This window comes from Triticum aestivum, chromosome 3D (genome assembly GCF_018294505.1).
Source record: "Triticum aestivum cultivar Chinese Spring chromosome 3D, IWGSC CS RefSeq v2.1, whole genome shotgun sequence".
Taxonomy (NCBI): domain Eukaryota; kingdom Viridiplantae; phylum Streptophyta; class Magnoliopsida; order Poales; family Poaceae; genus Triticum; species Triticum aestivum.
Window position 1 is genome coordinate 268,678,115 of NC_057802.1, and position 72,089 is coordinate 268,750,203.

Here is a 72,089-nt window from a genome sequence, read left to right on the forward strand (position 1 = left end):
AGAAACAACTGACTAACTCAAAGCTCAAAGGCAAATGAATTATGATTTCCAAATCAAGGGATCTGAAGCAATGCGCTGATTAGGGATGGATAAGTTGAATAGCCTTAGGGATACAATCGACAGTAATTTGATTAGTCGAGAACCAGCTCCTGTTCAAATGACATCTGAGCCGGAAGGATGAATTCTAGGATTCGACTGAGGAATGCGAGCATCGCAACATATTGAATCAACAGACTCAAATGATAATGACAAAGGATGCTAATAAGATTACCAGACTTATGGGATTAATCATAATTAAAGCAAGCAAGAAATTCCAGAGCAATAGGTTGCTGAGGATTTTCGAAAGATCGAATGGTATTTCGAAGACTTTGTGAAATACATGAATCATTTGGGGATGAGCGGATACTCGATAAGTGCGAGAAATTATTCGTAGGGGTATTCAGGTGGCAAAGAACTGGAAGGCAGTGGTACAAGGGTCTTAAAAAGCCGGAGAACAATTCGATGTATCTGGTATTAACAAGAGAAACTCAGAGTAATTGTATGAACAACACGTGTATGTTGTTATCCATATGGATATATCGGTAGTAGGGAATTGAAAAGGCAGAGGGCACAAGGGTCTCGGGAATGATCGAAGAGTATCTTCAACATCTTCTGGTGCAGTCGGCGACCACCTGTGATAAAGGGCTCTCCGGGAGAAAGTATTTATGAGAACCTACAGTTAGTCCTTTTAGCAAAATCATTTACCCCAATAGGAGAGAGTTCAGAGTCCCAGAGTATAGACAAGGAGTAAAAGATCCTAATACCACCCAATGGCGACGTGGGCCCGTAAGCCACACAGCCATGTTAGTAAAACAGTTTTCACTGACTAGACTCAACTTCGGCCAAGGAGTGTGGAAGGGGGATTCCTACAGGCAGTCGGCTCTGATACCAACTTGTGACGCCCCAGATTTGACCGTACACTAATCATGCACGCAAATGTGTACGATCAAGATCAGGGACTCACGGGAAGATAACACAACACAACTCTACAACATAAATAAGTCATACAAGCATCATAATACAAGCCAGGGGCCTCGAGGGCTCGAATGCAAGTGCTCGATCATAGACGAGTCAGCGGAAGCAACAATATCTGAGTACAGACATAAGTTAAACAAGTTTGCCTTAAGAAGGCTAGCACAAACTGGGATACAGATCGAACGAGGCGCAGACCTCCTGCCTGGGATCCTCCTAACTACTCCTGGTCGTCGTCAGCGGGCTGCACGTAGTAGTAGGCACCTCCAGTGCCGTAGGAGTCGTCGTCGACGGTGGCGTCTGGCTCCTGGACTCCAGCATCTGGTTGCGACAACCAGGTAGAAAGGAAAGGGGGAAAAGAGGGAGAAAAGCAACCGTGAGTACTCATCCAAAGTACTCGCAAGCAAGGAGCTACACTACATATGCATGGGTATATGTGTAAAGGGGCATATCAGTGGACTGAACTGCAGAATGCCAGAATAAGAGGGGGATAGCTAATCCCGTCGAAGACTACGCTTTTGGCCATCTCCATCTTGCAGCATGTAGAAGAGAGTAGATTGAAGTCCTCCAAGTAGCATCGCATAGCATAATCCTACCCGGCGATCCCCTCCTCGTCGCCCTGTTAGAGAGCGATCACCGGGTTGTATCTGGCACTTGGAAGGGTGTATTTTATTCAGTATCCGGTTCTAGTTGTCATAAGGTCAAGGTACAACTCCGGGTCGTCCTTTTACCGAGGGACACGGCTATTCGAATAGATAAACTTCCCTGCAGGGGTGCACCACATAACCCAACACGCTCGATCCCATTTGGCCGGACACACTTTTCTGGGTCATGCCCGGCCGCGGAAGATCAACACGTCGCAGCCCCACCTAAGCACAACAGAGAGGTCAGCACGCCGGTCTAAATCCTATGCGCGCAGGGGTCTGGGCCCATCGCCCATTGCATAGCTGCACGTTGCGTACGCGGCCGGAAGCAGACCTAGCCTAGTGGCGTTCCAGTCCAATCCGGCGCGCGCCACTCAGTCGCTGACGTCACGAAGGCTTCGGCTGATACCACGACGCCGGGATACCCATAACTACTCCCGCGTAGATGGTTAGTGCGTATAGACCAAATGGCCAGACTCAGATCAAATACCAAGAACTCGTTAAGCGTGTTATGTCGAAGTAACCGCGGTCGCCGTCCAGGGCCAGGCCCACCTCTCACCTAGGCGGTCTCAACCTGCCCTGTCGCTCCCCCACAAAGTATCAGTCGGGGGCCGTCAGGAACCCAGGCCCACCTCTACCGGGATGGAGCCACCTGTCCTTTCAGCCCCCTCATCAGAATCACTTGCGGGTACTCAACGAGCCGACCCGACTTTAGTCACCACATGTGTCATGCATATAAAGTATATAGTATATACCCGTGATCACCTCCCGAAGTGCTCACGGCCCAGTAGTATAGCATGGCAGACGGACAAGAGTGTAGGGCCACTGATGGAACACTAGCATCCTATACTAAGCAGTAGGATAGCAGGTAAGGGTAACAACTGTAGCAACAATGACAGGCTATGCATCAGGATAGGATTAACGGAAAGCAGTAACATGCTACACTACTCTAATGCAAGCAGTATAGAGAAGAATAGGCGATATCTGGTGATCAGGGGGGGCTTGCCTGGTTGCTCAGACAAGGAGGGGTCGTCGGTGACGTAGTCGACCACAGGGGCATCAGCATCGTCACGGGGTCTACCGAAGAGAAGAGGGGGGAGAAACAGTAAATACATAGCAAGCAAGTGCATAACAGGACAACAGGCAGAGCTAGACGTGTTCTAACGCGGTATGAGGTGATACCGGTGAAGGGGGGGACATCCGGGAAAATATCCCCGGTGTTTCGCGTTTTCGGACAGATGAATCGGAGGGGAAAAGTTGCGTATTCGTTATGCTAGGGATGCGTGGCGGATGAACGGGTTGCGTAACCGGATTCGTCTCGTCGTTCTGAGCAACTTTCATGTACAAAGTTTTTTCATCCGAGCTACGGTTTATTTCATATTAATTTTAAAAGATTTAAATCATTATTAGGGTTAGCAGAATTAATTAAATCAAAAGGCATTTATGACATCATCATGACATCAGCATGATGTAAGCGGTCAAAGTTTACCGTTGACCAGTCAACTAAATGGGTGGGTCCCGCATGTCATAGGTACAATAACCTAATTAACCTATTAATCAGTTTAATTGGTTAATTAGGTACCTACTGTTTAATTAGTTTAATTAAACATGATTAATTAAGTTAATTAATTTAGTTACTTAACTAATTATTTAATTAACATTTTTATTTACTTATTATTTATTTATTTTTAATTTCTTTTTTTTTCGTTCTCAGGGCGTGGGCCCCGTTTGTCATTGGCCCAGAGGGCCGATGCGGGTTAGCGGGCGTCGGGTGCGGGCGAAGGGGTGCCCGCACGCCCGAGGCGACCAGGGAAGGGGCGGCCGCGGTGGCTGCCGGAGCAGGGCGGCGCGACGAGGCCAGGTGGGACGACGAGCGTGGGCGGCTGCGACTGGGCTCGACGGGCGCGTGCGGCCGAGGCATGGTGGCAGCAGCAGCAGGCAGCACCAGCAGCGGCGGGGGCAGGCAGAGCGAGCGCACGCGCGGGCGGCCGTGCAATTGCACGAGCGGGCGCGTGAAGGGCGAAGTGGGGCACGAGCTGGGGCGCGCAGGCGGTTGCTGGACGCGGCGGCGGCGCGGCCACAACGCGAGGCGCGGGTGCGGTGAGCGCGAGGAGCGCGGACAGCAGCGGGGAAAGGAGCGACGGGGGGGCGCTCACATGCGTTGACGAGAGAGGGGGCGGCGTGGCTTGTTGGAGCCGGCGAGGGAGAGGCGGGGAGGCATCGACGAGGCCGGGCGACGGCGTGGCGGAGCCGGAGACGGCGGGCGGCGAAGCAGGTACTCCCCGGCTCCGATCCAGCGGCGTGGGAGTCGAAGGCGAGGCGAGCGGAGGTCCAGGGCACGGCGACGGCAGGGACTACGGGCGGCGAAGGGGTCGATGCCCCCCGATCTGGATCGGGGGAGGGGCAGAGGAGGGGATCGTGTGGGGGGAGTGGGGTGACTTTGGGGTTAGGGTTTCCTGGGGTGGGGGGATAAGGGAGGCCGGTTGGGCCAGGGTGGAGCTGGGCCAGGTGGGTCAGAGTGGGCCTTTCGGCCGGGGGGATGGTGCTGGCCGGCTGGGCCGCTTGGTCCAGTTGGCCAGGGGGGTTCCTTTCACTTTTTTGTTTGTGTTTCTTTTCTGTTTTATTTTAGTTACATTTTATTTTAGTTTTGTAAAATGCCAAATGAGCACCTAAATTAGTATTACTAATTAGTCCACTGCCACAATTAACTTGGCACCTAAAATAAAATATTTTGTAATTGTTAGTATTTAAAGTATTTAAATAATAGTTTTGCTACTGTTTTATTACCATTTGAATATTTGAACATTTTATAAAAGTGTGGTTCTCCACCATAATTACCTACACATTATTTGGCACAACCTAAACATTTTAGTTTTAAAGTTTGAAAACTTTTGTTGTTTGCCTTTTATTCAATTTTGAATTTGAATTGGTTTTTGAACTAACGCGGGATTAACTACAGTGACAGAGGTGACGTGGCATCAATAGCAGGGAATTTCTGTAGTCTAATTATCCGGGCGTCACAATTCTCCTCCACTACAAGAAATCTCGTCCCGAGATTTAAGTGAGGAGTAAGGGGGAAAGTTCTGGTTACGATATTCTAACGGATCTTCTCGAAGAAGTTAATCCCTTTCGTTGATGTCTTCAATTCTTTATTCCAATGCATCATGATAAAGTTGTCGTCCTTTCTTCGGGAACTCCACCGTACTTACGAAAGGTTAAGAGGGGAAAACTCTATAAGGACGGATTCTAACAGGATTGAGCATCAGACGGTTAACTCGAGGGAAGAAGCTTAAGCATCTCTCGAATTGAAACTTAAGAAGATATCGAGAGCAAAGTAAGAAGGTACCATGAGAAGTTTCAAATGGATAGGTAATGGTTCGATGTCTGAAACCAAGTGCGAAAGGGGTCCAGAGCAACGAGATTAAGTATTGCGTCTGTTACGAAAATAGATCACTAGGAAGGTGGCCCGTGAATTACATACGAGGCCACGCGCGAGGAACAACCTTGGGAACTGGGGGTGTACAGGAGAGTCAGGTTTCGATCCTGGGGAACTGTGGGTTATGGGCCCACCATGTGGTTAAAGTAGGAAGGGCGGTGACATCTTGCATGATCATGATAGCAAGGCATGTCAGAGGGTAGCCTGTCAGTTATATGTCAGCAACATCGTCGGTACCAAGGGCGAGGGACGAAGAGAACCACTTTCCTGCTCGTTGAACGAGGCGGACCAATAGGCAAGGTTCTCGTCCATCGGTGGCTACCGGAATGTCATCAACAATAGTAACAGGGTCTTATTGATAGAGTAGTACACCGAGGTGTTTACATAAGCAGTGAATTATTACTGCTTAGGTCATATAGATCACAAGAAAGATTAAATAAAATAATGGAAAGGAAAAGGGTGATCATCAGATTAAACAGAACAATGGAAAGGAAAATGTGTTTAAACACATATTTCAAGGGTATATCCTTCCCAAGGACAAGCTGAGCATGATATCCATGACAGGATATAATGTAGAAAACTCTTTAGGTAGGGGAGAGAAATTTCATGACATTACCCATACAACGGTGTTTGGATAATTGAGCAGGAAACATTTAGCATTGGGCTTCAAATGTTCCTGATGAAAATTGAAGTACCATAGACATGCTTCGAGATAGCATTGACATGGTCAACAGGTGAAGATCAGACTTTGGAAACAAAAAGGATCCATCAGGAACAACTTATAGAATAAGTCTTACAATTTCCTCATGGAAGAATGGATAACCTTGCTGAAAGGAAGAACTATAACAATAGGTCCTCCGGCCAGTTGTGCTAGGCATGACATCACCCTACTGGGTCATATAAAGACCAATGTATAACTCTTGGAAATATGTTCCAACCATCATATCTAACCGAGGTTCAGATCTGATTGGTGTCAGGATACCTCAGACTCAGGATGTCTGAGAAGGAAGGTGCAACACAAATTGATGGGATGACATTGTAAGATTCTCGAGAAATGAACTATGAAAGCAAGTTCCGAAACAAGAGTTCATCATTAAACCAAGGAGAGGATGAGGGGGTGGCTGATGGACTCAGCGACAATTCCTCGAGATTTCCAAAAAGAGGGATTTCCACACTTATGTGAACAAGGAGATAACATTTGTCAGATCAAATGATATAATGAGGTATGCTCGAGGAAAACATACACAATTAAACATTGGTTGAAAGGTGCACCCGAAATATGGGCTTAGGTAGAATGATCAATGTTAGAACGGTGATTCGATAACCAATGGTCTAAGAATGAAATATCGACCATTAACTTCAAAGCAATAGGGTTGCTAGAAGTTTTGAAGTCGCACATCATAGTTCAATTGTCGGTTTTCCGGTTAGAAACAACACGGGGATCAGAAAACAAATGGAGATGGCGAGAAGTATTACTATATCAAGAATTCTCAAGAGGTGGAGAAATTCTCACAATATCCTTGACATAAAAGATGGTAATACTCCAAGGTAGAACATAACATAAGCTGGTTAGCAAGGAGCTCCATAACATGATCAAGTTTGTGATGAAAGGAATGTAAGGATGTTGTCGATGGTAACTCAAATTACCAAGGAACGAGGATGGCACTTATCATCAAGAATTCCATTGATATCCTGGAAGGAGTCAAAATGTTGATGATGATCACGACATTTTGTTGTCGAGGGGATCCACGAAGAAGCAATTGATCAGCGACTGCATCAAGCAAAAGGACTGATGCAACAAAAGATTATTGGAGCCACAGATACTACACAAACTCGGGGTCAAGTTTGTTGTTCGAGGTGAAACGATATGACGAGGAAAATCGACGTAAGCTTAGCTCATCGTCGAAAGTGGTGCTCCGGGAATAAGGACCAGGTAGCACAGTTAAAATCATCAAGATAATGATATAGCCAAACAGGCTAGGAATGGCGTGATCGGGTACAAACTCGTACTTAAAGAAGATTACTAAGAGTTGTTGAACCGTAGTGCGGACTCGGTTCAGTTATCGGTGTCTTTGCGTGATTAATAACTCAGAGCCCGTGGAAAATTGGAATCAGTGAGAATGTAGCACTTGATGAAGAACTCATAAGAAGTTATGCAGTTCCATGATAATCTCGAGATACCAGGGGGTAATACTCGACGACAGATCAAGGTAGAGGTTGGACTAGGGTATTGCTTTGCAGAAGACAAGTGCTCAAACTTGCACGAGAAACGGAATCAAGGAGAAACATGGTCGGAACCACGATTGCAAAGGATCAATTCACCGATACCAGATGATATTATACCAGGGAAATAGCTATTATTATAAGAAGCTTCCATGATAGGATCTACATCGTGTCCATGGGCATGAACACAAAGGTTCAAGGTCGACTCCCACTTCTTCAATGCATAACCTTCCATTCGCCTCTCGTATTTTGATAATGACATTAGTTGTCAAAAGTTTTACCTGGTGCAATACCAGATAAGTATGTCCCGCGAAATCTTTCGGGTTCACACAGATTAAGGAAGGCATAGGTTCAACCCATCGGGGCATCGTAGAAAGATATACTGCAAACTTCAGGAGTAAATAACACAAGCTCAAAAGTAGAGCATGGTTGACAAAGCAGAGGATACAATTTACCAAAGGCATTATGTATCCGAGAAAAAGCTCACAGGCTTATTGAATATGAAGGACGCTGTCGGATAAAATCCAACAGAGGATCTGGTGGTCCACAAGGGATCTGACGTGAGCAATGGTACTCCACTAGAGGAAGAAGAATGCAAGGAGATCAGATTATAGAAACAACTGACTAACTCAAAGCTCAAAGGCAAAGGAATTATGATTCCAAATCAAGGGATCCGAAGCAATGCTCTAATTAGGGATGGATAAGTTGAATAGCCTTAGGGATACAATCGACAGTAATTTGATTAGTCGAGAACCAGCTCCTGTTCAAATGACATCTGAGCCGGAAGGATGAATTCTAGGATTCGACTGAGGAATGCAAGCATCGCAACAAATTGAATCAACAGACTCAAATGATAATGACAAAGGATGCTAATAAGATTACCAGACTTATGGGATTAATCATAATTAAAGCAAGCAAGAAATTCCAGAGCAATAGGTTGCTGAGGATTTTCGAAAGATCGAATGGTATTTCGAAGACTTTATGAAATACATGAATCATTTGGGGATGAGCGGATACTCGATAAGTGCGAGAAATTATTCGTAGGGGTATTCAGGTGGCAAAGAACTGGAAGGCAGTGGTACAAGGGTCTTAAAAAGCCGGAGAGCAATTCGATGTATCTGGTATTAACAAGAGAAACTCAGAGTAATTGTATGAACAACAAGTGTATGTTGTTATCCATATGGATATATCGGTATAGGGAATTGAAAAGGCAGAGGGCACAAGGGTCTCGGGAATGATCGAAGAGTATCTTCAACATCTTCTGGTGCAGTCGGCGACCATATGTGATAAAGGGCTCTCCGGGAGAAAGTATTTATGAGAACCTACAGTTAGTCCTTTTAGCAAAATCATTTAACCCGAATAGGAGAGAGTTCAGAGTCCCAGAGTATAGACAAGGAGTAAAAGATCCTAATACCACCCAATGGCGACGTGGGCCCGTAAGCCACACAGCCATGTTAGTAAAACAGTTTTCACTGACTAGACTCAACTTCGGCCAAGGAGTGTGGAAGGGGGATTCCTACAGGCAGTCGGCTCTGATACCAACTTGTGACTCCCCCGATTTGACCGTACACTAATCATGCACGCAAATGTGTATGATCAAGATCAGGGACTCACGGGAAGATAACACAACATAACTCTACAACATAAATAAGTCATACAAGCATCATAATACAAGCCAGGGGCCTCGAGGGCTCGAATGCAAGTGCTCGATCATAGATGAGTCAGCGGAAGCAACAATATCTGAGTACAGACATAAGTTAAACAAGTTTGCCTTAAGAAGGCTAGCACAAACTGGGATACAGATCTAACGAAGCGCAGGCCTCCTGCCTGGGATCCTCCTAACTACTCCTGGTCGTCGTCAGCGGGCTGCACGTAGTAGTAGGCACCTCCAGTGCCGTAGGAGTCGTCGTCGACGGTGGCGTCTGGCTCCTGGACTCCAGCATCTGGTTGCGACAACCAGGTAGAAGGAAAGGGGGAAAAGAGGGAGAAAAGCAACCGTGAGTACTCATCCAAAGTACTCGCAAGCAAGGAGCTACACTACATATGCATGGGTATATGTGTAAAGGGCCATATCAGTGGACTGAACTGCAGAATGCCAGAATAAGAGGGGGATAGCTAGTCCTGTCGAAGACTACGCTTCTGGCCACCTCCATCTTGCAGCATGTAGAAGAGAGTAGATTGAAGTCCTCCAAGTAGCATCGCATAGCATAATCCTACCCGGCGATCCCCTCCTCGTCGCCCTGTTAGAGAGCGATCACCGGGTTGTATCTGACACTTGGAAGGGTGTATTTTATTCAGTATCCGGTTCTAGTTGTCATAAGGTCAAGGTACAACTCCGGGTCGTCCTTTTACCGAGGGACACGGCTATTCGAATAGATAAACTTCCCTGCAGGGGTGCACCACATAACCCAACACGCTCGATCCCATTTGGCCGGACACACTTTTCTGGGTCATGCCCGGCCGCGGAAGATCAACACGTCGCAGCCCCACCTAAGCACAACAGAGAGGTCAGCACGCCGGTCTAAATCCTATGCGCGCAGGGGTCTGGGCCCATCGCCCATTGCACACCTACACGTTGCGTACGCGGCCGGAAGCAAACCTAGCCTAGTGGCGTTCCAGTCCAATCCGGCCGCGCCACTCAGTCGCTGATGTCACGAAGGCTTCGGCGGATACCACGACGCCGGGATACCCATAACTACTCCCGCGTAGATGGTTAGTGCGTATAGACCAAATGGCCAGACTCAGATCAAATACCAAGAACTCGTTAAGCGTGTTATGTCGAAGTAACCGCGGTCGCCGTCCAGGGCCAGGCCCACCTCTCACCTAGGCGGTCTCAACCTGCCCTGTCGCTCCCCCACAAAGTATCAGTCGGGGGCCGTCAGGAACCCAGGCCCACCTCTACCGGGATGGAGCCACCTGTCCTTTCAGCCCCCTCATCAGAATCACTTGCGGGTACTCAACGAGCCGACCCGACTTTAGTCACCACATGTGTCATGCATATAAAGTATATAGTATATACCCGTGATCACCTCCCGAAGAGATCACGGCCCAGTAGTATAGCATGGTAGACGGACAAGAGTGTAGGGCCACTGATGGAACACTAGCATCCTATACTAAGCAGTAGGATAGCAGGTAAGGGTAACAACTGTAGCAACAATGACAGGCTATGCATCAGGATAGGATTAACGGAAAGCAGTAACGTGCTACACTACTCTAATGCAAGCAGTATAGAGAAGAATAGGCGATATCTGGTGATCAAGGGGGGGGGGCTTGCCTGGTTGCTCAGACAAGGAGGGGTCGTCGGTGATTTAGTCGACCACAGGGGCATCAGCATCGTCACGGGGTCTACCGAAGAGAAGAGGGGGGAGGAACAGTAAATACATAGCAAGCAAGTGCATAACAGGACAACAGGCAGAGTTGGACGTGTTCTAACGCGGTATGAGGTGATACCGTGAAGAGGGGAACATCCGGGAAAATATCCCCGGTGTTTCGCGTTTTCGGACAGATAATCGGAGGGAAAAGTTGCGTGTTCGTTATGCTAGGGAATGCGTGGCGGACGAACGGGTTGCGTAACCGGATTCGTCTCGTCGTCTGAGCAACTCATGTACAAAAGTTTTTTCATCCGAGCTACGGTTTATTTCATATTAATTTTAAAGATTAAATCATTATAGGATTAGCAGAATTAATTAAATCAAAAGGCATTTATGACGTCATCATGACATCAGCATGATGTAGCGGTCAAAGTTGACGGTTGACCAGTCAACTAAATGGGTGGGTCCCGCATGTCATAGGTACAATAACCTAATTAACATATTAATCAGTTTAATTAGTTAATTAGGTACCTACTGTTAATTAGTTTAATTAAACATGATTAATTAAGTTAATTAATTTAGTTACTTAACTAATTATTTAATTAAACATTTTATTTACTTTTTATTTATTTATTTTTAATTTCTTTTTTTTCGTTCTCAGGGCGTGGGCCCCGTTTGTCATTGGCCCAGAGGGCCGATGCGGGTTAGCGGGCGTCGGGTGCGGGCGAAGGGGTGCCCGCACGCCCGAGGCGACCAGGGAAGGGGCGGCCGCGGTGGCTGCCGGAGCAGGGCGGCGCGACGAGGCCAGGTCGGACGACGAGCGTGGCGGCTGCGACTGGGCTCGACGGGCGCGTGCGGCCGAGGCGTGGTGGCAGCAGCAGCAGGCAGCACCAGCAGCGGCGGGGGCAGGCAGAGCGAGTGCACGCGCGGGCGGCCGTGCAATTGCACGAGCGGGCGCGTGAAGGGCGAAGTGGGGCACGAGCTGGGGCGCGCAGGCGGTTGCTGGACGCGGCGGCGGCGCGGCCACAACGCGAGGCGCGGGTGCGGTGAGCGCGAGGAGCACGGACAACAGCGGGGAAAGGAGCGACGGGGGGCGCTCACATGCGTTGACGAGAGAGGGGGCGGCGTGGCTTGTTGGAGCCGGCGAGGGAGAGGCGGGGAGGCATCGACGAGGCCGGGCGACGGCGTGGCAGAGCCGGAGACGGCGGGCGGCGAAGCAGGTACTCCTCGGCTCCGATTCAGCGGCGTGGGAGTCGAAGGCGAGGCGAGCGGAGGTCCAGGGCACGGCGGCGATGAGGCGGCGGCGACGGCAGGGACTATGGGCGGCGAAGGGGTCGATGCCCCCCGATCTGGATCGGGGGAGGGGCAGAGGAGGGGATTGTGTGGGGGGGAGTGGGGTGACTTTGGGGTTAGGGTTTCCTGGGGTGGGGGATAAGGGAGGCCGGTTGGGCCAGGGTGGAGCTGGGCCAGGTGGGTCGGAGTGGGCCTTTCGGCCGGGGGGGATGGTGCTGGCCGGCTGGGCCGCTTGGCCCAGTTGGCCAGGGGGTTCCTTTCACTTTTTTGTTTGTGTTTCTTTTCTGTTTTATTTTAGTTACATTTTATTTTAGTTTTGTAAAATGCCAAATGAGCACCTAAATTAGTATTACTAATTAGTCCACTGCCACAATTAACTTGGCACCTAAAATAAAATATTTTGTAATTGTTTAGTATTTAAAGTATTTAAATAATAGTTTTGCTACTGTTTTATTACCATTTGAATATTTGAACATTTTATGAAAGTGTGGTTCTCCATCATAATTACCTACACATTATTTGGCACAACCCGAACATTTTAGTTTTAAAGTTTGAAAACTTTTGTTGTTTGCCTTTTATTCAATTTTGAATTTGAATTGGTTTTTGAACTAACGCGGGATTAACTACAGTGACAGAGGTGACGTGGCATCAATAGCAGGGAATTTCTGTAGTCTAATTATCCGGGCGTCACAAGCGCAGACTGTTCTTGTGTTCATCGACATACGGGGTCACCAAGGTAGAGTTCTGTAGAACTGTTTAGTGTGCTTGAGACCAAGAATGCCTCTCCCTACATATTATTGAGTCCGCTCCTAGCGTGCCTTTTCCAGTCAGTCTCCCATCATACCGCGATTTAGGGAGACCTATCTTCTTAAGGCCAGGAATGAAGTCAACGCAAAACCCAATGACATCCTCTATTTGATGGCCCATGGAGATGCTTCCTTCTAGCCTAGCACGGTTACGGACATATTTCTTTAGGACTCCCGTGAACCTCTCAAAGGGGAACATATTGTATAGAAATACGGGGCCCAGAATGACAATCTCGTCGACTAGATGAACTAGGACGTGCGTCATGATATTGAAGAAGGATGGTGGGTACACCAGCTCGAAACTGACAAGACATTGCGCCACATCACTCTTTAGCCTTGGTATGATTTCTGGATCGATCACCTTCTGAGAGATTGCATTGAGGAATGCACATAGCTTCACAATGGCTAATCGGATGTTTTCCGGTAGAAGCCCCCTCAATGCAACCGAAAGCAGTTGCGTCATAATCACGTGGCAGTCATGAGACTTTAGGTTCTGGAACTTTTTCTCTGGAATATTTATTATTCCCTTTATATTCGACGAGAAGCCAGTCGAGACCTTCATACTGAGCAGGCATTCAAAAAAGATTTTCTTTTCTTCTTTGGTAAGAGCGTAGCTGGTAGGACCTTCATACTGCTTTGGAGGCATCCGTCTTTTTCGTGCAAACGTTGCAGGTCCTCCCGTGCCTCAGGTGTATCTTTTGTCTTCCCATACACGCCCAAGAAGCCTAACAGGTTCACGCAAAGGTTCTTCGTCACGTGCATCACGTCGATTGAAGAGCGTACCTCTAGCTCTTTCCAGTAGGGTAGGTCCCAAAATATAGATTTCTTCTTCCACATGGGTGCGCGTCCCTCAGCGTCATTCGGAACAGCTAGTCCGCCGGGACCCTTTCCAAATATTACGTGTAAATTAAAGACCATAGCAAGTACGTGATCACCGGTACGCATGGCGGGCTTCTTCCAGTGATCTGCCTCGCCTTTGAAATGCTTGCCTTTCTTTCGACATTGATGGTTGGTCGGGAGAAATCGACGATGGCCCAGGTACACATTCTTCCTGCATCTGTCTAGGTATATACTTTCGGTGTCAGCTAAACAGTGCATGCATGCGTGGTATCCCTTATTTGTTTGTCCTGAAAGGTTACTGAGAGCGGGCCAATCATTGATGGTCACGAACAGCAATGCCTTTAGGTCAAATTCTTCCCCATGTGCTCATCCCACGCACGTACACCTGTTCCATTCCACAGCTGTAAGAGTTCTTCAACTAATGGCCTTAGGTACACATCAATGTCGTTGCCGGGTTGCTTAGGGCCTTGGATGAGAATTGGCATCATAATGAACTTTCGCTTCATGCACATTCAAGGAGGAAGGTTATACATACATAGAGTCACGGGCCAGGTGCTGCGATTGCTGCTCTGCTCCCCGAAAGGATTAATGCCATCCGCGCTTAAAGCAAACCATACGTTCCTTGGGTCACTTGCAAACTCAGCCAGAACTTTCTCTCGATTTTTCTCCACTGCGACCCGTCAGCGGGTGCTCTCAACTTCCCGTCTTTCTTACGGTCCTCACTGTGCCATCGCATCAACTTGGCATGCTCTTTGTTTCTGAACAGTCGTTTCAACCGTGGTATTATAGGAGCATACCACATCACCTTCGCAGGAACCCTCTTCCTGCGGGGCTCGCCCTCAACATCACCAGGGTCATCTCTTCTGATCTTATACCGCAATGCACCGCATACCGGGCATGCGTTCAAATCCGCGGTAGAGGATGCAGTCATTAGGGCATGCATGTATCTTCTCCACCTCCAATCCTAGAGGGCATACGACCTTCTTTGCTGCGTACGTACTGTCGGGCAATTCGTTATCCTTTGGAAGCTTCTTCTTCAATATTTTCAGTAGCTTCTCAAATCCTTTGTCAGGCACAGCATTCTCTGCCTTCCACTGCAGCAATTCCAGTACGGTACCGAGCTTTGTGTTGCCATCTTCACAATTGGGGTACAACCCTTTTTTGTGATCCTCTAACATGCGATCGAACTTCAGCTTCTCCTTTTCACTTTCGCATTTTTCCCTTGCATCAACAATGAACCGGCGGAGATCATCATCGGGCACATCGTCTGGTTCCTCTGGATCTTCAGCTTCCTCTTGATCTTCAGCTTCCCCCGTTGCAGCATCACCGTATTCAGGGGCACATAGTTGTCATCGTCCTCTTCTTCTTCGCTGTCTTCCATCATAACCCCTATTTCTCCGTGCTTCATCCAAACATTATAGTGTGGCATGAAACCCTTATAAAGCAGGTGGGTGTGAAGAATTTTCTTGTCAGAGTAAGACCTCGTATTCCCACAATTAGGGCATGGACAACACATAAAACCATTCTGCTTGTTTGCCTCAGCCACTTCAAGAAAATTATGCACGCCCTTAATGTACTCAGAGGTGTGTCTGTCACCGTACATCCATTGCCGGTTCATCTGCGTGCATTATATATAATTATGTGTGTCAAAAGTAAGAAAATTAGACAACTATCTATCTAAAGTAAGATTTTTTTTCTTTCAGAAAGAAGATAAGAACAAGAGGCTCACCACGGGGTGCCGGCGACGAGATCGGCGCGGGCGATCGACGGCGGTGAAGACGAGGACGGGGCGTGACGGATCGCTAAATCTAGACGAATCTCGGAAAAAATGGAGCTCGGAGGTCGAGCTTCGAGAGGAGAAAGCTTAAATAGTGTGGCTCGGGCATTTCATCGAACACCTCACATGCATAAGAGGTGAGCTAGAGCACCCAAATGCCCTTCCTCGCCGGCCAGCAAAAAACAGAGCACTGTGGAGTGCTCTGCTCGCCGGCGATGGGGTATATTTAGGCAACTCATTTGTCCCGGTTCGTGGCTGGAACCGGGACTAAAGGCCATCCTTCTGTCCCGGTTCCTGCCACGAACCGGGACCAATGGTTGTGGGCCAGGAGCGAGGCTCATTGGTCCCGGTTCGTGCCAAGATCCGGGACAAATGGTCCCAGACGAACCGGGACCAATGCCCACGAGGCCCCGGCCGGCCCCCTGGGCTCACGAACCGGGACAAATGCCTCCATTGGTCCCGATTCGTGGCAGGACCGGGACTAATGGGCTGGCCAGGCCCGAACGAAAGCCCCTTTTTCTACTAGTGCACGCCGCTCCCTCCAGTCGACATTCTTCGCCTTGCAGCTGACTGCCACATGCAAGACGGAAATGGACTCCGCTAAGGCATCATCCATCTTGGTGGTGGGGGACGGAGTACTCGGTGATGATATCTACGACGGCGGACGAGGGTGGCGGCGCGTACGGGGGAGCAAGGGTGGAGGACGGCGATGGCCCGGACACTGATAATAGATGACGGACGCGAGAGGAAGGCAGACGATTTGGTGGAATTTGGGGTGGGTCCGGCCTGTCTGGTCCGGTGTGGTGGACGCACACGGGCGTGTCCGAGCCTCCCCATATCCGCCCCAGATATGGGTTGGATATGAGCGGCGTCGGTCAGCCCAGACGAATAGGGCCGGTTTGAAGGGGTCGGCTGGTCACGACTTTGTGATAGGTCACTGACTGGGCCGTCTGTTGGGGATAACTATTGGGTATGACCCGCCCAGAAGGGGCCGGGTGATGCTACGGCGACTTAAGGATGAAGATGGCGGGTTATAAAGCAAGCCTATTGAAGGCCCAAGACCCAGAGGCGACTTGAGGCCCAAGAGGATAAATCGTCATATATGTAACTTGTATTGTAAGGCAAGCTTAGTTAGTCACTGAGCCGGAGACATTGTGTATGAGCCGGTCGGGACTCTGTAAGCCGCCGGGCATCAACCTGTGTATATAAAGGGGTGACCCGGCGGCGGGTGAGGGCAAGAAACAACAAGTCGAGAACTAGGTAAAGCGTATTCGCTCCCTGGTAATCAAAACCCAAGCAATACAACCTAAAGCAGGAGTAGGCTTTTACCTCGTTGAGAGGGGCCGAACCTGGGTAAACTCTCTGTGTCCTTTGTCCCGTTTAACCCCTTCAAGCTAACTACGTCGCGATGGCTCCACACTTAAGTCCTTTTGCTAGGGCATCTGCCGTGTTAAATCCACGACAGTTGGCGCCCACCGTGGGGCCAGCGCACGGTGGTTTCAAGTTCTTAAAGGGCAGCTTCGCAGGGATCAAGGGATACGTCGTGGGCCGGATGACCAAGAGTCGTCGCGGCAAGCTCTACATCGACGATGCTGGCTGGGGCCCCGAGGCCGGCTCAATTGAGTACGGGTACCGGGTCCCCTTCGGCGGAATCCACGTCTTCATCGGCAAGATCGGCATGTCAGGGCCTGAGCCGGACACCTGCACCGACATCTCAAGACGGCTCAGCGCGCACAACCCGCCAAGGTTCAAGCCGCCGTGAAGCATGCCTTTGTTGGTTTCATCCATGGGGCGGATCTTCAGGAAGGATCTGTGTCCAGGGAAGAGACGGTGATCTACTCTGATGGCGAGTCTTCAACTGGTAAGACCGATTCCCTCGGACGTACATGAGCATTTGAGAAGCCGGGTTGTAGATGCTTTAAGAGATGCCACATCAGACTTGAGAGAAGAGAACAGAAGCAGGCTATATATTTATAGTTGATGGTAACACGGGCTTCAACATCCTTCCTAAGAGAAAAATATGATTCACTTCACATGTAGTGGGTTCAAATACAATCGCAGATGCTCACATAGACTCATCCCTACACCTACCCTGCTCCTATGAGCACCACATCTCCCTCACTAAACAAACATCGCCGTAATGTCTGAAATAAATCCAAAAAAAATGAGAACACCAAACACCGCCGTAATGTCTGAAATAAATCCAAAAAAATGAGAGCACCAGTGCCAAGTCTAGAAGTTAAACGAATATCATCGGAAGGTCTGAAATAAATCAAAAAAATGCAAGTATCAGTACCAAGTCTAGGGCTTGAACCCCGATGGGTTGGTTCCACCAGCAAGAACCTAATAATCTGAACTACGTTCAGTTCCCTAATCCCTATGATTCACATATTAATGACATAGCACAAAATATGACCTACTATTATATGAGTAGGCTATTAGGTTGATTATAAGTAACAACACAACTCCATACAGCTGGTTGTTGGGATATTATTAGATATATGCTAGGTGGCCATATAGCTGCCGGTCCGTGCTATTTCAAAAATGCATTACATAAGATCAGTTTCAATTTCTTTAAAGAAAAACCAAAACGGCGAGTGGTTTTGAAATTATTCTGGTTGTTGTGATGTTTTTCTTTTTTTGCAATTAACTTTCTTCCGATAATCAATTCAACCTCTCATAAAAAAGATAGACCTTGGTTCTATTTCATCTCTTCAACCAAGTTTAGTAATACCCCCGCAGAAAAAAAAAGTTTAGTACTCCCTCCTTACCAAATATATAGCGCAATTGACTTTGCACGGTCTTTGATGCACGACTTTGACCACTAATATATGTCAAAGTATCTGGATTGAACATGTATAAATGGCATCATCATATTTGTCTTGCAAAACAATTTTTTTCATATACATGTATACTAATTTTATAGATATTCAATACGTGAAAATCATAGTCGAAGTTGTGCAACGAAGACCAAGAAAGTCAATGAAGTTGTGCAACGAAAACCAAGAAAGTCAATTGACGTCTTATATTTTGGAAAGGAGGGGGTAATAAGCACAACGGCCCTATTGTTCCGATGGAGAGAAGAATTTACAATTAGCTTTTTAGAAAATTTCCAAACAAACAATTTCAACAAAATCTTTCAATTTCTCATTTTATTATGTTCAACTTATGTATTCCTCTATCCTTAGAGTACATTGAATGTACGGAAATGGTTATAACAGAGTTTCTCTTATTCATATTAACAGCTACTCTAGAGGGAATGTTTTTATGTGGTGCTAACATTTAATAACTATCTTTATAGCTCCAGAATGTTTTAGCTTATGTTCCTACCTGTTGTATGGATATACTAAGAGAGATCTACGGTCTAATGAGGCTACAATGAAATATTTACTCATGGGTGGGGCAAGCTCTTCTATTCTGGTGGCTATCTATCTAGTAAGTTTTCTGAAAAAACAGACCAGCTGGAAGGTAGCATTTCTCCACAATATAAATATTTCTGAAGAGACCATATAGCAGTTTTCAGTATACAATATATGCACAAGTAGGCCATCACAAGAAATACCTTATATTAGGTGCCTATTTGAACGTGCATGACAAACAATTGAGTAACTAAAAGACCAGTAAATGATTTCCCACTATATATGCCATCCATTGAGTGCTGATATGCTATACATGAACTAGTTGATGCTTTGTTCATCGAAGAGTTACAAGGGACTTTTTGGATCGCACTAATTGCACCGAAAACGGCTTCATTCTTGAAGAAATCAAGATATTACCGTCTCCAAAACAAGGTCTGGATCCAATCTTTCAATCTAGCAATGTAGAGCCAAAACTTCATCCTTGTTGTCTTGTCTTGGCACCTCTGCCACTTCAATCTCACAAGAAACTGAACTGGAGGGGAGTACGGCATTAGTACTAACTTTTCTGAAAGCCAAGTAAATGACCGCTACAATATAGGCCGCCATGAAAGGGAAGACGAGGGTGCTAATTATTGCTTTAGCAAATCTTGGTAGGTCACTATATACAAGCCAACTGACGAAGCTAGTACAAAAGAAATAAGTATTGATGCCGATGATCACCAACGACAGGATCCATGATATTCTCGTGATCTGCACAAATTTAAGGTGCAACAAGAACGAATAACTTCAAATCCATGTTGCAAAAGTTTATTTTAAAACAATAGAAATAGCACAACCTAAATAAACAAATTATTTTATGGCATCATCGATGAATAAGAAAAGGGCCTTGTATGAATTTGCTGAAGGCATTGGTTTGTAGTCTCTCTTAGACGTGCTCTAGGGGTGAAACCCAAGATCCGACCCTCAGTGGTTGGACCCGACAACGGTGGAGCCTGCGCATCATTTCCTTTCCCGAGGCGTTGCTTTCGGAGAACCTTTCTTGTAGTTCATGTGCTTTCAAGTACGGTGGATGGTGTTGCTGCTTATCTGTTGCAAGTCTTTGGCCGCGTCGTTTCTCTTTGTTTTTCCTCCTTAATCTTTCTAGCATTGTGCATCCTCGAAGTCTCGATGGTCTTGATATTGTGTCACTACAGAGGCCGGGTGTAATTTGGCATCATTTTGATACGAAAATATTACTCCGAGGAGAATGAGAAACCAAGAGGCGATGGCGCTTGAATCGGGATCTGGCGACGCCCCGGGCGACTGCCCCGACCCCTGCCCCTCCGCCGCCCCGGCCCGCCGGCGAGCCCCCTGGCGTCGCCCCCGCTACCGCGCCCTCCGCCCTTCGCCCGCCGTCCCCTCCGGAGGCCTCGTCGCCACCCACGCCGGCTCGCTGGGCCGACCTCGCCGAGGATGCGGATCGGGCGGCTGGCCTCTCCATCCAGCGCCGCGACTACGCCCTACCTCCTCCCCGTAGCCTCTCGGTGCTAACCAGCATGGATGGCGGCTCCGTCGCCATCTCGCGGTCTCGCCGGAGTGCTCGGCCGCCAGTGGGACAAGGCCCGTCCTTGCGCAGGGGTGGGGGTCGCCGTCGCCACTCTTGGGGTGTGGCCGGCCGTTCCGACATGGGCTCCGCCAGGTCGTTGTGGCGCTCCAACAGGATTGGCCCTTCCACCCGTGCTCCAGCGCCGGCGTTGACCGCCGGCTCCCCCATGCCGCTCCGGCCTGCCGTCGCCCAGCGCTCCCCCTTCCGTCCGTTCATCGCGTCATTCAGTTCATCTAGCCTCCAAGTCCACACGTTCCGTTGGGCGCTGTTTCTCCCGCTGGTCCGGCTGACTCCTCCGGCACTTCCAGTGTGGGAATGCTCGTCCTTCCGGTGACACCTCCGCGCTCCCCCACCTCGGACCCCGCCGACTGGGGTGAGGACCGGCTGCTGGTGTGTGCTCCGCCGACTGGGGTGAGGACCGGTGCGTCTCCTCCAGCCTCGCCTGGCCTGCCCGCCACCCCCACCTCCTTCCTGTCAGCCATGGGGAGTGGGGTGGCCTCCGTCCTATCTACACCTGTGGTTGCGCCTCCCCACCCGCCACGGACAGCTTCCTACTCCAGGCGTGGGCGCTCGACCTCGACTCCGGTGACGTCCTCATGGCGTAGCGCCCGGATCGTTGCTGCTCGGCCGGCTGGCAACCCTGCTCTGCCCATCCCAGAGCGGGCGGAGCTTCGGGCCGCGGCCCGCAACCTTGAGCCAGGTACCCCAATCATCCTAGCTAGTTCTTCTACATGCCCGTTTTCTGCCTTGGAGTCGGCTCCGCTTGGGCACTTAGCTAAGGTCGCGGCCAACTCCGCTATAGTTTCCAGGGGAGAGGTGGCTCCCCCCCCCTAGTCCAGATCAAGGCAATCCGGGCCCGGGAAATCCTGGATGGGAGGTTGGTTGAGGCTCGTGCTCGCCTGGCCACGCCCCTCCCCCCGTGGCCAGTGGACCTCACACGTCCACCCAGTCAGATAGCCAAGCCCCGCAAGCGGCCCTGGAGATCCGTGGCCGCACCCGCTCCCGCACCGGCGCCCTCCGTGCCCAAAGCGCCTCCCGTGTCCTCGGGTCAAGCAGCCCCGCGATGGCGGCTTAATGCGGACCCTTTTTGGAACATTCACGGTTTCGGCAAGGCCGGCGCCGTCAACTCATCGAGTACATGCGAGATGAGCGGATAGACATCGTGGCAATCCAAGAGACCATGCGCACAGAGTTCTCCTTGTCTGAGCTTGAGCGGCTGAGCACCCACATGTTTGCCTGACATTGGCTCCCTTCTAGTGGGATCGCCGGGCACTCGGGTGGCATCCTGCTAGGTGTCAAGGATGCCACCTTTGAGGTGGGTGGTATGGATAGGGGAGAGTTCTTTGTCAGAATGGCATTGTTCGAGCGTGCTCTCAACTTCAAGTGGGAGATCATCATTGTCTATGGCCCCGCTGACCACCGCCGATCTGCGTCCTTCCTTGATGAACTCAAGAGGAAGGTGTCGGCCGCGTGCTTGCCGGTCATAGTGGGTGGTGACTTCAACCTCCTCCGTTTTGCGGAGGATAAGAGCAACGGTCTAGTAAACTTCCCTCGGATGCAGATGTTCAATGATTGCATCGCCAAGCTCGGTCTGCGGGAATTACACAGGATTGGTGCCGGATTCACCTGGACCAACCGCCAAGCGGACCCGACCCGCTCCGTTCTGGACCGCGTCTTGGTCTCGCCAGAGTGGGAGCATCGCTGCCCCCTTGCCTCCCTCCACGCCATCACCCGGATTGGCTCGGACCATGTCATTCTGCTCCTGTCTTCTCAGGATGACCGCCCGCCCACTGCGCCTAGGTTTCGCTTTGAGACGTTCTGTCTTAACCAGAACGATTTCGCTGAGGCTGCTCAGGACCGCTGGATGGAGGCCCGGCTCGCCCCTCACCGGTCCATCTTGGCGGTGGATGATTGGCACTTCTGTGCCAAGCGCTCTCGTCAGTTTATGAAGGGTTGGGGCGCAAACCTCGGACGGGACCTGTGGGATCGCAAGAAGGCCCTCCTTGCCTCCATCCAAGCGTTGGACCTCCAGGCCAACTCGGTGGGACTAGCCCCCGATGAGTGGCTGCTTCGTTATGACCTTGAGGATCAGCTCACGGTCATTTACACCGACGAGGAGGCGTATTGGCGACTCTGGGGGACCCAAAAGTGGGTCCTCGAGGGTGACGCCAATACGGCCTATTTCCAGGCCATCGCCAATGGTCGTAGGAGGCGGAATACCATCCCCTTGCTTTGGGATGGGGAAACCCTCCTGCAGCGCCCGGCCAAGATCCGTGCTCATGTCGATGGCTTCTATAAAGCCCTTTTTCCGCCCCCTAGGGGAGGCTTGGCCCTAGCTACGGACTTCTGGGTTGGTCCACAGTGCATCTCGCCCGCGGAAAATGCTGCCCTCACGGCTCCGTTCACCGAGGAGGAAGTCTGGGAGGCGATTAACGGAATGAATCCATCGTCCGCCCCTGGCCCCGACGGTCTGCCGGTGAAGTTCTTCCAGACCTTCTGGACTGCCATCAAGCCGGAGGTCATGGCCCTCTTTGAGGAGTTCTATGTGGGCACCATTGACCTCCACCGCCTTAACTACGGGATCATCACATTGATTCCCAAGGTGCCTGGAGCCTCGGACATTGGTCAGTTCCTACCAATCACGGTGATCAATGTGATCTTCCGCATTCTGGCAAAGGGGTACGCCAATAGGGTGGCCCCTTTGGCTGACTGCATCACCCACCCTGACCAGTCCGCCTTCATCCAAGGCCGGTATATTCCGGATGGGGTCCTTGTCTTCCATGAAGTTCTGCATGAGGTCCAGTCCAAAAACCTCAAAGCAATCTTCCTGAAAATTGACTTCCACAAAGCCTACGACGCGGTTAGCTGGTCCTTCCTTCGGGAAGTGTTGCTCAGGAAAGGGTTCGACGATCGCTGGGTCACCCGGGTCATGCAGATGGTGGCCTCTGGGCACACCGCGGTTAACATTAATGGGGAGATCGGTTATGTGGGGTTAGGCAGGGTGACCCCTTCTCTCCGTTTATGTTCAACATGGTGGTTGACGCCCTGGCGACGATCCTTGATAAGGCGAAGACCGCGGGGGCCACATCCACGGCATAGTCCCGCACCTAGTGGAGGGAGGTGGTGTCTCCCTCCAATATGCCGGCGACACCATTATCATGGTGGAATGCTCGACAGCCGATATCTGAACCTCAAATTTCTGCTGTTGTGCTTCCAACAGTTGTCACGTCTCAAAATAAACTTCGATAAGAGCGAGGTAATGATTTTAGGCTATTCCCCCTCCGAGAGCCAGAGTATTGCTAACCGACTCAACTGTCGGCTTGGTTCTTTCCCCACCACCTACCTGGGGATCCCCATTAGCGACTCTCGACTCTCTGTGGCTGACCTGCGGCCCTCGATGCTCAAGCTTCAACACCGTATCGAGCCATGGCAAGGGCGATGGTTGTCTAAGGCGGCTCGGACGATCCTCATCAACTCGTCCTTGTCCAGCCTCCTCCTGTTCATCATGAGTTTCTACAGTCTGCCCGAAACGTTGCACCATGAGATCGGTGCAGTCCAGGCGCGCTTTTACTGGGCCGGTGATGGTGATAAGCAGAAATACCATATGGTTCGCTGGACCGACATCTGCAAACCTAGGGACCAAGGGGGCATCGGCATCATGTCCTCCAAACACATGAACCTGGCACTCCTGACGAGGTGGCTCTGGCGCATTGCGAATGGCGAGGGTGGCCTGTGGTTGCAAATCATCCGAAACAAATACTTGCGCGGCCAACCTCTTGCCTTCTGCCTTAGGGCAAGGGGATCCCAGTTCTGGCAGTCCGTCATCCAACTGCTCCCGGTTCTCCGCATCGGGACCTCCATCACGGTCGGCTCTGGGACAACCACTCTGTTTTGGTTCGACTGGTGGGCTGGGGACTCCCCCTTCGCTGCCCGGTTCCCGGATCTCTTCTCCATTGCGGTGGAGCCTAGGATCTCCGTCGAGACGGCCCTTCTTGACTTAGGGCGTCTCGCATTCCGGCGGCCATTTGGCCCCCCCAGAAATCGCCGCCTGGCATGAGCTCCTGGAGGCCGTTGCGCTTCACGAGCCTGATCTGGCACAGCCTCATGACCGCTTATCCTGGCGCCTAGAGCCCTCGGGTTGATTCTCCACAAAGTCCCTATACCAAGCCATCGCCCCCACCCCAGGCCCGGCGGTCCTCGAGTTGATCTAGGCTATCTGTGTGCCCCTCAAGATCAGGATCTTCCTATCGCAATGGATCCGTGCTCGGCTTCCCTCCGGCGTGGAGGTGTTAAAATGGAATGGCTCGGGCGATGGGATGTGTCCCCTAGTAGGACTAAGTAAACCTCGAATCACATTTTCTTCTCGTGCGTCTCCGCCCAGTTCCTCTAGAGCTACCTCCGTGAGGTAATCAGGGGTAGTTGGTGCAACACCAACTTCCCCGACCTACTCACCGAGGTCCAGGCATCTACCCCTTCGGGCCGCCACATTAGGTGACTGCTCATTGGGGTCCTTGCTTGGACGCTCTGGACCGTGCGTAATAAGCTTGTCATCCAGTGAGTGCCTCTTCGACGTGCCACTGACGCAGTATTCAAAATGTGTGGTTATTTGCAGCTCTGGCGGCCGCTTAGCCGCCGCCAGGACTAGGACGCCATCAACATCATCATTGCTGACCTTCGCGCGATGGCTCTTCGCTTGGCGCCGCCGCTTCCTCCTCCACCACCTGAGCCGGATTAGCTTCTTAGCTGCGGTGTAACAGCCTTTGTTTTCGTTTTCAGGGCTTGTTGAGCTGTGCCCTCAGCAGAACCCTCTTGTACTCTATGTTGTGCGACTTTCTGTGTGTGTGTGGGTGAACCTCTGTGATACTTTGTGGCTGTGGTGGTTTGCTTTATTTATAAAGTAGGGCGAAAACCTTTTTCGGTAAAATATTACTCTCTGTTGAACAAAATGCATGTGCTGGAACCGATTCCTAGTTTCCTGGTAAACGACTACTTTGATATGTAGCATCTTGTATGCCATCTTGTTTGTGTTTAGGTAGTCACAAGCAACATGACATCTGATTGAGATCCAAATGTTTAGCAAAATGAGATTTGTTTTGACGTATGGACACAAGATACATAACTTTAAAGTTAAATTCGACCTTCAAATAAGAAAATGAACACAAAGTATGCCATCAATAAGACTTCTTGTGATTGTCACTACCTATTATTCACATCGGAGCTTGTCTACTCTTACTTTCTGTATGTTTCATGGTCCAACCAAGATTCGGAATTACATGTGAGGGCAGATGTATGTAGTCTTAATATTCAAATTCTTGTAAACTTCATCTGACCATTTTACTAAAAACCATGTACCATATGATTGCATCTATACATAGAAACAGGAGACAGAGCACACACCACCAAACTATGAATACTTAAAATATATATATTTTTATAAGAAATATTAGATTTATATCTCTAAATTAAAAAAAGGCAAAAGAAGTACCCTGTTAAAAAAATATACTTATCGTTGGTAACGGCAACCAACAGAGGTTAGTTGCAATGGGCAACCAAAAGCACCACAACTTCACATCCTTGAGGCACCGTAGTTCCCCTACTCGAACCCTCGCGCCATGACGGCTACATCACCGAGAAAAAACCGCTCAAACAAAAAAGAGCTCGAACCGTGCATCGTGGGGGACGAATTTCGTCGTTCAGTCTACACCAACCACCGCAAGTGTACGTCGCGCTTAGTGAATTTTTCTCCAGTTACTCGCACCTATCTACTCATCTAGATGCCGCCAACCTCCTAAACATAATCCGCCATTGGCTGCGCGGAAAATGACTAACCGCGGGCGTGAACTGGATTGGCATAGATCATGGTGCGGGCGGCCAACGACAATATTAGGACAAGTGACAGTGTCTAGGCGGTTGGTGGCATCAATATGAGTAGATGGGTGCAACTAATGGAAAACTTCTCAGTGCACGCGATGTACGCTTGTGGCGATCAGTGTAGACTGAATGACGAAATTCGTCCTCCATGATGCATGCTTCAATCCCCTTTTTGTCTGAATGCATTCTTCTCATCGATGCAATCCTGATGCCGCGAGGGGGAGCTACGGTGCGTCAGGGGTGTCGTCAAGGGTGTGCAACTGTGACAGGGAGTATGTCGTTTCGGGGTATACAGACTTTTCGTTACCCTTTGCAACAAAATAATCCTTGCTAGACCTTGATGGTCGAGCAAGTTAGATGTCGACACCCCGTGCGCGGGGGGGGGGGGGGGGGGGGGGGGGGGGGATGACCTTGCCACTGCCCCTCCCTGCTTAGGGCGTAGATGGTTCAGATTCCCCACTTAGGATGCCTACGTCACTCGAGTAAGCTCATGGAGCAACTCGGAATGTTTCTCGTGTTACACAAGGGAATAGTCCTCGATGACTTGATTCTCCCATTTCATCGAAGTACAGTGAGATAATACTATGAAATTATTAGGTTGTACAATACTAAAATATATATCAATTTTTATGTTATTCTCACCTCACAAGTTATTATGTATCATGGTAATAACCATAGTATGAGTGAGCTTACCCATGTTGAGTTCTTGTATGGTCCTATCATTGAGCAACAGCTACTGAATTTGAGGAGAGGAACGAGAGCAAATGGCAGCACAAACGACAATATGACCTGCAGCACACAAATAAAACGTCATTAAACATGCGCATAGCCTGTATACTCATTTACTTTATGGTGGATTGAGATGGAAAGGTGACCGCTGCTATATTGATAAGTTGACGAACTCGTAAAGCACCACCAATGCCGCAAATTATCAAAGTAGGCACCATGGTGAGACAGGGAGCAAAAAGGTATATGATGAATACCCTCATCCCTGAGAATCCCTGTGAATGTTCATGTTAGATAAATTATACCGAGGGGCATTGAACTCGTAAAGCACCACCAACACTGTATGTACTTTTAATGCAAAACTAGGGCTTGAACGTTATTCTAAGTTTTGAAATATTTAATAGATGATTTTTTAATAAAAAAATGGAAAATGTAATTTAATAATGAGCAAGTATGGGACATGGATTTTTGGAACATGTTCCATGTGCGCCTATTATGAATAGTAAAATCAGAAAAAATAGACAATTCTGTTTTTTTTTGTAACATACATGATCGATTGTTCTACTCACATGTGAAATTTCATGAAGAAATGACATCCGTGGTATTCTAGGCAAAAATAATAATAAAATTGGTGCTATAAAAAGGACTATGTTTGAAGTAATTTGGAGATCAGATTTTATTTTCTTCGCTAAGAGTACGACGTGTGTCATTTCCTTGCAAAACTTCATATATGAACAGAACCGTCAACTAAGTTTGATTAGCTAAATTTTTTGAATTGTTTGATTTTTTATTTTTAGATTTTACTATTAATAATGGGTGCGCGTGGAACCATGTGCACCATTGTATTTCCCGTAAGTATGTTAGTAATGTTACTTATATAAGTTTTCCCCTTTAGCATGTATGGTTATAAAATTTCTAGTCTGCGAGAATTAGTGCTGGCATATAAGTTTTCCCCTTACTCCCTTATAATAAGTTCAATTTTAGAATAACATTGTATTATGTAATATAAATTAAATGTGCACAACACGAATTTGCGAGTCCAATAAAATGTTAACAATGTTACAACTTTACCTGCATAATGTATTGCCCAGAGTAGGTGGTAACCACTGCACAGCTTTGTCCAGAAGCTAATAATGCCAAACCATAAAAAATTGATCTTGACCGTCCCAAAATATTCTGTAAAATAAAATTGATTTTCAACTGAGAGTATACATGATAATTTACTTCTATGAATTTTTATGTACATAATATGTATGGTCTATTGTTTATGGTGAATCCTACTCCCTCCGATCCATAATAAGTGTCGCAGTTTTGAACTAATAAGTGTCGCAGTTTTGAACTAGTTCAAAACAAACTGCGACAAGTTGTTCAAAACTGCGACACTTATTATGGATCGGAGGGAGTATTATACTTCTGAAATGTAAGGCGAATGACCTCCCAATTATGTTTGGGGAAATATTAACCTTGAATAGTACGGATGCTGACTTTAAAGTGAGACTGCTGCATGTGTTCGTATCATCCAGTGAAAGATTATCAGCACATATAGTTCCAGAGAGTGATACAATGGCAACATTTATGACAAGCGCAAGAAACAAAGCGAATGCATTCTCTAGCAAGAAGAACACAGATGCATCCTGCAAAAAAATTACTAAAATTATATCTGCTGGTACTTCTGCAACTAGAACCAAAGAAGTGGGTATCATAGATCTAGCAATAGCTGCAAATACTATGACCTTGTTATATATATGTTGTACAATCATGTCAGCTTTAATGCATGGTGTAATTAGCTTATGTTTGTGTAGATCTTTTCCCCCCTTTTGGCTTCTTTTATTTCCAAAAATCTTGGCAATTCGTACACTTTGCTAGCCTAGTATTTTGTGGTTTACTACAGATACTATTTCAAATGTTGCATGTTTCTTGAAAGAAATAAGATATTAATCACTATGGCCAACTGCATTTAAGGGCTATATTGTGTATGGGGACATATAGTATTGTAAGCACATAGAAAAAGGAAGTCTAAGTAGAATATTCGAAATAGAACAAAAATACTAAATTTGGATATTTACCTTAACTGCTTCAGAGGATGATGGTAAGTTTCTTGATGAAACAAGAGAAGAATGTAGGAAGAGATTGTGCCTTGTATTTCAAAAACAATCAAAATTAGTGGAAGCTATTTCTTTTTAGTTTACACACTAGACAAAACCCCCTATGCTTTTGGGTGATAAAAGTTCATTTGTGGAATAGGGACTGAACGTTTTCAACCAATCATCCAAGAGTATAAAATAACCTTAGTGGATAGTCTTGTTAATAGGTGCAAGAGTGAACGAGAATATTTATGTAGCCGGAAACAATGATCCAATCATCCAATTCTCGTTCACTCGTTAATAGGTGCAAGAGTGAACCCCCCATGCGCACGGAATTCTCTCTCCCTGAACTCGATCGGCTTAGCTCCCACCTCTTTGCTTGGCATTGGCACCCTTCTAGTGGGAGCACTGGCCATTCCGGTGGCATCCTGTTAGGTGTAAAGGATGCCACCTTCGAGGTGGGTAGCATGGACCGGGGCCGGTTCTTTGTTAGCATGGAGCTATACGAACGGGCCCTAAACTTCAAGTGGGAGGTCATTATCGTCTACAGCCCTGCAGACCATAGTAGATCTGCCTCCTTCCTCGAGGAGCTCCACCGGAAGGTTTCGGCTGCCTCGCTTCCGGTGGTGGGGGGGGGCGATTTTAACCTCCTTCGATTCGCGGATGACAAGAGCAACTCGAATGTCAACTTTGCTCGGATGCAAATGTTTAATGACTGCATTGCTGACCTTGGTCTCCGCGAAATAGATCGGATTGGTGCCAGGTTTACCAGGACCAACCGTCAGGCGTCCCCGACCCAGTCCGTCCTGGACCGGGTCCTAGTCTCCCCGGAATGGGACCTCCGCTGCTCCCTAGCTTCCCTCCGGGCCATCACCCGGATTGGTTCTGACCACGTTCCCCTCCTCCTATCCTTCGCCAACGAGCGATCCCCGATCCCCCCCCCCCCGATTTCGGTTTGAGACATTCTGGTTGTCCCAAACTGGTTTCGTGGCGGCGGTTGGCGCCGTTGGGTGGAGGCTCGCGCCCACCCTCAGCCCCATCCCCCCTCTGCCATTGACTCGTGGCAATTCTGTGCCAAGCGGGGCCGGCAGTTCATGAAGGGGTGGGGCGCCAACCTGGGCGTGACCTCCGCGAGCGCAAGAAGGCCCTGTTGACCGCCATCCAGGCCTTGGACCTGCGCGCCGATGCGACCGGCCTCTCTCCTGAGGAGTGGCTTTCCCGATACGACTTGGAAGACCAACTCTCTGTCATCTACACCGATGAGGAGGCCTATTGGCGTCTGCGTGGTGCCCAGAAATGGGTGTTGAAGGGCGATGCGAACACGGCCTACTTCCAGGCCATAGCGAACGGTTGCCGTAGATGCAACACCATCCCCCTACTCTGGGATGGCGCGACCCTTATGCAGTCCCCCTGCGACATTAGGGCCCATGTCGACGGGTTCTACAGGTCCCTGTTCTCAGCCGCTCCCCGGAGCGGCTTATCTCTGGCCCGTGACTGCTGGACCGGCCGCCAGCTAGTCTCCGATGCGGATAACGTGCCCCTTACGGCCCCCTTCTCCGAGGGCGAGGTCTGGGCTGCCATTAGAGGCATGAACCCTACCTCGGCCCCGGGTCCGGATGGCCTCCCGGCTAAATTCTTCCAGACCTTCTGGAATGTGATCAAGCCTGAGATCATGGCCATCTTCGACGAGTTCTACGTTGGGTCCATCGACCTCGGGCGCCTCAAATATGGGATCATTTCGCTCATCCCCAAGGTGCCTGGGGCTTCTGACATTCGCCAGTTTCGCCCGATTACGGTGATCAATGTGATCTTCCGGATTCTGGCAAAAGGGTACGCCAATAGGGTGACCCTGCTTGCCGACCACATTACCCACCCCAACCAATCCGCCTTCATTCAAGGTCGGTATATCCTGGATGGGGTGCTAGTTCTTCATGAAGTCCTCCATGAGGTCCGATCCAAACACCTCAGGGCGGTCTTCCTGAAGATCGACTTCCATAAAGCATACGACACTGTTAGCTGGCCCTTCCTTCAGGAAGTTCTGCTCCGGAAAGGCTTCGACGACCGATGGATCACCAGAGTGATGCAGATGGTTTCCTGCGGTCGCACTGCCGTGAACATCAACGGGGAGATTGGCCCTTACTTCCCCACTCTTTGTGGGGTTAGACAAGGCGATCCTTTCTCCCCATTCTTGTTCAACATGGTGGTGGACGCGCTTGCCGCCATCCTGGACAAGGCTAAGGTTGCGGGCCATATTCATGGGATCACTCCCCACCTCGCCGGTGGCTCCGGGATCTCCCTTCTCCAGTACGCCGACGACACCATCATCATGGTCGAAGGCTCGGAGGCGGACATCGCCAACCTTAAGTTCCTTCTCCTCTGCTTCCAACAAATGTCTGGCCTCAAGATCAACTTCGACAAGAGTGATGTGATGGTGATGGGATACTCTCCGGCAGAGGCCCTCGACATTGCCAACCGTCTCAACTGCCGACTGGGCTCCTTCCCCACGACTTACTTGGGAACGCCCATTAGTGACTCTCGGCTTACCGTTGCTGACTTGCGCCCGACCGTGGCCAAGCTGCAAACGCGTATTGAGCCATGGCAGGGTAGGTGGCTGTCGAAGGCGGCTCGGACGATTCTCATCAACTCCTCCCTCTCCAGCCTCCTCTTGTTCCTCATGAGCTTCTACAGCCTTCACGAGACTCTACACCATGAGATCACCAAAGTCCAGTCTCGCATCTATTGGGCTGGCGATAACAATAAGCAGAAATACCATATGGTTAGCTGGCCAGACATCTGCAAGCCCCGGGAACAAGGAGGTCGCGGTATCATGTGCTCTAAGCGCATGAATATTGCCCTCCTTTCCCGCTGGCTCTGGCGCATTTCGCAAGGGCACGGCGGCCTTTGGTTAGACATCATCCGGAGCAAGTACCTGCGTGGGCAACCCCTGGCCTTCTGTCAGAGGTCCGGCGGTTCCCAGTTTTGGCAGTCGGTCATCCAACTGCTCCCTGTCCTCCACATTGGGACCTCCATCTCGGTCGGATCGGGAGCTGCGACTTTGTTCTGGTTTGACTGTTGGGCGGGAGACACCCCCTTCGCGGCACGCTTCCCTGACCTCTTCTCCATCGCCGTCGCTCCTTCGATCTCAGTAGAGAGGGCCCTTATTGACCTAGGGCGCCTCGCTTTCCGGAGGCCATTTGGGCCTCCGGAAGCCGCCGCCTGGCAGGAGCTACTTGATTGTGTTGCTCTCCACGAGCCGGTTGTGGATGCTGGCCCGGATGAGGTTCGGTGGCGCCTTGAGCCTTCAGGCCAGTTCTCCACCAAGTCCCTCTATATGGCCATTGCCCCCTCCTCCGCTCCTCCCCCACTTTTGGCGGTGTGGTCCATCCGCATTCCTTTGAAAATCCGGATCTTCATGTGGCAATGGATCCGAGGGCAGATACCGTCTGGGGTGGAGGTTCGCAAGCGCAATGGCCCTGGGTCCGGCCTCTGCCCGCTGTGTGGTACCCCCGAAGATTCGAATCACATCTTCTCCTGTGTGTCCGCTCAATTCGTCTGGAGCTGCTTTAGAGAGGTGGTGGGGGTAATTGGTGCCACACCAACTTCCCCGACCTCTTCGCCGAACTCCAGAACTCCCCCTGCCCTCTCGCCACATTAGATGGCTTCAGATTGGGGCAATCGCGTGGACCCTCTGGACGATTCGCAATAAGCTTGTGATTCAACGCATCCCTCTCCGACGGGCTACTGACTCTCTTTCCAAACTCTGGTTACTTGCAGCTTTGGCGGCCGCTTAGCCGCCCACAGGACCGGGACGCCATCTCCGCCTTCATCGCCGACCTTCGCTCGATGGCCGTCCGTCTGTCGCCGCCACTCCCTCCGCCACCTCCGGAGCCAGATTAGGCGCCGGACATGTTCTCCGGCTTCGGCCTCCCCTTTTTTATGTTTTTTGGGCTTGTTGAGCTGTGCCCTTAGCAAAACCTTTGTACTTCTTGTTGTGTGACTTGGGTGTGTGTGTTCTGGACTAGTCCGTGTATGTGTGCTCTTGGCGGTTTGCTTTATTTATAAAGCGGGGCGAAAGCCTTTTTCGGTAAACAATAATGTACAACTGAATAGTTTATTTGTAACCATAAATACCAAATCGACTAGTTTCTCACGTGCCCTTAATTTATTATCAGCATGCAATTCGCAAACATAGAATGTCTATCAGGAATAAATATTGCAAATACATGTTCTTATTTATATTTCCATAAGAATACAGTGTTCATGTTGATGACCAACGAAGCAACAAAAATGTCCCATACTTACGGTACAACAAGGGCACTGATCAGTGCGACTGCATCGGAGATAGCATAATGTCCTTTAAGTCTTGGGATAAATAACCCTTCAATTAACTCATTCATTGGAGGATTGACATGGCTCAGCTCTATAAAGAAGCAAGAGGCCATGATGAGCATAAACACTGCAATCATGAACTCCAATTTCCGGACCTTAAGAGAAAAGGGACTTTATAAATATCACTGCATTTATTAACATTGTATATACGAAACAATGAATGTGTTCTTGCTATCTTTTTTTTTTCTTTTTCTCTTTTTTTGCTATCTTAGGTATTGTTACATAGGAAGTCTCTTGCAAGCAGTGAAGGATCTAGCACAATGGGCCAGGGTGGGCCATTAGTGAAGATAACCATAAAAAAAAATTATTTATTATTTTTTTCTATGATATAAAGGCTAATGGGAAATCCCAGCTCGTAAGTGTCTCATCTACGAAATTTCAGCTCCTGGTGCTAAATAGTCCAAAGTGGATCTAGCACATCCTTTGTAGCCCTAACAACCTTTGTATCTATTCCATGTACAGCTGTGTATAAACAGAGATCAAGGTCTCTGATGATTTCTCACAGCAAAACTTTCTCAGTTATTACTGTTATACTTATGAAAGGGACGAGATTTTGGTTACTGCGAGTTCCAAAAATATGTTTCCCTTCTGTTTTATAGCGGGATGAAATGTCTTACCCCATAGCTTTGTAATCCGAGAAGCAGTATAACAGTTGCTGCACAAATCAGTACACCAGCCCAGAAAGGAAGATCAAGCACCATGTTGTATGCTAAAGCAGTTCCAAGAACTGTATAAACATAATGAAAAATAATAATAAGACCTAAGTATATATCAAAGTAAAATAACTGATAAAGCATTCAATTTTTCAACTATGTACTCCAGCAAAAGTCACCATCCCCGTCCTAAACTCTACAAAAACGGACACTAATGACGTGCGGAAATTATGTCATTTTACACAACTAAGTTGGATTATAGGTAATTTGGACTGACGTATACACATGTTTACCTGACCTTGAACCCACTATAATCTCACCCTATTCATCTTAGGGAACCAGCCGCGCGGGGGGGGGGGGGGGGGGGGAGGGGGGATCAGAGAATTCAAGTTAAACAAATCAAAGTTTAATTGTTTAATTTTTTTTAAAATAAGTTTAATTGTTTAAGTAGGGCTACAGATTTATATGGCTATAATTTGGATGGTGAACTGGATTGTAATACACCCAAATTAGAATGGGCTTTGCGTTTGCAATGGATCTCTACTGTATAGACCCATTAGTATTACCGAAAAAGGCTTTCCCCCCGCTTATATATAAAGCAACGATCGACATACATGATGCAAACCACCCGACACCACACACACCCAAGGCAGATACAAAGGAGCTGACGAACAGCAACGCTACTCCAAACACCCCAAAGCAAACAACAAGTAGGCAGAAGAGCATAGTTAAGGATCTAAAGAGCTCTCCACCGTGAACGAGTCACCGCGAGGAGACGAAGCCGCAACTCGACGAACCAGGGAGTCAAAAGCGATGCTTTCAAGAAAGAAACGATACTTAAGAGCCGCCACCGCCCGATCCTGGGAATCTAGGTTTTCACCCAAAGTAACACGAAGGACGCAGGGTCACCGCGATGGAGAAGGGAACGACGCATGGACGCCTCCGCCATCGGTCTGGCTCCGAGCCAGACAAGGTTTTCACCCCGGCCGCCACCCTCCGCCTCCGCCCGAGGTACGGCCCTACATGAGAGTGCCGGCCGCACCACCACCGAGATCGTCGAAGGCCCGCCCCCATGCCGCCCACGCGGCCATGGCAGCAAGCCTGTCAGCGCCCGAGCCACGAGCTACGCCCACGAGACAGCAGCTCCCGCCACCAAGGCCGCCGCCTTGCATCCAGACCCTCTGGAGACCATCAAAGGCACGAGGTTTGAGTCGACCGGCATACCCCTAGCACCATCGGAACCGCCAGTGATCGACTCGCCCCGAACAACGGTCAGCAGCAAGGAGTCACTAGGCCAAGAAAAGGGGAGGGGGGACCGGAGCTCGTCCGGACCAGCGCACCCCTGCGCCGGTGACAGGTAGTCGGTCTACCCTCACTCCAGCAGCCTCCCTTGCGTCACCCTGACGCCCTACCACGACCTCCGACCAGAACCACACGAGGAAGAGGCAGACACCCGTCCGCCGGCGAGGGCCACCGGATCGACCGCATCGTGCCGCCGAAGAAGGCCGCCAGAGGAGGGTCAACGACCACCACACCACCTGCGTCTCCACACCCTGGCCAGGTCCAGCCGGTGCCCCGCCACCCCACCGGAGAAGAACGAGCACCAGCTGCAGAGCCACCACCTTGGAAGGGCCGCCGATCACCCCTGCCGCCGGCAACCGCCACCACCAACCGAATCTGGGCAGGGGCTGCCAGATCCGCCGCCAGCACGCCCTCGGCCCCCTCCAGCCCCCACAGCCGAGGTGGAGGGGGAGGAGGAGAGGGGGAGGCGTTGGCAGTCCACCAGGACGCAAGGAGGAGGGAGACGAAGCAACAGTTGACCGGCGCCCGGCGCCACCGAGCAGGGGAGGGCGCCCCGCGACGCCCGTCACCTGCGTGCGGGAGGAAGCCGCCCCACCTCCGCCTGCGCCACACGGCCTTTGGCCGGCAACGCCACCGGCGGCGACCAGGGAGGGAGGGGGCGGGGTGAGAAGACGGGGGCGGCGGCGCTAGGGTTGCCTCCTGGGGGTGCCCGCAGGAGCGCCTCAGTTGGGGAGGGGAGGGGCGCATAGGGTTGATGATCTATTAGTATTAGATGAGCCACTTTGTTCAAATGGGATGTGCTGCATGGGTATGAAAATGTGTTGCCATGGTCATGCAAGGCGGCAACCCTGCGAGGCTCCGCGGTCTACTCTCTCAGCTTCGTCAGCACATTGCGGTGCCCCTTCTACCTTTGCCGGATGTTCAGCATGGGCGTCGCCGCCACCTATTCATTCTCGAAGATCAGCTCCGCGGGAGTGCACGGTTAGTCGGTCCCCTCAAAGCCTCCTCAAACATCCGAACAGGCAGTTCAGTCACTGTCCAGACAGAAGAGAGAAGAAAAAAATGTGAACCAACTGGATCACCCACTTCGTCCCCATATGTCTGGGATTGTCCATAAACCCACATATCCAGACCATACATATGGGGAGGATATGAGGACTCACCGACATGCCCGGTCAGTCTGTCACATAGGACGCGGCCCACTCGGACCACCTTTTCTCTTTCTTTATCTTTCTCTCTTTATCTCCATCAATCACATTGATGCGGAGCATCCTACGGACATCACCATGTCAAGAGTTCATTCGGCAAGTAACACGTGCAACATCTACTTCACATACATAAAGGTGAATCATCTCCTTTACACGTGCTCACCTGACCCCTTCGAGGATGGTATACTACTTGACCCTCCATCGTGCATGCATAGGTGTTGTCGGAGCTTCACGAATGTCGAGGGGGAGTGCAAGCGCCAAGGAACAACTAAACCATCCACGAGGGAAGCGTGGAAGAGAAGGAAGAAGAAGCATGGACAAGCTTCTGGAAAGCCCGGAACTTCCGGCCCTGCCGCACCGAAGCTGTCCAAGAGTGTGCCTACTCTCTAGATAGCCCGGACCTTCGCCCGGACCTTCCAGCCATCCCTGGAACTTCCGGCCTACCTGCGCGCAGAGACTCCGGCCAAGGCCCATGTACCCTTTCGCCCCTCACTTACCCCTTCGTGGCTACTACTATATATACTCATCCCCTCCTCCATTCTAGGGTTAGCATTGGTTTAGCTCATTTAGAGATGGAGCTTTGCTCATCCTTGTGGTTCTTCTCGATCGAGAGACCGCGGCCTCTACGGAGAGGATCCACGCTTGGATTCAAGACCCATCACGGGAAGATCCCTCGCGGATTCAAGGCCTCCTCACGGAGATGAACTAGTTACCGTTTGTATCATCCTTTGTTAACGTTGGATCTTGTATCTCCCTTTGTGTTCATGGATCTAGCACATGTGTGATTGTTTCTTGTTGCTTTGAGTGTATCCTCTCGTTCCCCTCGTGTTTCCCCTCGTGTTCTTCGCGGGATCCCCCTCATTTCATGAAAGATCGGGCTCTAAGGTATCCACCTTACATCATCTTGGTATCATGAGCCATGTTGATCACGAATTTGGAGTCTTCCCCCTCCGTTTCGAGCCTTCTTTTCCTTGATTTCGTCCTAAATTCCAAAATCTCCACCAAAAATAGCCCCAAATATTTGTGATTTGTTGGTTTGGATGATGTTTTGTTGATTTTGATCCATGGATTCGTTGTGTTTCAAGTGGATCTAGTCTTCTCCATCTTTTCCCCCATTTCCATCCATGAAATCTTTGTAATTTTGCCCCCGGAAATGGTGTTTTCCGCCCCCGTTCTTAGATCTGGAATTTAGGGTTCGTCCCGGAAGAAATTCCACGACCCCCGGAACTTCCGGGCTAAACATAGAGTTTACCCAAAATCCCCCAGCTTCCCCCAGACTTTTCCCGCGACCCCGGAACTTCCGGAGCCCGAAACTTCCGGCCTAACCAGAAACTTTCCCCAAAATTTCAGCATCGCCCCTCTTCACCGTTTTCATCACAACTTTTCGCTCCGAACTCCGATTTGAGTGTTCTGTGGCTCGTTTTGAAGCTATCGACGTGCTCGAGGTCCTCACATTGGTTTCACACCTTTTGACTCCATCAAAATTTTGGAACTTTGGCATCTTTGCCTAGGCCTTCCACCATATCATCCGCAATACCACCATAGCCTTCCGCAACCTAACCCATTTTGTTCCCCATAGCATTTGAGGTTGTTTGTGTAGTGATTTGAGTCTCCTAAGGTGTTTAGGCTACTTAGGGACGGTTACTTCTTCATCAACCCTCCACCATAACTTTCGCATAACCTTGCCCACCATACCCTTCCGACACCTCAACTTAACCCAATTTTGTTTGAGCTTGTCCGAGTTGTGGTTTGTGTCACCTAAGGTGTTTCAGCTACTTAGGGACGGTGACTTCAACTCCGACACCGTGTATAGTCCACCACCATAACCTCCACTTCCGTGTTGCGTACTCCAAAACCCATCATTGCATTTCCGCAATCCCATTGAGCTTCCGAAACCACCACCGCATTCCGCTACAACCATTTGACATTTGCCTTTGGAGATTTTGAGTTCGCTGTTTTTCCGTTTCCTAAGGTGTTTCTGCTAATTAGGAACGGTACTGCATCAAGAGCACCGCCTCTCATCATCGCCACGGATTCGTCATCAACAACGACCACTTCACCATTTTGACACCCTAACCATAAGCAAAAACGGTAACCTCTTTATCATCTTGGTATCGTGGTATCCCATCATTGTACATTCTTCTTGCCATAGTATTGATAACCCCTAAGCCATTTTGCGTCACTTGCCTATCGAGACTAGACATTTGAATATTGCCGACAACGTTACTTGTGCACATTAGTGATCATCGATCTACACCTTCCATTGCATACATACCATATCATCTTGGTATCATATCATCCCTTGTGTCACAAGATTGTTCGTGTATATACACAATTGCTATCTTGGTTTGTGCATTTCGCATTGTGGCCATATCAAAAAAGAAAAGAAAAAAGAATAAGCTTTTAAGCAAAAGAGAAAAACAAAGAGCTTGTATGCAATAGCCATAGCATCATACCACATTGCATATAAGATTGTCATATCCGATCATCTTGGATCAAATTGAGAGAGACACCGGAACATCATACATATAGCATACTTGGGATAGAAGTCGTTGCATCTTTGCTTTGTAGGTTGTGCACAAGTCTCGTATCCGCCTATTGTGCAATCGTGCTAGCGTCTCTCTAGAGTTGTGCAACAAGGGCATTTTCCGTGGATTCCACATTTTGAGCTCGTTCCTTGGTTGCACGACCCCACTTATCTATCCGTGTGTGTTTTCGTGTGCCATTCATTGCTATTGGTCTACTTGTTGCACTTGTGAATTTGTGAACCTTTTTCAACATTATTGACTCTTGCTAACATTTTGCATCAAATTTTTGTGCCACTATCCTCACCAAGCTACACCAAAAGCCTTACTTGTGTAGGTGTGAGAATTGACAAGATCCGGTACCAATTGTGCTATTTCCTTGATACATTATTGAGTGATCATCGATCCATCTTCAATATCGGGTAAGGTACATCGGTCTAGTTCTTCTCTTTCTCCCACTCACATTTGCTCGAGTCTTGTGATGGATAGGCATTGCACACCTCCTTCGGTCCACAACAACAACGACGAGTTTGGTGCCATGAACAACAACTTCGACGCCAAGATGGATGCTCAAATGGAAGAGATCAAGGCCCTCATAAAGTCCTACAAGAGATCTTCCTCATCTTCGAGAAGATGCTCAAGTGCACATCCTTTCAAGCTACCATCTCCGGCAAGGTCACATCGGCATCGACACAATCACCGACGAGAACGTGAAGGTCAAGAGCTCAACACCAACCACCGCTCTACAACTTCACCATCTACCTTGGCATCTTCGCCAACCAACTTCAAGGCATCTTTGCCTTTGGACATTCGGCATCTTCGCCAACAAGCACCTCAAGACTACGCTCAAGAGAAGCTCCCCAAGCTCAAGTCCGCGACTTCCACGAGCTACTACGACCTCGACACCGACCACAAGATTCCTTTCTATGGAACTCACGACCCCGAGGAGTATCTTGAGTGGGAGCGCAAGATGGACGACTACATCAAGTCCCTTCCGAAGACCAAGTGAAGTGCGCCACAAGTAACTTCCATGACTATGCGTCGACATGGTAGCTTCACACACCTTCGAAGACCTTCGACGTGAGTTGGCCCAAGACGAAGAAAGCTATGTGCCGAGAGTTTGTGCCTTCCACCTACACGGAACAACTTCTACGCCAATTGGAGAACACCATCCAAGGATCCAAGTCCATCGACGCGTACTTCAAGGAGATGAAGAATGCCTTGCAACGAGCCGGCATGGACGACCCCATTTCGATGAAGTTCCACTTCATGATGGGATTGCATAACGACATCTCCAAGACTATCTTCCTCGAGAACTACAAGTCCCTCGACGACAACTACATTGGTGCTCTCAAGGCGGAACAAGAACTCATGAAGGCCAAGGCTTCTCCACCCCAAGCACACTTCTCGGCGACCAAGCTCCATGAGATCGAGCATGAGGATGGTACCACCAAGATGTCCAAGCCCGACGAGCTCCAAGACGACGCTCCCAAGTTCAACTTAATCACCATCCCTCTTTGTGGCATTGATGATGCCGAGTCTACTTCGAGTCTTTTTCAAGATGGTGCGCCGACGACTACGACTACGGAGCCATTCGAGGACCAAGCATTGGAGGCGAACGACATGGTGATGAGCAAGGATGATGCTTCCATCTTTGGAGGCGAGAGTGATGATGTGCCATCTTTGGCCTTCATCCACGGCGACGGTGATGAGATGATCGAGCATGGGATTTTCCCTTCGGTCATGGAGGAGAGTGATGATGTGCCATCTTCGGCCTTCATCCATGGCGACAGTGACAAGATGGTTGAGCACGGGATTTTCCCTTCGACCACGGCGACGTATGACGACTTGAGTGACATGAGCCACTATATTGAGAGCCAGAGTGACTTCACCACTAGCCCCATATATGATGAGTTGCCCAATTCCCATATGAGGAGAGCCACAGCCCCCACCACTTGAGTGAGATGAGTGACTCCACCATATGTGACTTTCAGTGCACCTATTTTGAGGGAGTGAGTGAGCCACCACATAGAGAGAGTGAGATAGTTGATAGGTCTTATGAGGCCATTTGCATTTCTAACAACTTGACCTCTACCTCTATTGTGTCTTCTCATTTGGTGCTAGGTCCCATATATGATGACGCGCCGATCCTCGAGGACTTCGTCCTCCGTTTGGACAAGACGATGACCATGGTGGAATATGATGCACCCCCCACATGGTTCCATCAAGATGTAGATGACCATCATTTGGTCTTTGCCACCTCACCTACACCACATGAGTGGAATGAACAAGGTAACATAGGTGAAGGTAACAAGGTAACATTTGGTCTCGTCCCACTAGTGGACTATCCTGACATTGATTGCTTGAATGATGTTGATCAACCTATTACCATGTTTCATGCTAGTGCGACTTCCCCATGCGATGATTTGCCCATTTATGATGAGTTTGATGATTGCCATGTGGAGTCTATTAGTTGTGATGCCATGTTGCATAGGATTTCTTGTCATAATTCTTTAGGTCACATCATGTTTGACAATCCGCTTGACTTGTCACATGCTATGCATGAGATCAACAATATGTCATATTTGCAATCTCTTCGTAGTAACTATGTATGTGCCATTAAAATAAACCCAATTTGCACGTATGGCATAGATGACAAGCCCATGGTTATTGGCATTTGTTTTTCTTGTGATGATATTGATATGCTCCCTTTGCATCATTTATCTCATATGCCATGCCATGACCACCTAGCTTCGGATATGCATTGTTTTGGATGTTGTTCATTTTCTTCATATGTTTCCGATATTGCTCATGAGGAGACCCCCATAGTTTCCTCATACATGTTTGGAGATTTTGATCACTCCCATCCATTGCATGATCCCAATAATTATGTGCACAATATGCTCCCCATGAATGAACATGATATTGATGTGCCATATATTTGTATGCTCAATCTGCATCCCCATCGTGTCATACATAACAACTATTTTTTCATTATGGATGACATGTTCTTATACCAGGCATCAAATTTCTTTGAGCATTGCTTATCTTGTGCTAACTCACACGTGCACATACACATCATGATGGATGATGTGTACATTTACCACACACAATTTCTTTCGTCTGTGTATTTGTTGTGTAGGTACCCATGCTTACTTGTCAACCTCACAATCCCGTGAGTTGACAAAACGACCTCTAGAGAGCAACGATGACTTGGGATCCCGTGGATTGGCTTGCACACTGTTCCCATCGCGCAAAGACTTTTCGCGCATTTCTTCTACATGGCCCTCACATGGTTATGGATTATTGTCCATTATGTAACATTTGCCCATATTGCCATGTTCACTTTGCATGTCACGATAATTCCCATGCATTTGTGACACATGCTTTGCATTACACATGATGATTGATTCTACTACTTGTATGTGTATTTGCAAGCTTGGTGGAGATATCATTTGTTATTGCCATGTTCCATTTATGACCAATTCCTATGATGATACTATGATCTTGCTTTGTGTTCGTGCTTGCGATATGTCATGTGCATTACCTATACCTACTATTTGCTCACATGACATGATTGCCATGATTTCCCCTAGTGTGTTGCATCTTCACTCCACTAGTTTGCACAACATGATTTCTATGCTTGACTTTGTTGCATCACCAATGATTCATACTTGCTCATTTCATACGGTTGATGACAACCATTGCCATGCTTTGCACATGATTGTTATTGCTTCTTGTCATATATCTCCATGTGTTGCCTCTCTCATGCTAGATGATTTGCCATGTATTGAGTGCAACAATGATTTTAGTCTAGCTAATGAGATTGCCCCCATAGCATTCTCGCATATCTTTGGAGATTTTGACATATTTCTTGTGAAGCATGCTTGCCTTACTTCTTTGCATCATATACCTAGTGCCATGAATATCGCCATTGTTGCATCATATTATTCATGCACTTGTATTTCTAATGGTTATGTGCAAGAGAAGAGAACCATCATGATGGATGATGTGTTTATCTACCATGCGCATGCGTTCTTTCTTTTGTTGTGTGCTTGTGTAGGATACTTGGACTCGGTGTCGACTTCCACTTCACGTGAGTTGACCATTCGAGCTCTTGAGAGCAAACCACCTTCTACCACGACGATTCTACATCACACTTGCTTGTGCTTCAGCATTGTGAAGGACGCACAAGGACATGCTTTCAAGGTGATATCCTTCTCTTTTGAGAACACCCAAACCATGAGCATGGATATTATGGATCCTACTACTTATGTTGCTTTCACCATGAGACTTATTGGTCATCTTGGACCATTTGATTGCGCACCTGTTAGAGATCTTGCTTTGACTTGTCATTTTCACCGATCCATGCCTCATGACATATATACCTTGTGCGTTGCATCCAAATCTTGGATTACTTGCTCCTATCACATGTTGTCGGCCCAGAGTCAGTTCGGCTCGGCCAATGTCTCGAAGGTACCTTGGTTGACCCGCAAACCTCACTTTGGATCTGCCCGGCCTTGTGCTAGGTCATGAATCCTGAGGATCTTTCTCATCTCAATGGGATGCCGGATCGCATTCAGAGGATGTCAATCTCGGATGACCAAACCTCGGTTTATGACAAGCTCGGACTTAAAGCCGACGACAGGGATATTTACATCCCACCCACCACCCATCTAGTCGCCACCGTTGATGACTTAACCGACGTATTGGACTACGCATCAGAAGCAATGACTTACCTCGGACGTGAACATGATCTACGTCACTCACATACCTAAGGAGAGAAAGCATGCACTTTGGGACGTTTACGCCTTAGAGCCAGTGGCATCGAAGTACAACCCATGGTCGGTTTGCCCGATCACCTTCGACAAACACGACCACCCGACCAGTATCCGTCATGGAGGGTCGGTGGCTCTGGTCTTGGATCCCATCGTTGACGGGTTCCACCTGACACGCGTCCTCATGGACGGAGGCAGTAGCCTCAACCTGATCTATTCTGACACGATCAGGAAAATTGGAATCGACCCTTCAAGGATCAAACCCAGTTCTACCACATTCAAGGGTGTTATACCCGGCGTCGAAGCACGCTGCTCAGGCACGATCACATTGGAAGTAGTCTTCGGCTCCTCCGATAACTTCCGAAGTGAAGACTTGATCTTCGACATCGTCCCCTTTCACAACGGCTACCACGCCCTTCTCGGACAAACTGTGTTCGCACGCTTTAATGCGGTCCCACACTATGCATGTTTGAAGCTAAAGATGCCCGGACCAAATGGTGTTATCACAGTAAATGGTAACACAGAACGCTCACTCCGGATAGAGGAGCAGACCGGGCCGAGGTACAGGCGTCCGAAGAGGCTGCTCGCGCTGCGCTAAGAAAGGGTGCATCTAGCTCCTCCAAGCGCTGCCGCGGCATCAACCCCATCCTCGGACAAGCCAGCACTGACCCTAAATAGGGCTACGCGCTCCTCGCCCCTGCCCTTATCATCGAAGACTACGTACCTAGAGTACACAACTTCACACTAAAAATTCCATGGGTGGCCGAGGAGCACAACACACCGAGCGCGCCGCTTGGTTCAACCAGGCGACACCCATCCGAACACTCCGGCAAGGCACTGTCAAAGGCCCAACAAGAGCAGTATGGCTTAAACCAACACGCTGGCCGCCACCTCTTCAAAGGGACCGATCCCCAGATGCATCAAGCACAGGATACGTGAGTTAGCAGGCAAGGCACAACAACCTCGGCTTAGACGGGGACACACTGGTAAACAGCACAGAGGCGCAGACGTGCAACAAAGAACGACCGGGGACATTAAACCCGACGACCGGACCTGTTCAGTTCCTCCCCTTTTCCTTCTTCTCACAATGTATCTTTCAAAGTTTTCTTTGATACAGCTCGGCATGTACAGCTTGACCCCATAAATCAAAAAGAAAACAGACCATTGACGATCGTTATGCATATACTGGTGCTATTCTCTTTTCTTTCTTGCCTCGGAGCCAAAGATAAACTCTCGCGAAACACACTCCTTAATAGTATACCTGGCTATCGACCGGGGGCTCGGATTTAATCCCACGCTTACATAAAAGTCCGGACAGTTTATTCGGCGTCTCGGATGTTGCATTATATGAATTAGTTCCGAACCATCATTGGTCAATAGTAGGGTTGCCCGGCTTCTGTGTTTACCTCTTATGTTCCGCTTTGTTCGACTAAGAGTCTAAAGGGAGAACCACTGCGATTGTGCTTCCAGATTGGATGGTAAAGCGCCTCAGTGGAGAAAGCTGAAAACTGACTGTCCTGGTACGTCTGAACTTACCGGCGATCCGATGACAGTGTCCAACATAAGATCGTTTTTGAGATCTTCCGTGTCAAACGAGGGGCTTTTTCTCAAAAATAGCCGAGATGTGTGGCGGTTTAGACCTCGGCTACGGCCGAACACCTCATGTACCGGGGGCTAGTAACTAGCTCCCACAGTCCAACTCCTATGACTAAGTGAAAATTATAAAGCCATCATAGTCCGATTGCCTAGTTTCCATATGCATAAACCACCCGAGGGAACCGAGACATTGGCTAAGGGTAAAATTGCTATGGAAACACCCCTTATACTCTATACAAAGGGGGTGGAAGCCGACGACTGGCCATTTTCAGTATCAACCAGTCAAACAGGAGTAAAAAAATGATATATAGAGCACATCGGAACTTAAAGCCGAACTCATTTAAACTTAACCCAAAAGCTTGTTCCCTTTACATCATTAAAACTTCGGCATTCCAAAGTACAAGCTAAAAATACAAAGTGTTCTGGCCACAGCGTGGCTCGGTTATCCGCGTGCCTTCCATCATTTCAGCCAAAAACTCCTCCGACGTCTGAGTCTTCCCCTCCGGCGGCCCCGAAGCCACCAGCCTCGCGTCAATGCGAGGGTAGTGGGTCTTCACGGAGGCGTACGCCATTTGGGCACCTTCCAGGCACGCGGATCATTTCCAACAAAGAGCTCGGGGTCCGATGTCTTAAGGTCGGGCCAACAGGCCGAAGAAACTGGTTGGCAGCGGCTCCACAGGCCACAGATGAACACAAAGGTCCTCCATGGCCGTTTTCGCCATGCGATAGAGCTGCATCAACTGCTTCATTTGATCATTGATCAGTGGCGAATGCGACGGCGCCTGGAATTGCTGCCAGAACGCCCTCTCCGTGGCATATGCCCATCTTGGGTGGCGTAGTGACGGTCGGCGTCCAATGCACTTCGAGGCAGATCTGCGAAGGCCTCTACAAATTGCCAGAGTTGAGTCAGCTCGATGGACCCATTGCGACCAAAAACACACTGCAGCAAGTACGGCTTACCGGCGGCGATTTGCCTCACTTGCTGAAGCACCTCACGGTCGGCCCGGGCTTGGGACTGGACCTCGGCGTGCGTCAATATCAGCTTCTCGAAATCAACAACCGCTTTCTTCTTGTCCTCCTGGAGGGCGTCCCGTTCCAAGTAGACGCCCTTCAGGCTGTCCTCGACCTCGGTGACCCAGGCCTGGTCCTTGCCGCAGGCCACCCTTTCTTCGGCCAGCTCTTTGTTGGCCTTGGCCGCCGCAGCCTTCTACTGCTCGGCTTCTTGCCGAGCTCTTTGTAGCTCGGCCTTGAGGGACTCAAGCTCCGTGGTGGCAGTTGTTATCATATAGGCCCGAGATTACAACTAAAGCTCAAACAACGATGAAAGATACATTATTTCGTATTGTAAACTTCGGTTACCTTGGGCACTTTCGATCTGCTTTTGCATCAGATCGAGGTCCTCTTCGGACCGCTTCAGCTTCATCTCCGCCAATTCCTCGGAGACAGAGCTCGGAGCCGAAGTAGAGGCCTGCGCATATGATTGAAATAATTAGCCATCCAAGCTCGATTTCGATCCTTTGATAACTTTATATCAAGCCAACCAGAGTTGTCGGGGGCTATTAAGCGGCCAACTTCACGCATACAACAAGATGACCCCAAGTCAGTTCTTTATAACCAACTTAGGGCTCGGGGGCTACTGGTAGCTACGCTATAAGCTATCGCATTGTCTTCGGACAGGAGTTTTTTTAGCTGCGCCTGAAGAAGGCTAACGCGAAATTGAATATATATACAAGAAGGTGAATCGGAAGTGTGGCAAACATACCTCGAAAGCTGTAAGAAGACCCTTGAAGGCCTCTTGCATTCCAGCCTCCACGGACCGGAAGCTCCCCAGCGCCGCGCCAATCAGAGCACGTTGCTCTTCTAGGATGGAGGAGCTTGCCACGGCGACCTCCATCTCCTCAGGCCACCCCATCACGACCTACTTTGAAGTAGGAGGGGAAGGCTAAGCACTTTGGTTCCACCCGCCGTGGTGTCAAGGACGGTAACCTTGGGCTGCTTTGGCAGCTCCAGAGTGATCTAGGCCGAGGATCCACCTCGGCCCACCTCGTCTTCTATAACCACGGGGACTTCCTCCCCGTGGTCTTCGGCTACCGAGGTCTGGACCTCGGCCAATGAACCGCCGGCGCCCACCCCCGTGTTGTCAACGGTGGGGGTTGGGCGCAACGTCGCTTCCCCCAGCCCGTCAGGGGCAGAGGGGGGAATGGGACGCTCCACGGACCCACTCTCTTCCATAGAGGGCGGACAAGCTCCAAAGACTAATCAGTAATCGGGCATTTACACAATACCTATAAACAGTGCCGGCCTCGCTCTGCGCAGCTGGGCAAGGGGGTCCTCCGAGGTGTCAGAGAGGGTCAGCTGAGCGGGCTCGGGTCGTTGACCGACCGGCGCGCCCGAGGCCGTGCACAGTTTCCTATGGGATTGGTGTGTGCCTCCTCAATGAGGTCCTCGGACGCCGTTCTCTTCCTCTTCGGAGAGACCGCCTCCTCTTCTTCGTCTTCCGTCTCCTCCTCGTGGGTGGAGGAGACATGGGTGTCCTCGGACCAGGCCCCGAAGTGCCTCGGAGGCGCCTACTGGCCTTCCCCTTTGGCTGCTTCGGCTCCTTGGCCGGAACCACGTACTGCTCCTCGGCCAAGAACGCCGTGAGATGGGGAGTTCTCGCCTCCTCTGGCAGTGACGTCGGGCACAGCATTTGCTGTCTGTGAAGGGAGGAGAAGTTCAAAAAGTTCGATCAAGATACATCCACAAAATACAAGACGAGAATATAAGGCCCTATGGTAGAAATTACCTCGTTGGCGTCGTGCGCGGCGTCGAAGCCGCAGTCCCTCCCCTCTATGGGGAAATCGTGTTTGGACGGCTTGAAAAGCGCCGTCCACATCCCAGACAGGGATGTGCGGAAAAAAATACTTCACGAGCGGCTTGTCTGCGGACTTGTGAACCCACATCGGACTCACCGAAGTTGGAGTGGCAAGATGCAGCGATGGAGCATGACGTCAGCTTGATCTTCTTGTCTGCCAGAAACTGGATCTTCTGCTGCAGCAAGGTCACGTCGTCGAAGTTGCCCCAGTCGATACCCTTCCTCTTCCAAGAAACCAGCCTCCTCGAAGGGTCAGCCAAGAAGGCTGGGACTTCGGCCTTACCGCCGGCGACTGGCTCGGTGACGTAGAACCAGTCACGTTACCACTCCTGATGGTTTCGACAAAGGTTCGCCGGCCACTGGACTTCAGCTTAATGCCGAAGGTTTTCAGCCACGGCCCAAAGTAGGGCTCGACGCGGAGGAAGGCCTCGCAAACGATTAAGAAGGATGCGAGGTGGAGGATGGAGTTTGGCGCCAGATGGTGGAAATCCAGCCCATAATAGTAGAGGATCCCATGCACAAAGGGGTGCAGCGGGAACCCCATACCTCTGATGAGGTGGGGAACGAAAATGACCCTCTCCCACGGCTTGGGGTGGGTGCTCGCTGGTCCTTCTCCGATGGCCGGGTCGCAACGTTGGCGGGGATGTACCCCACACTCCGCAGCTCCAGGATGGTGCCCTCCATGACGATGGAGCCAGCCCGGTGCCCCTTCAAGGTGGCGTCGGCCATGGCCGGAAAGGGAAGCTTTGGACATGAGAGAGGCGAGTGGATTGAGGATTGGATCTGGGCGCTGGAGCTCAGGAGGCAGTAGGCAAGGGAGGAACGGAAGCGTGGATTGTCAAGGGCTCCCTTTTCACTCTTATAGGCCTGTGAAAGGCCAAGAGTCCCCTTACTACGCCGTTAAAATCGCAACGCCTCAATACAGAAACGCCATTATGCGCGTGGGGTGAAACAAAATCTTGATGATATCCCCAAAATACGAGCACGATCTCTGTTTTGATAAGACGTGCCAATGAAAAACCGCCTCGGGCCGCGAATCGAGCAAGGAGTTACCGACCCACTTTGGTATAAGAAGTGACGCTTCGGGAAAAGTTGTCAAGCTACGGGCACCATTCACACCTAGGTGGATGGCCTTCGAGGCTAAGTTAGCTCGCGTCCTCGGATGCTAGGGGGATTGGCTAACACATGGTTGAAGAATTGTTCCCTTTGGGAATTAATCTGGTTAGAGCCTGTTGGCGGGAGAGGATCTCATACCGAAATTATTTGAAGGAATTAACCTGTCAAGCCGAAGACTCTGGAGCCGAAGTCACGTGTCTGATGTTGCCCTTGGCATTGAAGATCGGTTCGGGGGCTACTGACGGTGTCCTGGACTAGGGGGTACCGACCTAGTCGACCCACAGTCCATGGGGCCCACCATTTCTCTAGAAGGACTCCAAAAGCCTCATACCTCAGCATAATGAAGAAGGATTCTACCAAAGACTTGAAGTGTACTCCAAGACTTGCATCGGCTCGGCGGCGCATGTAACCCTAGATTGACAACCGACCATGTGTAATCCTAGGTACCCCCCCAGTGTCTATATAAACTGGGAGGTCTTGTCCGTAGGGGGAGGATCACAATTGCAACCACCTAGCCTTAGGGTTAGAACATTACTTACAATCTCGAGGTAGATCACGCCTGTACTCGATACATCATCATCAATATAATCAAGCAGGACGTAGGGTATTACCTCTTCGAGAGGGCCTAAACCTGGGTAAATACGGTCTCCTTCGTCCCCTGTTATCCATAGATCCGAGATCCACAGCTCGGGACCCCCTACCCCGAGGTCTGTCGGTTTTAGTACCGACACAGGAGATTTTGGGCTTTCACCCGGGCCATGGAGGTCGAGGGCAAGGGGAGGATCACAACGCACCTTCAGGAAGGGTAGCAATGCCCAAAGCATTGCCGACATCGTGGCCACCATCGCCAGCCAGGAGATACCCACAATCCAAATCCAGAGCCCCCCATCGCCCCACCCTGCAGCAACAACAGCACCCGGAAGTCGTTGTCATCTTGGGCTGGCGGGGCAAGTGTGGAACTAGAGCAAAGGACACCGTCTTCGGATCAATGCATAGGGCCACCGGGGAAACCACATCATCGAGCCCCACGTCCGCCGCCATCTTGTTGCTCGAACAGCCAAGGAGGGCGGCCCCCAGCATCCGCGTCGGCCACCCGCCACCGGGAGGGAGGCGCGCTCACCGACTGAGGTCGTCGCCTCAGATCTGCACACACCACGCGTAGCCCGCCCGCCCCCACACGCCCGCGGAGAGGAGACCCCATGCGGCACGTGCGAGCCATCGCACCTGCCAGACCCGTCACAGCTCAGCCCCGCAGCCACCACGCGCCATGCCGGCCTGGCCTACGCTAGTTCTCGTGGCCCGCGTGCCGCCAAACCAAGCGAAAGTGAGAGAAGCCTCCCCCCCCCCCCGCCCGCACGCCGCCAGCGCCACGCGGTCTTAGCCCGACGACTGCTGCCTGCGGAGGCGAGGGGCTAGAGAAGAGGGAGAGGGTGCCCGGTGGCTAGGGTTGAGCCCTCGGGTCACCGCAGGGGGCACCACTATTCATCCTCATCGCGGACGTGCTCGGGGCCATGTTTTGTATGGCGGAGGAATGCCACATATTTTAGCCTCTCGACAAGTTCTGCGTGTGGCACCGGCTGGTGGGCTTGGATTCCGTCGGCTGGCAGGGAGTCGGCGCCAGAGGGAGATCAACTCGGTGATCATCATCGGCCTTGGCTTGAGTTCATCTGGATCGAGTGATACAAACGTGTCTTGGAAAACATTTGTTCTCGCCCGTGTTGTGCAGGTGGTGGCCAGACTCGTGCGGAATTAGCGTTGTGGGTTCTAGCACGACGTTGACGCCGTGAGTTACATGGCAAGTAGTTGGTTGCGGAGAGACCACGCCAGGCATATGACGGTCCAACATCGATTCTGCCAAGAACTTGACAGTGAGCTGTCAGTATGGTGCCTGGATGGATCTGTTGCCCTTGGTTTCCTTGGCCGTCTAGAATGGACATTGGAACATCGTGTTCCGACACACTTTTGGGCAGGCAGAGACTGTAGAGTCGGCTAGATTGCGGGCTACCCTCCCGCCAGTGCTACCAGATTATCCGGATACCGTGTCCTAGAGTATTTCCCCTTTCGGGGTATTCTCTGTGAGCTCGGCCTACCGGGCTTTATGCCGTGCGCCCATTCTTACATGGACTAAGCCTCTGTGGAAGGCCCCGTTGCCCCTAAAGATCAAGATCTTTGCGTGGCAACTGTTGTGAGACCGCCTGCCCTCTGGGACGGAGGTGCTTAAGCGGCACTGGCCGGGCAATTGCTTATGCCCCTTGTGTGGCGTCCCGAAGACCGGGTACCACATCCTGCTCTCGTGCACTGCAGCACGTGTCCTCTAGAGTTTCGCCCGCGAGGCTCTGGGCCTGATTGCGAGGCCCTAGACCTTGGGGAGTTTCTTGAAGCCGGGGCTAACCAGGCCGGGCAAAAATGCCGCCTATCCTAGCTTATATTTGCAGCGATGTCATGGACTTTATGGATGACGCGTAATAAAATGGTGATTGAGCGGGTCTTTCAACGGCAGGCCTCTGACTAGTTCTTCTAATTCCTTGCTTTTTTGCAGCATTGGCACCCGCTCACTAGATAGCGGGACCATGTCTGTCTTGGGCTCATGCTGGATGCGCGCTGACTACCACGCGATGGCTCGCTTCTCCATAGTGCCGATATGCCTACTGCCACTAGGTGGCTTTTTTCTTATTCCTTTTATGCTTTCTTTGGGCATGATTTTGTTGTTGCCCTAGCCAGCCGTACGTGCTGCTTTGTCACTATGTATTGGGATGTTTGCTTTATCTACAAAGCGGGGCGAGCCTATTTCGAGAAGAGCGCAAGGTAGTCTGAGCTGAGCTGAATCCATCGCTAGCATATGGTGTCGGGGACGGTGGATGCCGCCGCCGGACCAAATGGACTACACGCCATATTTCATAGTCCTACTACAGTAGTACCCTGATTCTTGGAAGAGGATTTGTGGCTCTCGAGTGCCACACAACCCTATATGAATATAGAATTAAAAGACATATTAGGAAAAAAGACAAAAAATTCGTATGCATGGAAAAGAAACTAGATGTAACGTATGTCCGACCATAATTCCTGTGCCGCGGATACCACGGGCACCCATTCCCCACGAAAATGAACACAGGTGTACCATGGGCACTCATGTTTCATATCCCAACAATTTAGAATTCTTTGAAATTTCCTAATCTTTTTTAATGCATTTTCATATAGGGGTGTGTGCACCCGGGTGCTCCAACGCATTTCCTCCTTATTCTTCTGCTACCTTGCTCGTCTAGCAGTAATACAATGGGTCTAAAGCTGCACGATTTCTCTAGTAACATGATTCAAATTTTCTACTTAGGGCAACTCCAACCGATCCCCTATCCGGCGTTAGAGGAGGATAATTTCGGCTTTTCTCCTCTAACGCGCACCTAGCCGATCCCCAATAACCGTTAGCAGAGGATAAATTATACTCCGGCGCCTATCCCACCCCTATTTTACTCCGCCGCTACCGCACAGAACATAACTCTCGGGCCTCTCCCTCACCACTACCTCTTCGCCGGCCCCCGCCGCTATCGCGTTGCCTCCCTTGGCCCTTGCCGCCTTTCTGCCCGAAACCCAGCCCGTTCGTCCACCGTCGCCGGAATCAGGTGAAACGCCGCCGCCGTCGCCATAACCGATTCGTCGGATTGATTCATTTTTTCTTCCTCTTTGGCGGGCGCCGCTCCCGGCCTTGCTTCCGCGCCGCTGCAGGTCATTTTCACGCTTCGCCACCCACCGGTTTGTTCGAAATGACGGCGGCTGGCCAGTGCATCACCACCGCACCGCAAGTGTAAAACGAATTGCCTAGGTGAGTTTTTTTGCTCATTTATTTTTTAACCAAGCCATTTGGATTGAACCTAGCCGTTTGAATTGTAGATGAAGAGGTTGAGGGAGATGGTCTTCGAAGACTCGTCGTCATCCGAAGAGGAAGAAGACGATGAAGACTTTAAAACCCTTTTAGGCATGATTTTCAATGATGATATTCGGCGCCCTAGGAGAGGATCACGGTTTGGCCGCATGCACATCAACCGTGATAGAGCAGAGGGTCATGCCAAGATCATGAGAGACTATTTTACTTCGAAGCCAACCTATCTAGGGAAGTACTTTCGTCGGCGCTTTCGGACGCACACAAGTCTTTTTCTGACGATTGCAGAAGCCATTGAGAAGTATGATGACTGGTTCAAGCTCCTGAGAAATGCAAGTGGAGAGATGAGTGCAAGTCCTCTGATGAAGTGCATTGCGGTTGTTCGAGTCTTGGCATATGGGTGTTCAGCCGATGCCGTTGACGACTATGTCCGCATTGCTGAAGACACAATCTTGGAGGCTGTTTGAAGGTTCACTAAAGCAGTGATCGATGTTTTTGGACCCGAGTACTTGAGAGCACCCACCGAGGAAGACACCCAGAGGCTGATGACCGAGAGTGAAGCAAGAGGATGGCCAAGGATGCTTGGATCACTTGACTGTATGCACTGGACATGGAAAAATTGTCCTACATGGTGGAAGGGTCAGTACAAAGGCCACTGCAACGATCCAACGATCATTCTTGAGGCAGTTGCATCGAAGGATCTTTGGATATGGCATTCATTCTTTGGTTTGTCTGGCTCTCACAATGACTTGAATGTGCTGTCAAGATCACCACTGTTTTGTAGGCTTATTACAGGAGATGCTCCTGCTTGCAACTACTCGGTCAATGGGCACAACTACTCGATGGATTACTACCTTGCGGATAGCATCTATCCACCATGGGCTGCATTAGTCAAAACAATTCCGCGTCCAAAAGGTAACAAAAATATTCACTTTACCCAATGTCAAGAGTCTGCTAGGAAAGATGTGGAGAGAGCCTTAGGTGTGCTCCAGAAGCGCTTTGCAATTGTTCGTGGCCCTGCCAAGTACTGAGCTTCAAGGTTCTATGGTAGATCATGACTTGTTGCATCATATTGCATAACATGATCATCGAAGACGAGAGGGAGATGCCTGAGAACTTTCGGTACATCACCAACGGGACTCCGATTGAGCCAGAGTATGATCCAAATAGGATCCTGACATTCCTTGAAGAGCATCGCAAGATCGAGAACCGACAAGTTCATGCTCAGCTCCAAGATGATCTTATTGAACATCAATGGCAATGTCATAGCGCTTCCTAGTTGTTCTGTCACATGTTATTTGCTACTCCCTCCGTCCCAAAATTCTTGTCTTAGATTTGTCTAGATATGGATGTATCTAATACTAAAACATGACTTGATACATCCGTATTTAGACAAATCTAAGACAAGAATTTTGGGACGGAGGGAGTACATTTGGACCATTCGACGTGTTTAAATTTGAATAATTCGGTTTGTAAACTTTGCATTTGGTTTGTAAACTATATTCGTGATTTGGTTGAACATTCAGTTTCTATACGTGTGCTAATATGTAGTTGCAATGTATACTAGAATTGCATAAGTTTAGAAAAAACAAAAATGTACTCCGTTATATATATAGGGGATCGGTTAGGTCCGGCCAAAACTTAGTGGAGTAAAAATACTCCAGTAAGGGTTTACTCGGCCGGATCCTCCTTTATTAGGGTCGGTTAGAGTTGCCCTTATGCTATAGTTTACCTATCCCTTTCACGTGAGTACCTACCGTGTGGATTGAATGCAAAAGGGGGAATATCGCTTTCGAACTATCACCTAACAATTACTCCTATAAGTCAACATAAACCGATGAGCTTAATAAACTGAAAATGAGGGGGCAGTAAGTAAATATAATTTTACAAGTTAAAAAACAGAAGGAAAAACTAGGAACACTAAATTCAATACCTCCGGGTATAGTGGCAGCAATCACACCTAGCTCGGCGAAAAACCATAGGCCGTACCTGACAGGCTTGGGGTATTCACTCATACACAGCTCCGCGAGGTGCCTTCCTAAAGTAGATTATGTGAAGACATATGCTAAGCTTCATACTAAATACAAAACAGTATAATTTTGCATCAAGAGCACATTGATTATCTCACCTGTAACGATGCCAAGCTTCGCTGCCAACGACTGTATAATCAACACGAAGATGAACCCGAATAAGAGTACCCATAATAACTGAAAGAAATTACAATGTTCAGGCCCCAGTTATTCCAGCACGACGGGTGAAATAGTTTTAACATTTTGGATAATTTATTTATACCTCATATCTGTGACTGTATCCAGCCTGCAAATCAGTTTGCACTGTTGGTTTTGCAAAGTTTAAACTGTCAGAATGCAATAAACAAACATTGGAAAGAAAATATACAGTAGTGTTTTCATATTGTTTAGTGGCGATGAATTACATCTGTTCATCATCTTTTTAGCAAGATAAGTTGGCATAAACATGAGAACATTTTAAAGTCCAGTGGAGAGACGATGGAAGGAGACAAGGCTGGTTGGGCTTACAGTTGCTAGGATCCAGGTAAGCCATGGAGATGAGAAATCCTGGTCCAACGTATGCTAGAAATCTCTTCCACCTAGGCCCCTGCTCAATAGTACAAGTGAACGCAAAGTTTAGTTTATTTTGTGTACTGCATCACTAACGTCTAAATTCAATTCCACAAAATTCAATTCCACCTGGGCGTTGCTTTATATATAAAACGGGGCGAAAGCTATAAAAAAACTAACGACTCAAATTCGCAGAACCGAAGGCCTTCTGCCTATCGTCAAATGAGACTACACAAAGATGAGCAGAAACTATCCGTCAGAGAACTAATTGATCACTAATTAGCGCGCCTCTGCCAGCAAGAAAAACATTACAAATCCAAAGAAATTATCCATCAGATAATAACTAAAGAAAATCACTAAGTATCCGTCAGAGAAACCGCATAGGGGAGCGATGAGGAGCAAACACTACCTGGACGTGGACGCCGCCGGCCGCATCATCGCCTTGTTGCCCAGAAGAAGCGACCGTCGACGCTGCCGCTGCCTCCATCTCTATCACGTCGCCGTCGGCGATGGCCACGGCCCTCCCATTCCCGTCCTGCTGCTGCCCTCCGTCCCTTCCGATGCTTCCCCTCTCTTCCATTTCTCTTCTCGCCTTCTGGGATGCACTCCGTGTGCTAACATAGGCTTGACTTTGACTTTTCTCATCGAGGCTGGCTTTGTATCCATTCCAATCCAAGATGCAAGCTGCACTCAAGGTCAACTCTCCGTTTTGTTTACACAAAGATGTACATATATAATGCGATATGGATGGATTCGGTGAGCACGCGTCTAAGATCAAAGTCGTCTCTCGGGCAGGCAGCTCCTCTATTCTAGTATAATAATAATGCCGTGATCGCTGTTGTTTCGGACATACGCCCCTTAATTCATCTAGGGCGTATTTGGTTGCCCGCATCGAACCCAACTAGACCCGCGCGGGAAGAAGGAGGTCTGTTTGGTTGCCTGGATTCACTGTTGGGCCTGTATCGCACGTTTTTTAAAGCAGTCCAGGCCCGGCTCGCTGGAAACGCTCGGATGAGCAGTTTCTCACGAGCCAGGCTGAGCGCGGCGCGAGGTCGTACGGGCGGGTGCGACGCGAGGGCGAGGGGGATGGCGGTAGATGGAAATCTGGCGCGCCATCCCGGCGCCAAATCTAACCTCACCCCCTTTCACTCGCTCACCCATAGTCACTACCCTCCTTTCTTCCCTACTGTCTCACCACCGGTGGCGGCTGCGATTTCAGATCTGCGCTAGAGGCGGCAGCGGCGGCGGAAGAGGCGGCGGCGTTTGCGGCGAATCTGGTGCTCCCCTTGCTGTTGGTCACCGTCTGGTCGACCTTAGTCTGTGCCATGGCTCCCCTACGTCGTCCTCGTCTCCGATGCCGGTAAGCAGCACCCCCTCCCCCTTTTGTTAGCTCGGTGGTTAGGTCTTTAGGCTAGGTGTAGGATCGATTTCCCACTGAACGAACCGTCGATGTCGACTAGGTTATGGACGCACGGATGAGGCTGATAATTCAGGCAGCAACATTGATTAGTGTGATTCAGGCATGGGCCATGTTCATGCAACAGAGAGCTGTTCGTCGTGCTGGGAGACCTTTGATCCGCTATGGTCCATTGTTTGTCCGAGAACAGGAGAGGATCCAAAATCTGAACTACATCTACAACTGCAATGACGTCGAGGCTCTGTGGATGCTTTGAATAAAAAGAGCACCATTTGCCAGGCTTGTCGAGACCTTCAGGAGCAGGGGCTGCTACAAGATAGCATCAACACCAGTGTCGAAGAGCAAGTGGCCATGTTCCTCCATATTGTTGGCCACAACCAGAGGTTCAGGGTCATTCACAACACGTTCAGGAGATCAATGGAGACCATCTCTAGGTACTTCAAGCAGGTGCTTTTTGCTATTGGGGAGCTTAGAGGAGAGATGATCAGGAGACCATCTGGTCAGACTCCACCCAAGATTCGCGGAAGCCCAAGATGGTATCCATACTTCAAGGTGAGCATTGACAATATACACTTTTCATGGCTTGATATGCTTGTATTGTTCATGTTGAGCACTAACATAGGCTTGTGATGCCATTTTCAGGATTGCATTGGGGCAATAGATGGTACTCATGTCACTGCCAAAGTTCCTAGGTCACAGTCTGCAGCATACAGGGGGAGGAAGCACTACACAAGCCAGAATGTGCTTGCTGTTGTTGACTTTGATCTGAAGTTCACATATGTGCTGGCTGGCTGGGAGGGGTCAGCGCATGATGCTAACATTCTCGGTGACAGCATGAGTCGACCTGATGGGATCAACATCCCCGGCGGCAAATTCTACCTTGGAGATGCTGGCTATGCATGTCGGCCGGGTATTCTTCCACCTTTCAGGAAAACCAGGTACCATCTCAACAAGTTCTCTGGTAGGAACTATCCTAGGACTGCACAGGAGTTGTTTAATCTCAGACACTCGAGCCTTAGAGTAACTGTTGAGAGGGCATTTGGAGCTCTGAAGAATAGGTTTAAGATCCTGGATCAGAAGCCATTCCACCCATACTCCACTCAGGTTAAGCTTGTTCTTGCTTGTTGCATTCTGCATAACTGGGTTCTCCAGTAGGGCTTTGATGAACACGTGCATGAGGAGGAAGAGGTCGAGCCTGACGATGTTGTTAGCTTCGGTCATGGTGTGGAGGCATTTGACAATGACCCTTGGAAGAACAAAAGGTTGGACTGGATAGAGGCAACGTGGCTTAACAGAGGTCAGTGCAGGACTTGAAGAAGATGGAAGAAAAAGAAGCAGCAGCAGCAGTAGCAGAAGCAGCAGCAGAAGCAGAAGAAGAGGAAGATCTGGTAGCAGCAACACCGATGAACTATCCCATATTTATCCAATGGCTCTTAATAATTTGAATTACATTTGATAGTAGTTAGAATGAACTGTCATTTGTTTAACTAGCTGGCGCTAAATGTTTAGACTGTGTGTGGTAAGCTCACCACTAGTTAGAAGTGGTGACAACACCTTATGCAGGTTGCAACCAAACACCATGTCATATATGCGTCTAATGCAATGCGGGCAACCAAACCCCGGGTCAAAAATAGTTGTCTCATGCAACTAGGGGCATGCAGGCAACCAAACTATGTGCATCTGGGATTTTTTGACCTGTATCCTCTCAAACTGGCTCACTAGAGCCAAGCTCGCCGGGCCAAGCTCGATTGGCAATGTAACCAAACACGCCCTTATTTACGGCGTGATGCGGTTGCTTGGGACGTGTTTGGTAGACATAACTACGCGAGAAGAAAATGGTCAGTTTGGTTACCTGCATTTACTATGGGCCTGCATAGCATAAAGATGGACAACGCTGACGCCCACATGTGTGGTGGGAGCCAAAGCCGCCCACACGCCCTATAACACACAGACTGCGCCACATCACCGTATGCATGCATGTGGGAATCTTTTTGGATTTTCAGTTTTAAAAATGTTTTATCTCTTAAATGAAAAATCCGATTGAAGATCCGTTTTCACCATCAAATCCCTTGCGACGAGATCTTCGAAACTAGATCTCATATCAATATATTTCGAGGAATCTTTTTAGGTTAAAAGTTGCCATGTCTATTGCACATGAATTGCCATGATGTTCACACTGAAGTTGCCATGATATGTTCCAACTATTTTCTTCTACATTTAAAAGTAAATTTTGACATATTATAAAACGGGGAATTAAGAAACTAGACTTGCCATGCAGCATAAACTAAAATTGTCATGATATATGCACTTAAAATTGCCATGGTTCATACAAAAAATATTTTAATGGCCAAAGTATTGGAATTGCCATCATAAAAAAAGCAAAATTGCCATGCACTACAAACTAAAATTGCCACGTGGCAACTTTAGTTTAAGCACTATGACAACTACAATGTAAACATCATGGCAACTTTTGGGCAAAAAAATTCATCAAAATATATCAACATGGTGTCTAGTTTTGAAGATCTCGTCGAGACGGATTTGATGGTGAAAATGGATTTTTAATTTGATTTTTAATTAGGAGATAAAACATTTTTAAGCCGAAAACCAAAAAAAATATGCTAATGTCATCTGTTCATACGTGGCAAAATGAATGGTGATGAAGACGTGTTTGCGATGTGCAAACGCCCACACGTGTGGTGGGAGCCAAACTCGCCCACACGCCCTGTAACACAAAGACTGCGCCACATCACCCACGCATGCATGTGGGAATTTTTTTGGATTTTCAGTTTTTAAAATGTTTTATCTCTTAAATGAAAATTCCGATTGAAGATCCGTTTTGACCATTAAATCCCTCGCGACGAGATCTTCGAAACTAGATCTCATATCAATATATTTCGACAAATATTTTCTTGGGGTAAAAGTTGCATGTCTATTGCATATGAATTGCCATGATGTTTACACTGATGTTGCCATGATATGTTTCAAATATTTTCTTCTACATTTAAAAGTAAATTTTGACATATTATAAAATGGGGAATTAAGAAATTAGACTTGCCATGAACCGTAAACTAAAATTGCCATGGTTCATACAAAAAATAATTTTCATGGTCAAAGTACTGGAATTGCCATCATTAAAAAACTAAAACTGTCATGCTCTACAAACTAAAATTGTCACATGGCAACTTTAGTTTAAGCACTATGGCAACTACAGTGTAAACATCATGGCAACTTTTGGGCAAAATAAATTTTTTGTCGAAACATATCAACATGGGGTCTAGTTTTGAAGATCTCGTCGAGACAGATTTAATGATGAAAACGGATTTTTAATTCGATTTTTTAATTAGGAGATAAAACATTTTTAAGCCGAAAACCAAAAAGATTCCTGCTGATGTCATCTGTTCATACGTGGCAAAATGAGTGGTGATGGAGGCGTGTAGACGATGTGCAAGATGCCACACGTGTGGGCGTTAGTTTTTTTGAAGATTAAAGCAAATCTGGGCCTGCATCCAAAGGAATGTTCAAATCGGCTCTTTTTTTGGAGCCAGGCCCGCGCGGTGCAACCCTAGGCACGTGGGCGTGGGCGATTCCACACGTGGGTGCGGTCCCGAGACGTCGCATTGTTTCCAGACGCGTCGTCATAAATTACCCTCACCTCCCTTCCTCATCGCTCTCTCCCCTCTTCCCCACTCACACCGGCGGCGGCGACCACCTGAGCTCTGGTGCGAATCGATCCAAGACGGCGGCGCCAACCACCGAAGCGACTATATACCTCCACCGGAGCGCATCGGCCATGGCAGTAAGACCTCATCCTCTTTATACATTCACTGCTTTCGACTCGGGCTAGATTAGATTAGAGCATGCGATTGAAGAGTTAGGGATGGGATTGAACACATCGGGGGTAGAGGATTGCCATCAATTGATTCTGCATCGACAACTACTAGGGTTCATAGGTTATTTTTCGGTTACATCGGGGGTGGGGATTGGGGTACAAACTTTCTTGTAGCCGTGACGACCCTGGAGTCGCGTCGAGCAGCGGGGGGGGGGGGCGTAGCCATCTTCTTTCCTTCCTCGCCATCTCTGTCCTCATCGTCTTCATCAAGAACGATGGGCCTTGCACGGTCACCTACCGCCGGTGCCCTGGACAGCATCTGCACCTCGTCGTTGTTGGCCTCCGGTGACCCAAACGTGCTACTCCAGTACGTCGCGACACGCTGGTCTTGAGGCGCCTTGTACTGACTGTACTTGGCCCATCTTGCCCGCTGTCCAGCGTCGCTGGAGTCTGCCAGATTCATGGCCCAACGCAGGATGTCCACTGACATCGCGCCCTTGCTTGGGTCCGGAATCAGTCCCTTCAGCTCGTCCTGCGTAGCCTTCTTCATCACAGCATCGGCCCTCTTATGCATGTCATCAATGTTGCTGAAGTCCGAGCACACTTCCATGGTGTGCTCGAACTTCTTGCGGTCACCGAGCGAGCACCCAAGAAAGAAGGCCCTCCATCCAATGCCACATGGAAAAGGGTTGGGTTTGGAGTTGGAGTTCATGCCGAGGGGGAGGTGGTGAAACAGACAGGTGGAAGAGGAGAGGTGGTGAAACAGAGGGGGTTTGAGTGTGGTGCTGGGTTAGTGGGGTGGGTTATATAGGAGCGTTAGGCCGATATGAATGAATGTCGGCCATTGAACTATGTGTTGTTCATAATGTAGATGGACAAGGGCAAGGAGGTGGTGCCACCATTGGAGAAGGGAGAGGAGGTTGTGCCTCCATTGGTCGAAGTGCCAGTGCAGGATCACCCAAGCCCCAAGCGGAGGAACTATGGGCACTACCATCAGGAGTCAGGACCAAACCACTTCTGCAAGGTTATCCTTGCTCCAAAGCTGGAGAGTGATCTACAATTGCCTCTGGACTTCACGAAGTACTTCCCCGCCATCCCTACAGAGTTCAAGCTCAAGGCGAATAGCGGATGCGCACAGAGGGTGATGGTGAGGGTGATCAACGACAGGGTCACCCTTGATCAGGGTTGGGCCACCTTCACCGTCGTTCACCAAATCATGATCGGGTACATGCTGACGTTCAAGCTGCTGACCCCCGACACCATGAAGGTGATCGTCTTCAATGACGAGGGCGTGGAGGTGGTCACCAAGTGCAAGGAGCACGACAATGCCTTCGCCGCGACCGCCTGAGCTCCTGTTGCCCATTCCTTGTTGGTTCTTGCTTTAAGACTTGGGTTTCTCTTAGAACTTATCGTACTATGTTGGTTTAAAACTTGTTCTGCGTGGTTAAGACTTGTGTTTGTGCCTAAGATTGTTCTGTTGCTACTAGTTTAGTTGTTAGTAGTTCATGTGTGCCTTTGGTAACCTCACCACATCGAGGAGGAGTTTACCGCACAACAGTCCTGGATGTAACCAAATAGTCGGACTTGTGTTTCCCCTCAAACAAGTTTGCAACCAAACAACAGGCCTTCCGTTTTAGCACATGCAGGCTAGAGGGGATGGAGGTAACCAACCAACATGCAGATGTTTGTTTTTTGCCTGCATATGCTCAGCCAGGACCAATTGGGACAAGTATACAAAGTGGCAAAAAACGATGCAGGTAACCAAACGCGCCCTTGGATATTGCATGGTGAATGAGGGGTCAGATGTAAGCCCGCACGGCTGGCTCGTGGTTCACATCTGGATCAAGGACTGTAACGTACAGTCGTACAGGTAGTACATTGCTTAGGGCAAAAATCCTCCCGCATCCGTGCCCACAAACTGGTTCCAGTCCGTGGACACGGATGCGGGAGGCAGTCATCCAACCGTAGTCGCACACATTTTCACAATAACTCGAACCAACGAGACGAAATTCGTTCAAACAAGTCCGGAATTCATACAAACACTAGATTTCATATAAACATACCAGGTTTCATATAAACATGACAGATTTCATTACAAATACATCAAAGCGGTCCTAGGCAGGCTCTGGAGTATAATTAATACCTAATCTAAATGATCGCCGGCGTCCGGTCCCCGTCTCCGGCCATCAGCCCGAGAACTGAAGCTTCATCGTCTCTAGCTCTGCCTCCACGACCTCCGCCTCCGGAGCACTACTACAGGATGCTGCTAACACGACACTACGATCACAGACCCTTTGACGAAACTATGTGCGATTCATTAATCGCAAACAGGGTGTAAAAAACCCGTCAAAAAATGTGCAAAACGTTTGCAATGGCGGAGCCGTCAAACATGGTTCAGATTTTAGTTGCGTGTGTGATGCAGGGCACACGGTTAACCCATTCCAACTGTTTGCGATGAGGCATAACAACAGAAACGGGCAGCCATATCAATGTGTGTGCGATATACGGCATACAGTTTGCTTCGATGAACTGTTTGTTATTAGGGAGTGCAACAGAAATGGTTAGCCAGATCAAGGTGTGTGTGATATATGGCATACGGTTCACTCGGACCAACTGTTTTCGATTAGTGAACACAACATAAATGGTTCAACTTAACAAGATGTGTGTGATACGTGGCAAACAGCGACTCGGATGAACTATTTGCGATGAGAAATTACAACACATGCGGTTAATACAGTTAGTTCGTGTGTGATTCTGTGTGTACAAAAAAATTTGAAAAATGCAAACTAGTTGCTTGCGGTGGCTAGGAGTATCGCACACAATGCGCCTGTGAGTACTCGTGTGCGATGATTAGTAAGTTACACATATGTTTCCTTATGTTAACACTTGTGTGATAAATAATACGTGGCGCCGGATACGGTATTCAGGTTGTATGTGTGCTCCACTTAGTCTTCCCGCGCTCCAGCGAATGCTTCCCGCGCTCCACATGGGTGAATTGTAAAATCCACGCCTCTTCCCTCATCAGTTTCCCGCCACCAGCTAATGGCTTGCTGCATATAACCCAGGCGGCAACGCACCGTCGCGACACTCTACGCAGATCTAGTCGTCACCCATCTACCATTAGTTATTCCAAGCATGCCAGACAACGACCAAAGCTTCGACGTCGATGCCTACCTGTGTTACATCTTTGGCGAGGAGAACGAGCCAGAGCAGGTCGGGGAGGAAGAGCTTCATCGGCCGATGCAGGCACCATGGCCCATCGGCAGCGATATCGGCATGACAGTCCTTGGGCGCACAATCGACATATTGCAGAGGAGGTGTGATGAGCAGTTTGCCATCCACCGTGCAAAAGATCCAGAGCTGCTCGACGACATGATCGACGACCCACCCGAAGAGCCGCCGTCACCAGTGCTCATCGAGAGCCTGATGCCCCGCAAGGAATGGGCAGAGGACCTCTACGATTCAATCAAGAGACAGGAAGCCTGCGGCTTCATCATTGCCCATGGGGGCCGTGTCAACCTCGATCCTGATGATGTGGTGGCCAGGCTTGAGCGCATCCTTGGTGGAGTTGACGTCCCCGACGAAGTAGAACATCGCCAACGTGATGGATGCAGGTGATGGACGGAATTTGCTACCAGGCCAGAGACATGGAAATGGAGCGGTTCCGCAGAGATATCATGCACGCGATTGCACGTTGTCAAGCTCTTTTGGAGGCCCAACAGCCCCAAGAGCCTCCCAGCGCTAGCAGCTCCGTAGGCAGAGGCGGGTCGGGACACTTAGAGTGAACGGCCGCAAGGGTACTATGCTGATCATGGAGTCCGAGAAGACCGTTGTCGGAAGGCCGTCAGCTTAGCCTTTTAGGCTATATTTTATTATAACTGTATGCATATGTAGGTCGTGAGTGTTCTGGGCCTTGCCGCATGTGGCATTTTAAATAATACTGAATATGTAAGACAATTATTAAGAATTATCAACTGTTGCCATTGTAAATTTGCCTCAACGGCGAGCAAAGCACGCGCAGGGACGCCAGAGCGGAGCGCGCCGCAGCCACCTCAACGGTGAGCAAAATGCGCAGACGGACGCGAGCAGAGCACGCTGCGGCCGCCTCAACGGCGAGCAACCACGCGGTCAACCTTCTGCATGCCATCAATAAATTTTGACCTTGTTTCTCGTCACATTGCAGATTACAATGCAATAAGTAATTGCAAATCTGTTCACACCTATCAAACTAATATGTGTTCACACTTAGCACCGAGCTATAAAAACTACCCACTCGAAAATTACTTCACAGTTCTTCTCCTCATCACCCACAAAACTGGTCTTTCCTGTCAAGCCGTTCCACCATGACCGGTAGGAGGAGTTTCGGGTGGACATATAACCAGGCATCAAAGACCAAGGCCACGGAAGCACTAGAGAGGTTTCGCCGCGAAGCCGCAGCAGAGATGTCCCGGCACGCCGCGGAGCCCTCGAACGAGCTCTCACGGGCACGCGAGGGCTCTCACAAGCGCACTCGCGGCATCGGCCATCGCGATGAGCTGGCGTTCCTGAAGTCCTTGGCCGGCAACGACGACATTCCCGCTAGCGTCATTAAGTAGCAGGAGCTGGTCGACGGCTTGATGAAGCTGCTCAAGATCAGCGATGCCTCGGTTGACAAGGCGACCGGCCTCGTCGAGCAACTCATGGGTGACAATGCGAAGCTCCTCAAGGCGCTCGCCAAGAAGGAGGAGGAGGCCGCCGGCTGGAAGATGCTGCATGAGGAGAGCAGTGCCTCGGGGATGATGCTGACAGCGGTCGGCGAGGAACTGATGGGTGACTTGAGGAAGCTCCGGATCAAGCGCGAGCAGGGGGTGGAGGAATCCATGGCTGCTTTCAAGCAAAGTCGTGAGGAATTGAAGAAGGAGCTGGAGGATGTCGTCGCCCGACAATCCATCGACGAGTAGAGATAGTAGCGATCCAGATCGTTGTCTGCGATTTCCTTCTTCTCTTGCCCCGTGTCTTTCGGGCTTTGCCGCATGTGGCATTTTAAATTATCCGGAATATGTGCGCCATTGTAAATTTGTCGTCATATTATCCGTTGCCATTTTATTTGTGGTCGTATTATCTGTTGCCCTATGTGGCAATTTAAATTAGGCCGGAATACGAGTTGAAAACACGAACAAAGCAAATGCTGCCATGGGATCACAAGCAAACACCCTCCGTCCAGGTGCTTTAATTAACCCAATAATGGAGAAGTTGTGAGCGATGCGGGCGGCGGCTGGTGCATGGAGGCCAAAGAGCTCGCTTCCCGGTGAGCATGGGCGGCCTTGCTGCTAGCACGTGTCCCATCGAGCCTGTGAGGTGGACAAGATGCACGCGTCCCGTCGAGCCTGCGCGGCGGATTGCTCGCACGCGTCCCGTTGATCCTGCACGGCGGACTTCTCGCGCTCGTCCCGTCTAATCAAACAGTTGCACGCACGCCACCGAGTATGGTTAAATTTTTACACGGTTCATATAATACAACCATTTGCGATATTAGCGTGTCAGCTATTTGTTTCAAAAAGGACTTCGTTGGCAATTAATGTGTGCGCCTTGTCTCAAAATAGACAATTTTTTTACCACGGCATATATGCGCCATGTCATGGAACCATGCCAAGTTTCATGTTTTTTGGGTGAGTTTTTGATTTACTGGGATTTAAAAACCGAGATTCTCAATGTTTCAGGACGACGAGAAGTTTGTAATTCATTAGCATTCCTTAAATCATACCTAAACATGCACCCAATGACACATGTACGATTTCCCACCCATTTTGCTTCACTGGAGCATGTGCTTGTAGTTCAAATTTGAATTATGCACTACATTAAATGCCTAGAAAACTTAATTTATATATACAATGGCCAAACGAACCCTGAACAGTTTCAAATTTCAGCACGACACTCCTGTTATTCTATGTTGCCTATAGAAAACAAAGTTCAAGGCGAGAAGAGGCAGCGATTATCATTTCACCCACAAGAGGGGCATGTTTCCCTACCAGAACCACGAGGGTTGCGACAGGCTCCGGTTTGTAAGAGGCTTGTAATATAGCTTCGCCCAAATTGGACAATTATATGTACCATGTAGTGACACCATGCCAAGTTTCATGATTTCCTGGTGAGTTTTGGATTTACAGAGATTTAAAAACTGAGATTCACAATGTTTGTGGCCAAGCCAGGACGGTGAGACGGTTGAATTCATTCCCATTCGTTTCATGGGACCTAAACATGCACCCCAATGAAACATGTACATTTTTTCTAGCCATTTTGGTGCACTGGAGCATGTATTTGTAGTTCGGATTTGAATTATGGACATTAAATGCCTAGAAAACTCAACTAATGAATAAAAAGGTCAAACAAACCCTGAATAATTTCAAAGTTCAGCGCGAATCTCCCGTTGTTCCGTGTTGCGTGTAGAAGAAAATACGAGGCTAGAAGAGGGAGAAATTATCGTTTGGCCCACAAGGGGACACGTTTCCCTATCGAAACCACGGGGGTTCTTGCGACAGACTCTGGTTTGTAAGAGGTTTGTAGTAAAGCTTGGCCCAAATGGACAATGTTTTTACCATGACATATATGTGCCATGACGTGACACCATGCCACCTTCGATGACTTTTTGGTGAGTTTTGGATTTATGGGGATTTAAAAACCAAGATTCGAAATGTTTGAGGACGAGCCAGGACGCCGGTACGGTTGTAATTCGTTCCCATTCCTGGCATGGGACCTAAACATGCACCCAGGGACACATGTATAATTTTTCTAGCCATTTTGGTGAACTGGAGCATGTATTTGTAGTTCAGATTTGACGTATGGACATTAAATGCCTAGGAAACTCAATTAGTGTATAAAAAGGCCAAATGAACCCTGAACAAGTTTAATTTTCAGCACGGATATCCTGTCGTTCCATGTTGCCCGTAGAAGAAAATATAAGGCGAAAAGAGGCAGTGATTACGTTTCGCCCACAAGGGGAACACGTTTCCCTATCGGAACCACAAGGCTTCTTTGAGAGAACCTCCGGTTTGTAAGAGGTTTGTAATAAAGCTTGGCCCAAATTGGCAATGTTTTTACCACGACATATATGTGCCATGACGTGACACCATGCCACCTTCGACGACTTCCTGGTGAATTTTGGATTTATGGGGATTTAAAAACCAAGATTCGAAATGTTTGAGGACGAGCCAGGACGCCGGTACGGTTGTAATTCATTCCCATTCCTGGCATGGGACCTAAACATGCACCCAAGGACACATGTATAATTTTTCTAGCCATTTTGGTGAACTGGAGCATGTATTTGTAGTCCAGATTTGAATTACGGACATTAAATGCCTAGGAAACTCAATTAGTTTATAAAAAGGCCAAACGAACCCTGAATAAGTTTAAATTTCAGCACGGATATCCTGTCGTTCCATGTTGCCCATAGAAGAAAATATAAGGTGAAAAGAGGCAGTGATTACATTTCGCCCACAAGGGGAACACGTTTCTCTATCGGAACCACAAGGCTTCTTTGAGAGAACCTCCGGTTTGTAAGAGGTTTGTAATAAAGCTTGGCCCAAATTGGCAATGTTTTTACCATGACATACATGTGCCATGACGTGACACCATGCCACCTTCGATGACTTCCTAGTGAATTTGGATTTATGGGGATTTAAAAACCGAGATTCGAAATGTTTGAGGACGAGCCAGGAGGCCGATACGGTTGTAATTCATTCCCATTCCTGGCATGGGACCTAAACATGCACCCAAGGACACATGTATAATTTTTCTAGCCATTTTGGTGAACTGGAGCATGTATTTGTAGTTCAGATTTGAATTACGGACATTAAATGCCTAGGAAACTCAATTAGTGTATAAAAAGGCCAAACGAACCCTGAATAAGTTTAAATTTCAGCACGGATATCCTGTCGTTCCATGTTGCCCGTAGAAAAAAATATAAGGTGAAAAGAGGCAGTGATTATGTTTCGCCCACAAGGGGGACACGTTTCCCTATCGGAACCACGAGGCTTCTTTGAGAGAAGCTCCGGTTTGTAAGGGGCTTGTAACAAAACTTGCGCCAAAATGGACAGAAAAAATCCTCAACATATATGTGCCATCTCGTGTCACCATGCAAGGTTTCACGATTTTCGGGTGAGTTTTGGATTTACGGGGATTTAAAAACCAAGATTCTTCTCACGAAATGTTTTCAAATAGCACATGGTTCACTCACGAAAGCCGTGTGCCTACCAAACCGTGGTCGATTGTGACACGCTCGATTCAATCATACACTAATCATACACGCAAAGGTGTACGATCAAGATCAAGGACTCACGGGAAGATATCACAACACAACTCTAGACACAAATTAAAATAATACAAGCTTTATATTACAAGCCAGGGGCCTCGAGGGCTCGAATACATAAGCTCGTATACACAAGAGTCAGCGGAAGCAACAATATTTGAGTACAGACATGAGTTAGACAAGTTTGCCTTAAGAAGGCTAGCACAAAAGCAACAATGATCGAAAAGGCAAGGCCTCCTGCCTGGGAGCCTCCTAACTACTCCTGGTCGTCGGCGGTCTCCACGTAGTAGTAGGCGTCGACGGTGGCATCTGGCTCCTGGGCTCCGACATCTGGTTGCATCAACTGGAAAGAAGAAGAAAGGGGGAAAAGGGGGGAGCAAAGCAACCATGAGTACTCATCCAAAGTACTCGCAAGCAAGGATCTACACTACATATGCAACATTATCAAAGAAAGGCTGTATATGTGGACTGGGCTGCAGAAAAGCCAGAATAGAGGGGAGAACCTAGTCCTATCGAAGACTAGCATCTTCTGGAAACCACCATCTTGCAGCAACAAGAGGGAGTAGAGTAGCATAAAGTAAAGTAGTAGTAGTGTTATCAACCTCGGCAAGAGATCCTTTCTCGACTCCCTGCGAGAAAGCAATCCCAGAGCCATTCTATCCATTTCTCATATCCATGTCTCATCTCAAGTATCCAGTTCTAGTTGTATCGATCGGGATACAACTCCAAGTGTCCGTTACCGTAGGACAGGCTATTGATAGATGTTCTCTTCCCTGCACGGGTGCACCAACTTACCCACCACGCTCGATTAACTCCGGCCGGACACACTTGCCTGGGTCATGCCCGGCCTCGGCCAAACAATACTCCGCAACCCGACCTAGGCTTAATAGAGAGGTCAAGCACGCCGGACTAAACCTATGCCCCCAGGGGTCATGGGCCATCGCCCCGGGAACTCCTGCACGTTGCGAACGCGGCCGGTGAGCAGACCTAGCTACCTCCTTCAAAAAGGCAGGTGCTTACCAGTCCAACCCGGCGCGCGCCGCTCAGTCGCTGACGTCTATTAAGCTTCGGCTGATGCATACGGCGCAGAACGCCCATACTATGCCCAGGTGATGATTAGTGCTATCAGGCCAGAGGCCCCTCGGATCAAATATCCAAATCGTAGTGGATTAGGAGCACACGGTAACAAGCAGAGACTCACGAAAGATGTTACGCCGTTGCCCCGTCTCGAGGACTTGCGGCAAGGGCTAGGAATGCCCGGCCACGCCTCGTAATTATCTCGCGGGCACCCTCCAGGTCAACCCGTCTCCACATCACTCGCGGGTACCCCTCAGGTTCGACCTGCCTGTCCAAGTAACAGTTGTAAAGTCCAAGTATCCGTGTGTCTGAACATCAAGGGGAAAACCCAAGGAATCACCCCCGGTGAATTCCACTCGATGTAATCATCAAGGTGAACGTTAGAGGATCCACCCTCGAGGTTCACACTTGAGGGGTTGCAGGACAGAGCCGTATCAGAAGTGGTTAAGGAGGAAATCACCCTCGATGACCACGACCGAATAGCTACACTACAGGTTAACATCAGAAGTGCTGATGAGGCCTCACCCTCGGCACTCGATAGTAACCCAGTAGTGTCGAGCAACTAAGGGGAATGTGATGTGCAGTGCCGGGGCCTGGTCTTCGATCCCGTTGATCGGGTCTTCAATGATGAAGCAGGGGCAACAAGGCCAAGGTGGGGGTCACTGATGGATCACTAACCAACCTATACTAAGCAGTTTAGGATAAGCAGGTAGGTAACGATAGGCAGGTTACAAAAGCAGGCTATGCATCAGAATAGGAGCAAACAATAACAGTAGCAAAATCTAATGCAAGCATGAGAGAATGGAATCGGCGATATCGGGATGATCAAAAGGTGGGGGGCTTGCCTTGAAGCTCCGTTGAAAGGGAAGGAGGGTCGTCGTCGACGTAGTCGATCACAGTGGCATCAGCAGCGGTCTCGGGGTCTACCGGAGAGAAGAGGGGGAAGAAATAGTAAATACAGGCAAACATATGCATAACAAGACAATAAGCGGCGCTAGAGGTGTTCTAACACGGTGATACATGATACCGGTGAAGGGGGAAAACATCCGGGAAAGTATCCCCGGTGTTTTGCGTTTTCGGACAGAGGGGGAAAGTTGTGTGTTTGCTATGCTAGGGATGTGTGGCGGATGAACGGGCTGCGTATTCGGATTCGTCTCATCGTTGTGAGCAACTTTCATGTACAAAGTTTCTTCATCCGAGTTACATATTATTTTATATGAATTTCCAAGGTTTTAATGTTTTCTGAATTTATTATTATTTCAAAATAAATAGTTAAATTGCTAAGTGCACCCAGTATATGTACACAACAAAGTGCATTAGAGGCTGAGAGGTGGGGACAGTTGACCTGGTCAACCGCCCAGTCAGCAGTCAACCATGACTGTTGACCGGTCCACTGACAAGTGGGGCCAACCTGTGATAGACATAAACTTTCATTGAAATTAACTAATATTGTTTTAAGTTCACTAATGAGTCAGCGGGTCCCACATGTCATTGGTGGTAGTATTAAACAGAGTTTTAATTTAGCAAGGTTTAATTAGCGCAGTGGGGTTCGATTTCAGTGGGAGTTAGTGGCTGGATTAGTGCTTAACTAAACAGTTAATGACCCGGGCCCATGCGTCATAACACACTGGTCGGGTTCTAA

The 72,089-nt window shown here is 49.1% G+C and overlaps 2 protein-coding genes across 6 annotated transcripts; one reads left to right on the top strand and one right to left on the bottom strand.

Annotated features, from left to right (window-relative positions):
- Positions 1-18,890: 18,890 nt before the first annotated feature.
- Positions 18,891-56,662, bottom strand: LOC123078369 (metal transporter Nramp4). 5 transcript variants are annotated; one of them, XM_044500856.1, is made up of 13 exons: positions 56,250-56,654; positions 55,799-55,877; positions 55,554-55,594; positions 55,390-55,468; positions 55,195-55,299; positions 33,973-34,082; positions 33,269-33,450; positions 28,949-29,018; positions 28,346-28,516; positions 27,954-28,058; positions 27,032-27,157; positions 26,850-26,945; positions 18,891-19,450 (listed from the first exon to the last, which is right to left on the bottom strand). In XM_044500856.1, the coding sequence occupies exons 1-13, from the start codon at positions 56,418-56,420 to the stop codon at positions 19,154-19,156; spliced, it is 1,632 nt and encodes a 543-aa protein (XP_044356791.1). In that variant the 5' UTR covers positions 56,421-56,654; the 3' UTR covers positions 18,891-19,153. The 5 variants fall into 5 exon arrangements, 4 of the variants coding, with proteins under 4 accessions (XP_044356791.1, XP_044356793.1, XP_044356794.1 ...); XR_006437388.1 differs by having other exon boundaries at positions 19,430-19,450; positions 27,032-27,147; positions 56,250-56,662; XM_044500858.1 differs by lacking the exon at positions 28,949-29,018 and having other exon boundaries at positions 28,346-28,382; positions 56,250-56,660.
- On the top strand, positions 19,649-25,265 carry LOC123078371 (potassium/sodium hyperpolarization-activated cyclic nucleotide-gated channel 4). The gene is made up of 2 exons (XM_044500860.1): positions 19,649-20,985; positions 24,898-25,265. The coding sequence occupies exons 1-2, from the start codon at positions 20,601-20,603 to the stop codon at positions 24,912-24,914; spliced, it is 402 nt and encodes a 133-aa protein (XP_044356795.1). The 5' UTR covers positions 19,649-20,600; the 3' UTR covers positions 24,915-25,265.
- Positions 56,663-72,089: the final 15,427 nt, after the last annotated feature.

Coding starts and splice junctions, on each gene's coding strand:
- LOC123078371 (XM_044500860.1), top strand. CDS start 20,601: ATGCTCGTCCTTCCGGTGACACCTCCGCGCTCCCCCACCTCGGACCCC.
- LOC123078369 (XM_044500856.1), bottom strand. CDS start 56,420: ATGGAAGAGAGGGGAAGCATCGGAAGGGACGGAGGGCAGCAGCAGGAC. Junction 55,878..56,249: donor CCGGCGGCGTCCACGTCCAG/GTAGTGTTTGCT, acceptor ACTATTGAGCAG/GGGCCTAGGTGGAAGAGATT. Junction 28,517..28,948: donor CATCCTCTGAAGCAGTTAAG/GTAAATATCCAA, acceptor ATTTTTTTGCAG/GATGCATCTGTGTTCTTCTT.